The 72,089-nt window shown below is 39.1% G+C and overlaps 2 non-coding genes across 2 annotated transcripts; both read right to left on the bottom strand.

The window, feature by feature from the left end:
- Positions 1 to 39,624: 39,624 nt before the first annotated feature.
- On the bottom strand, positions 39,625 to 39,731 carry LOC141618221 (small nucleolar RNA R71). Its single transcript, XR_012531333.1, has one exon. It is a non-coding gene; the product is annotated as a small nucleolar RNA R71 (small nucleolar RNA).
- A 5,936-nt stretch (positions 39,732 to 45,667) lies between these two features.
- On the bottom strand, positions 45,668 to 45,774 carry LOC141617714 (small nucleolar RNA R71). Its single transcript, XR_012531190.1, has one exon. It is a non-coding gene; the product is annotated as a small nucleolar RNA R71 (small nucleolar RNA).
- Between the last annotated feature and the right edge of the window lie 26,315 nt (positions 45,775 to 72,089).

Here is a 72,089-nt window from a genome sequence, read left to right as displayed (position 1 = left end):
ATAAATTACAAACAATTAAACTAATTTTGTTTTTTATTTATTCATTAATTAATTAGTTATAAATTAATTATATTATTTATAAATTAATTATATTATTTATGTGCTCGTATAAATTATTACATAAAAACCCATCTCAATAATTTAATAAATCAACCCGTATACAAATACCCAAAACCCATGACATTCACGTGAAACACCCAACATAAGACACCCACTAAACACGGCTAAAACCGAGTCCAACACCCCACCAAAACCCGTCCTTCAAGATTCCCCTTGCCACCGTTAGCTCCACCCAAGCCTGCCACCTCCTAGCCCGCAACACGACGAACACCGACGAACAAAACCACCAGCCAAACCGCTACCAACAACTCTTAAACACCCGCCCTAATAGTCCCCTTCAAAACCTGACATCGACAAAACCTACTCGACACACCCACGAAAACCCGACCACAAACACCACCTAACACCACCTAACCTGCCACGTATAGCCACCACCAAACTCTTCACTCAACCCTCGACAAGTGCCACCCAACTAGGGGTCTTCAACGATCCAAAACCAGACCGGACCGGATGAACCCGCGGAACGGATAACCACATATCCCAAGACCGCGGACCGGACCGGTTAGAAGGGGACCCGGACTGGAACCCTTTAGGTCCGGTTTTTTCCGGGTTTGGACCGGACCGGTACTAATTTATAAGGCAAATTTTTTTTTATTTTTTTTTGTGGATCGGACCGGAGACCGGTCACTATATTTTTTGGGACCCGGAGACCGGACCGGTATGTATTCGGTCTGGACCGGACAGTACCGGTCGGTCCGGGTCGGTCCGTTTTGCCGGTCCGGACCACTTTTTGTTCACCCCTACAACCAACACACCCTAATTAAGGCCAGAACAACCACCACAAACTCCCCCGAAAACAGCCCCCATAACACGGGTTGCTCCCCTGTTTTTCGAGACTTGACCACCGTGGTTAAAACACCACACCACGACCAACACCAGCCCCCAAACCTCATCTGATTACCACAATAGACACCCCTGGTCCACGGCGGTTCCAACGGTATCATCCACCCTCGATCACGGTCATAAACGCGGCTACCGTATTTGTCTTAAGACGGTCACTCCCAAACAAACACCCTCCCCCGTTTTAACGCAATTTCGGCCACTACCTACGCAAACCACCATCCCCGACCACCCTATGGCCACCAATAGACTAGCCATACCACCACGAGTCCAACCATACCAGGTTCGAGTCACAATAGAGGGTCCAATTTGGGTTTAACTGAATATTAACAACCAACAACCATAAAACACGTGTTACAACCACCCACATAAACCCCTTCAAACGCCCCTCTACTATCGGTCAATGGTGGTCAACGTCCAAGGTCATGGTCTTATTTAGTCACATGGTGGTCTAATTAACTAGTTATAGCGAGGCAAAGGTGTATACATAGATGGTCTTACCTCGAGTTAATTAGCGATGTATATTCCGTCTTTATTCCTTCTACGTCTCCTCCTCTTCTCTCAAATTTTCAGTTTGCATATCATAAACTAGGGAAAGGTATTTATCTCTATTCATAAGGTAGGTTAAGATTTATAAGAGAGCAATTAGAAAACTATGTAATTACTTTATTACTATTATTGTTATTATTATTATTATTATTATTATTATTATTATTATTATTATTATTATTATTATTATTATTATTATTATTATTATTATTATTATTATTATTATTATTATTATTATTATTATCATCATTATTATTATTATTATTATTATTATTATTATTATTATTTTACATGGGCTATACAACTACTACACAAGCTTGACCCATTTACACTTCCAATTACTCGGCCCATCTCCTTTCCCGACTCATTTATTATTTATTATATTTCTCGTCTTATTTTGATTTATTAATTTTAATTGCTGTAATTAATTATTTAAAACTGCATAAATTATTAATATCACATTTACTAAATTACGGGGTATTACACTTTCATACTCGACCGAGTAACCCATATTCGGCCGAGTAATCTTTCGTGATAATTCTGTTCAGCTTCTGGAGTCGTGAACTCGACCGAGTAGTCTCATTACTCGACCGAGTAGTCTCATTACTCGACCGAGTGTCCTGTACTCGGTAGAGTACGTCATGCACTTGACCAAGTATCTCTTTGGGCGGTTGTTTTGAGTCAACGGCTAGGTTCTTACACATGTTTTGAGTAGTAGGTTATGTGCACATGTATGTTTTGGGTATTAAAGCATTCTTTTATTTATGTGACGGTCTTGATACGTAAGTTACCAGATGCGATGATATGGAGAATGCCGGCTTATGAGGGATATGTGTTGGATAGGGAGGACAAGAGTTATATGTGGTTGTGAGGGATAGCGGAAAAAGAAGAGGGAAGATTGATGAGCCAATCGAGGCAAGGAGCATGTTTTGTGAGATATGGTGAGTGATATAGTCGCGTGTCGAGTAATATAAAAGTAAGTGTATATGGGCAAGAGTGATGTAAGTGTAAAGAAACGTGAGGATGAAAGATTGAAAGGAAGGATGTGAATAGTGATAACTTGAGAGGTGTAAGGATTTATAGAGGGAGACGGTTAGGATTGTGTTGGTTAGGGATATATGGGTTGGAAGGTCGTTATAGAGGGATGGAAACGGATGGTGTATATTGAGATCGAGTTATGCCGCGATGTGAAGATAGTGGTCGAATTTGGGAATTTGGATTATCAAGAGGTAAGCCTAGTGTATAATTCTTTGGGCAATTAACGGTATGAGGTAAATTTTTGGTTTTATAGGGATACGAAAAGGAGATACAACTAATTAAAGAATAACCGTTAGTTGTGTGGACTTGATGGTGAGAAGTGTGAGTGAGTAGTACGATGGGAGGGGATCAGTGATAAGAAAGAATGAGAAGATATTGATATGAATGAAGGGAATTTGAGTTGTGGAGCAACAAGAAGGTAACCAGATTACTAGAGAGTTAAATAAAAAAAAGAGATGAATTAATTGGGAATGAAGTAAGCTAGGAGAACGTTGACTAAAGTTATGGAACTTGAAAGTAATGAATCATGGAAATGTACGATTGCGTCATAAGAGGGCGTGAGTTAATGGTTATATAGGAGTTCAGGACAACATGTTAACAGTGAGTTTCGAGGTGTTAAGGAAGTAAGAAGCTGGTAGAGCATTTGCACGATATGAGATTTTGGTGGAGAGTTAAGTGACGGTACAATTAAGGAAGGAATTGGAAAGAATGTTGAGGTAAATATTGTTGATGGATTTGACGTTCGTTATTTGGGATGATAACCTAAGCGAGGAAATGAATTGTTATATTTAAAAGTGATAGCAAGAGAGTACTTGCATGAGAGATGATGGTGGGTTGTCATTAGTGGTTAAGGATGATGTTAAATAGGGAAGTTAGTCGTCCTAAAAAGGTTGATTTTGGTGGAGGCCTGATTGGTATGTATGGTTGTGAGCAGGGGCGGCCCATTGGATTTGGAGGCCCTGCTCCAAATATTAGGTGGAGGCCCTTACGATGATCGCCTCGTATTTTTTTATAGTCATATGAAAATATGAGACTATTAATGTATGAGGAGGCGTAATATTTAAAATTTGAAATACTATAAATATAAAATTAATCGCGTCAGTGTTTCGATTTTAGTCATAAAACTCTAATTATATTATTTTGTTTCTTTTGAACAAATGTTCGCTCTAATTCTTCCAATTAACGTTTTTATACTTTTATTTCTAGGAGTAAAGTAGTTAGAAAAATAAGGCTACAATAGAAAAAAAAATTAGTCAGTAAGTGCATCATTGACAATAACATATTCGTTTCGTTAAATAAGATCACTTTTTTAACACCATTCTTATTTATGACCTTCTTAACTTATAGACGATTTTCACACCCGATTAAATTAGAAGTAGAAGTAAAACAAGGGTGCTAGAGGTTTCAAGATAATACGGTCATAAGCAAGATCAACGATTTTTTTTTTAAAAAACGACAAAATTATCAAGTCACTTACACTAATATGGTGGATTTGCTTTTAAATATTGAAGGGGAAACTTCATATGAATGAACTTTTAAAATTTACGAAGACGAAATAAGAGATAAAAAAAGAATGAAAGTAAAATAATTAATTAAAGCTAACTAATGAAAAAAAGAAAATAATGGAAAATGGAAATACAACAAAAAGACCCAAAAATAATTGATGTAAAATGATAACATGAGGAATCAAGCATGAGATCTCAATAGGCTCTCTGTTGTTTGCTATTAGGCCCATTACCACTATGCCACATGAAGGATTATTAACTTTAAAGAACGTTAATATGTACTTTAACAATAACGCTTTTCAAATGAGGCCCTCAACCCTATCGGGGCCCGGTTCGGTGAACCGAATTAAACCACTTAAGGGCCGCCCCTGGTTGTGAGGGGGTATAAGATGGGGATATCGGAGGTGTTTTCTAGTAGTTGGGTACCTATGACGATATGGTTACATTCGTCGGGTGGTGATAATTGTGCGGATGAATGGATATGTTATGAAGGGCATCTGAGTTAAGTGCGGATGAGAGATATTCATTATCAAGTAGTAACTTACGTGATCAGGATTGGCTAGTTAGATTTCTTTATGTGTCCATGATATGTGTAAATTTTTGTGTAAGGTTCTGACCTCACGAGTAATGGTATGGTGTGATAGTTATAAGTCGTTATATGTTATTCCGTGTAATATGTGCGTTGTGATCTAATAAAGCGGTTTTAAGAAAGTCTTATGGTCAAGGAAGTTGTGCCGAGTCAGTGTTATGGGATTGTAAAAGTTGCGATGACTATCGATATGGTTGTTGTGCCTCGAATGGCGATCTGGGCACGGTTATATAGATTGATGTTTATTTACTGATGAGACAAACTTTCGAAAGAATATATCAGCTATATAGATTGTTGTTTGTTTACTGCTATTTACTATCAGTGTCGGTCTGAGCATATAGAGTGTTGTTTTGTTTATTAATGTTTCTTACCAGTTTCGGCTTGGGAGTGAGGGTAGAGTAAGATATGGAAGATAGTTGCGTATGTTTCCGTTGTTGTCATGGTATGGTGATATTTTGTTAATGGGAGAGGTTGTTAGAATACTTTCGATATGAGGCATGGTTAATATAGTTGTGGCAAGCGTTTTGTGGAATGCGTGTGTGCTAAGCTGGAAGCAGCGAGTTGTTCGTGATCTTTATTGGGACTGTGAGTATAGATTGTTGGGAATTAGTATTACGTTAAGTTATGGATGAGTTTTACGACAATAAACAGGAAAACTTGAGGATCTAGCGCAAGTGTGTGTAACAATTATGGATCGTGAGTTATGATTGTGGAGATAAGTGCATGTATAAAGAAGTATATCATTTTGGCGGTAATGTTGAAGAGATGGAGTAGTGGTTATACGAGGATTTTATGATATAGGTTGGATGGAGTGCAGAATAATTGGAGGCACGAGAACTGTTAGAGAAAGAGAGCCCTGGTTATTGGAATGGTTGTAGGTGTTCAGGTTATAGTGGGTTATCGTTGACATGTGGTGGTAGTGAAGATTATGGGAGGTATAGCAAATGACCTAGTATTAGTGAGTTACGAGGACGTAAAATTTATCTTAAGAGGAGTAGGATGCGACAAGAGAGTTTGATGGTCATATAGGTTACAATTGAAAGTTTGAGTGTTGGTGTAGAATAAGGATGGATTGTGTGATGGTCGATTTTACTACAGGTAATGGCAGTGCTTGTAGTAGTATGATGTTTAGGGGTGTGAGTAAACTTCGATAGTGTTAACGGATTGGGTGATGATGTTTATGTGTGTGAGTAAACTTCGAGGACGAAGTTCGTTCTCGCTCGCTTGACGGATTGTGTTGGTATTAGAATTGCTAGTGAGTTGGTGGTTGTTGTGTTGTTGACATTCGTTGGTATTATGAAGTTAAAGAGGCTATTCTACGGTTGATGCTAAGTTGAGTGGCGTTGTTGAGGTAGGCCTTATTGGGTGAGTTAGTGTCAAGGTTGGAGAATGAGTGTTGAGTGATGTTGGTTGGTAAGATGGTATGTGTGCATGCTAGGTAGGTTTGGGTGTGAACTTTGGGGACGAAGTTCGTTTTCAAGGAGGGAAGACTGTAATACCACAGGTTTCGGTATAGGGGTTACTCGACCGAGTGGGCCTTACTCGGTCGAGTAAGGTGTTGGGTGTTATGGGTTTAGGTTCTGGTGAGTCAGTACTCGATCGAGTATGAAGATACTCAGTCGAGTTGGGCGTACTCGATCGAGTACTCCCTGTACTCGACCGAATACCCGGTTGGTTACGGGTAATTTCCGGAGATTCGATTAAAAGAGTTGAGGGGTATTTATTATATTTGGTCAGTTTCTAAATCATTTTACAATCCCTAAAAGTTTACTACGACTCTCTTTCAACTCTGTTAATCACTTTACAAGCAAGGATCAAGCCTTTGTGATTCCGGATTCATCTAGCGTTGCATCTATCCTTGTTGTAAGTCTCTAATTCTTCTAGTTTGAATTAGATTAAGTTATGGTAGACCCTAGTTTGGGTTAATTTGGGGGTTTAGGGTTTGGTCACCATATGGGTGTTGATTATTGATTATCATTGTTGTAGGTGATGATGTGGTATTCGTTATGCATTTGTATGATTGATTGCAGCATGGCGGATTGCGAAAAGGTAGGGTTTCCCTACTCGGTTTACGGTTTAATTGTAAAAAGATTATGTGGTAATTGTTGTACGATTGATTATCTGTTGATTGTTGTTGGTGTATTGAGGTTGGTGTTGGTGTTGTGATGGTTGATTGTAATGTTCGCGAGGTGCGTCCTCGGCTGAGTGGAGTCACTTGCGGGAGTGGCTTCACGCCCTAGTTTCGCCCTCTGTGGAACCACCACAGAAGGGGATGTGCACATTAATGAACAGGGTTATTGCTCGTTGATGAGCGGGGGCTTAGGTGGGGATTGGCTGCGGTCCCCCACTGTCGGTGAGGATTATCTATTGCGATGGGTAATCGGGCAGGGCTACACACTATAGTGTGTAGTTAGTTACGATATATGATTGGAAGTTGGAGGTGGATGATTATTAGCAGTTTGTCTTTTCGTACTTGTCTTATTTTGATTATACAGTAACTGACCCCGTTGTTGTTTTATTTAATCTGTGGTGATCCATTCGGGGATGGTTAGAAGATTGTTACAAGTGATGATGTTTACTAGCTATGGGGCCGTTATAGGAAGTCATCACTCGAGTCTTGCTTCCGCTGTTAAGAGATTTATCATTCAGTTTTTAGTCGTAAGACATTAGTAACATTTACTTTGGTTTTTGGATTTTGTAACATGTAAACATTAATCAGTTATACTTTAATAATTGTGTTTTGGATTGGTAACTTTGATATACTAACCTCGGGCAACCGAGATGATGACAGTCTCTCATGCTAGGGTGGTCCTGGTAAGGCACCTTGGTATGTGGGGGTGTCACAGTTAGACATGGATTTATAGATGTCCGACACGTTTAACGTGTATCCGTTGATTGTCGGTTTCCGACACGGTGTCAAACACGGATTGACTGATTAGGAGAAGTGTATGTGCTACCTAGCTTGAAGGTTTCTCATTCTTTTTCAGTAGGTGTCTATAACAACCCGACCAACCACGAAGATTGAATGTGTGCCTTTTGGCCCATTATTTGTCCTCACTTAAGTCCAAAAATTCAAGGCTTGTTACTAAGTGGTGGGTGGAATCCTTTATAAACATATCACAAGCCACTTATTTTCCCAATATGGGACAACTTAATCTCTCTTATAACCTCATGGGGTGTTACAATTTTTTGTCGGACGGCCTATTCCGTCTGAATATTTCAGACAGGTCTTATTTAACCATTTCTATGGTTAAATGTAACCACTTTTAAATGGTAACATTTTTACATAAAATCAATTTTGTGTTCTTCTTTAATAAATCACTAATTCTTACACATCAGATTAAACGTCTTACATTTAAGGGACGTTTGGTTAGGGGCCTACAAAAAAAGAAAAGAAATATCTCATTCTCTCATTCCCTATGTTGCGTTTTGTTTTAATATTTTTGTCATTCCCTTTCCCCCTCTCCATTTATCCTCATATCCTTAAATTCCTATATCTTAATTCACACTATGCCCAAAGGTATCTGATTGTCTTTCCCTACCTCACTTAACAACAACTATTGTCTTGCATCACTATCGTCACTACTATCGACATCTCCCTCACCGCCACCGCCGGAACCGCCATGTCACCCATCCCACGCTAACTTTGCCGCGACAACCTCCCCGACCATCTCTCCCACCCATTGAAAATCCTACTTAAACCACATAACAACCACCATCAAGTCAGCCCCCAGACCCAAAACCCCCTGAAAAATAGACCGGCCGACAGCCTAACCTACTTAACGGCGTTAGGCATTTATAGAGGATCGGGCGAGGGTTGTATATGTGGTGGTTGGTGTGGGTGGTGGCGTCTTGGTGGGTATTGGTTGATGCTAATGATTATTGGTGGTGGTTGTCTTTGGTGGGGTATTGATACCCTTTCCTTACCTTATCAATACGAACACAAATAAAAATCAAAGGAATTAATTTCCTCCTTCCATTTTGTTAGAATTGTGCCCCAGAGCAATCGTTATGTAACGTTTAGAATGTATGTCATTTTATATAATTATTAATGGAGATTAATAATTAGAACGCTTTTTCTTATTATCTTATTATGGTGTTAATACGATGTTAAGTCCTTGATTAAACTAGTATACTTGACATCATAATGAAGATTATGATAATGAGAGCCGAGTTTATAAAGTTTAGTCTAAAAGTGTTTTTGGTCGTTGGATCATCAGAAAGATTGTTGACACATATACAAGCAATTCTCTTAGCAATGGAGGTAAAAAAAGAAAATAGTGGCTTGAATTTTGGCACACAAATGCCGCTTTCAATCAAACATTTATGGCCAATTGAGGATGTGTTTTATGACTTTTAGGAGTTTTTTTTTTAATTATTATTATGAAATTTAATATTGCATAAATATATAGCAAGGTTTTTTTTTTTTTTTTTTTTTTTTTTTTTTTTTTTTTTACTTTTGAGCATTCTTTTTCATTATTACACTACTACAAATCCAGGCAACTACAACGCCCCTTTAACAACGCTTATTCACGAAAATCACAATAGACGTTGTAGAATGTATGGCGCGAATTTTACTAAAATGAATTACAATGGGTATGGTTATATAACCGTTGTTATAAGTTTTAACAACGGGTCAAACATGCACAACCGTTGTTAATAATTTGGCGCAAAATTGGCGCAAAGTTAGTGAAAAGTAATCACAACGGTTATTTTTGAAACCCGTTGTTAAAACTTATTTAACAACGGTTGTTGTTTTACAACCGTTGTTAAAACGTTTTAACAACGGTTTTTGTTTAACAACCGTTGTTAATACTTTCCATACTATAAACCACACAAACACAGATCAACTACAACCACAAAACACAAACCTTAACACAAACACAAACACAAACACAAACACAAACACAAACACAGACAAACACAAACACAAACACAAAACACACACTTTCTCATCGTCTCTTTCTCTCTTTCTCATCGTCGCTTTATCATCTCGCCGTCACTGTTGATTTCATCATCTCTTACTTTCTCTAATTATCAAGTAAATCTCGCCGTCACTGTTGGTTTCATCGTTTTCATCGTCATTATTTTCTTTTTCTTATTATTTCATTTGCATGTATGTGTTTTTATCGATCATTATGTTATTTCTCTAAGTATTATTCGCTTAATTAGCTAGTAAAACAAATTAAATAAAATAAAACAAAGAAGAAGCAAGATGATAGAGAGGAATGCATGATAACTTAATTAATTAATTAATTAATTAATATATATATATATATATATATATATAAATTAAAAATATATATATACGTAAATTAAAAAAAATTACATTAATAAAAATGCAATTATTATATTTTCATAGAGAGTCTTATTCTTTTCTATGATATCCGTCCTCTCCTCCTTAGCTATTTGGAGGTTAGTTCAAAGATTGCTATATCGTCATATAGCCGCAATCTGCTTTTTCTCTGTCAAGCCATCTTTTTTGGCGTCCTTCAAGATGATCGAGCATCCACAAGGTAGCTCCTGAAACTGTCCTCAATGTGGAGCAACCGGCGGATGAAACTGTTGTTGGTCTCGATCATAGTAAGAGTCTTAAGGATGATATCATTCATTTTGTTGATGAAGTTTGGAGTTTGTTTGAAAGATTAATTAGGGTTTATTTGGAGTTTGTTTTAGCAGTTAGGGTTTGGAGATATATAGTGAGATAATGGAATGTTAGTTGAGATAATTCATGTATTTATACTAAGTAATGTGTGGTTTGAGTTGTTTTTTAATTAATATATATGTTAGGAAGTTGTGCCATAATCATCATCATATCTCTCTCTGCTGCTTCAAATCTTATTATAACCCTTCTCATTCCATATTGTCCATTCATATGCACAGGGATGGCAGTAATAATGCATGTATCGGAATTATAACGGGTCGTAGTTATGCATGCATCTAGTACTATTTAATTTTTTTTTAAAAAACAAACAACAACGGTTATTAAGAAACAACCCGTTGTCTTTAGTTATAACAACGGTTTTGTATATTACAACCCATTGTTATAACTTTCCCCCTAAAATTGAGTCACACTTTCCACAACGGGTTTTTATACTTAAAACCGTTGTTAATAGTTTTTACAACGGGTTCCTTAAGAAAACCAACCGTTGTTAAAACCTTTTACAACGGACGCTTTAACAGAGTCCGCTTTTTTATATAACAACGGTTTTTAACCGTTGTTATAGCCTGTATCTGTAGTAGTGTTAGCAAATTTAATATAAACATAAATATAGAGTAAAGAGAAATGAAATGTAAAAAGTTTGCTTTAATATATTTATTTTTGTATTTTTTTCATGTTTACAAAATTCACCTTGTGATGGGACTCTTAATTGCCACATTTAGTCCCCTAATTGAACCTATTTTGCATACTAATATAGTATTTCATGGCCATTTTATCCGTCAATTCCTTCCTATTTTGTTTTCCTATTGCATTTTATATGTGTTGTAGGAAAGAAGATAATGAGGCGGAATTCACGTCTCTCGTGCATATTCGGAAGCTTGTTGACGATCTTAGATGGACTAGTATGAAGAGGAGGCAAAAATGATGACCAAGGACGTAGGAATAAAGAGTATATAGAAGGATCATAGGCTTAAAAGCAAGGAGAAAGAACCCTATCCCAGGATCCGAGTGTCCCGAGCTCAGGACGAGCGTCTCAGTCTAGGATCCGAGCGTCCCGATGCCAGCCCGAGCGGATCCCCTTACAGGACCAAGCATGCTTCAGGTCAGGACGCGCGGATTTCCTTGGGAGTTGCTACTCAATCCGCGCATGTCCCTCGGGACTTGAAAAGCTCTATTCAACACTTAAGCATTGTTATTTATTAATCTACCATTGCGTAACCTAATGATGTACCATTATATATACTCCATTTATAATAATCAAGGGACCAAGTTCTCGTAGATTAAAAGAAAGTCCTCTTATATTAGAACTAAGCCCTCTTAGTAGAGGCAAACCTTCCTTAGATTAGATTAGAATAGATTAATCTCAATCATTCCATATTAATCTTTCCTTAATTATTGTTCATGTTTATTATTGGGTAATTGAAGATTATTGGGTTATTATTGGAGAATTGACAACTCTTCATCAATCAATCAAGTTTTCTTCTATTATTCTTTCCTTTCCAATTGTTCATCTTAAGTTTGGTATAATTTCTTTACTCTTTACTCTTTATTACTTATTTCATCACACTTTTATCATGTTTATACTTGTTGTGATGATTGACACCATTGATGACATGTTTTCCATGATAATAAGTGAGTAGTTACTTAACTAGGATTAGTGGAGGATTAGGGGAGTTAATCATGGGATAAATTTATGTTTAATGAGTTCATATGAATGCTTGCTTATTGTTCTTCAACTTATGCACATGTTATGTTTGATGAAATGCTAGACTATGAAACCTTGCATTTTTTACCCATCTCTTATCTTTTCAATGAGGCTTGTAAGATATAAACCAACTCAAGCGTTATTAGACCATGCATAAAGTTGAATAGGGAAAACCCAAGTCGACTTGTAGGTATTATAAAGTCTTAACCGACTCGGCTCCGAGACGTAAGTTTCCCTAGGATTTGGTTTATAATGCTTGTAGTTTAATAGGAAGAATTAAGTCGACTTGTAGGTGTTGTAAAGTCACAAACGACTCGACTCCGGGAGCCAAATCTTCTTATGAATTATTTGACATGAACTAACTTAATTCCAACAATAATAAATTGATTGCTTCTATATAACTCATTTATGCTATCTCACCATGATTCCCTTAATCCCATGACATCCTAGTATCCTTTATTATACATCTTTATTTGCTTTATTTTTTGTTTTACTTTGTTGCTTTCATTAGTTTAGAATCAATCAATTCCAAATCAACTGTGCAACCCTTAGCACAACTATAATTAGATTGAACAATTTGAGTACCCCCGTCCCGTGGATCGACCCCGACTTGCTTGATATGCTAGTAGTTGGGTATAAATGTGTTTGATGGCGGACAACGACATGAAACATCAAAATGGCGCCGTTGCTGGGGACGGTGTTGTGTATTTGAATCGTTCTTTTGTCTAGTTCTAGTTGTTCTTCTTTTTCTTGAGGAGCCTTGGTTCCGTGGGAATTTCATTTATTGTGCTTTAACCTTGAGGAACTTGTTACTCAAAGTTCCTCAAGGTTCTTTCTTACCGTTTTATTTTAGTTTCCATGTTTGTAGTTATTTCCTTGTCTTAGCTATGATGATGGCTCAAGACTTGATGTATGGAGTATGTGGTGGATCTTTTGAGTATGACTACAATGGGTATGGGGAGTTTGAGGAGTAAGTCAACACAAACCTACCTTACAACTCTGTAGATACCTCATTTCTGCACCTCCCGCAAGCCACTCTGTGATGATTGGGCCGCATGTTTGGTACACGGAACGATTTATGACAATTCGTAAGTTTATCGTCAAGTTATAGCTCAAATACTTGTGTCTACCCCATGGTCGTCATCTAGGTGTCATTACGGTCGTTTTGGCAGTAATTAGAGTGCATTTGGAGTGCGGGTCAAAAACCGTCTTCATTTCCTAAAATCGTCAAATCCCGAGTCAAAGCAATGTGCTTGTCTACCTAAGGTTAGGATGTCAAAAAATGTTATGGGTATTTCTCATTTTGAGTCTCATGTCACTTCTTAGGGCTAAACTTAAAGTTTACATTTACAAAATGTGCATTTCATTTAGCTAAAATGATAACCCGACCTTTAGGCCCGTTTTACGAGGTGATAATGACTTTTTTGGGTCAGGCCTATTTCACAAAAAGTTATATATCTCTTTCTTATCTTTCTAACACCACCGAAATCACCTTATTCCGAGTCTTGTAGAGAAAGTTATGCCTAAAATACGACAGGCTGTCAAACGCGCTTTGTTACGCAGGAGGGAACCGCTGGGGAAAGGACGCAGCAAGTGCTGCGCCTCTTCCAAGGGACGCAGTACTGCTGCGCCTTTTCTCCAGGCTTTCTTTTTGTCCAAGTTTCCGTGTTTAACCTAAGTCGGTTGTTTTCGGATCTTTCTCCCCGTTCCTAAACCCTAATTCCGTGATTAGTATAAATAGGGACTTTCGTTCCTCATATTTCTCACGCGAGTGTCCGCCCTTCTCTTCTCCCTTTCCATTCTAAGACCACGCTCTTTCTTTTTGGTGTCTACGTGCTTGAACTTTCGACCACGTAAACTCGGATCCTCCTGAGTACCAGCCTCGTTTTGCATTACCGACCAATTTGACTAACTCCACCTCAGTCAACTTAATCAACTTTGTTTAAATTCCTCTTAGAGGGCACTTTCGTTGTACATTCGAGTCGAGCATCACTAAACGTTAACTTAGTTAATCTCGTTTCGTCAAACATGTAAGTCTGAGGGTGTAAATCTCATCTTTTACTATTGTTCTTATTTTTGTAATCGTTATTATAAGGTTTACGTTGAAAATATGTTTAAAACCGATTTACAAAACCCTTATTCAAACTCTTTTTACGGATTAACAGGAGACAAACGTCGAGAAAGGACGCAGCAACTGCTGCGCCTCTTCGAAGGGACGCAGCACCCGCTGCGCCTCTTCCTGAGGCTGCCGCAGTTCCTGCTTCCTTTCTTCTTCCTTCGTCTTTTGTTCGTCTGTTTGTTTTGTTTTGTCTTTGTTTGTTCATGTTTCATTGACACGATAATTCTAGTATAATATCTTTAACAAGTAATTCGTTTTTAATTAATTCATCTTTTAATTCTCGACTTAAATCCCTTATAATTCATATTTGCAGGTTTTCGTCATTAAAATCAATTCGGGTTTTTAGAGGTCCGATTCATCAATATTGTCTCTCTGGAATTCATCATTGGTATCATTGCCATCAATAGTTTAGCATTAATAACATAATTAATCTAACTAGTTTGTTAATTTGTATCATTAATCCCGTAATTAACCTTTTTATTGATTTGTCCTAATTAATTTTATCCATGTTTTATTATTTTTATGACTCAATCATATGTAAATAATTTGTTAAATCACTTATATCCGAGTCAAATGTCCATAATCGATCCTTAAATCACCAATGAATATTAACAATTTGCGATTCCGGCTTCACAGCCAGAACTGAACTCAGGAACAGATGTAGCGTCTGTTGCGCCTCTTCAAAAGGACGCAGCTCTGCTGCGCCGTTTCCGGGTTGAGTTCTGTCTCTGAACTCCTGTTTCTGCCTTGACCTAGTTTATTAATTACGTATTAATTGACTATTACTCGTATTATCACTAATAACCTGTTCGCTAGTTTATTTTCCCTTTTTTTTTCTCAAATTATCCGTTTTAAATGTATTTTCGACGTAAATCAATTAACCCGTTGTGATTATTGTAATTTTCCTTATTGTATTTCTATTCTATTTTCTATTATTTATTGTTTGTATGCTCTCACATGCAATTAACCTAAATTTCTACCTCGATATTAATGCATGTTAAATTACGTGTTTACCGACTTCGTTAATTCTCACATGTTAGGATTAATTTAATGGATGTTGCATTGCATGCATATAACCGACAACATATCGAGTATAGACGATTTTCCCTAATCATTAGTAGAGGCCGCTATCGAGGCGGGCGGGATTAGGTGTTCGATCAAAAGAGCTTCCTAATACGTACCCTCACCTCTTACTCCAGATCTCTGTGAACATCCGTGTCCATTGGCATCCACGGGAGTCATTCTAGACATAGAATGCTAAGGGTAACGAGTTCTTGGTGTTCATGTCACTACTTTGTGTCTTGACATGGCATGAGGTATTCGAACGGTTTCCAATTTTCCACAATAAATTGGTGGCGACTCCACAAATGCAAAAGCTTGCTCGCTTTCTACCCGAGCGACTCCCGTGGGCCCGCGTCCACAGTTTGGCGACTCCACTAGGGAATAATACACTTACGTGTTGCCTACGGTGAAACTTGAACAAAGTTAGGGAATAGTTTATATGAGACAGTTGTCGGTTTTCATTACTCAATCTTCCTAGATCGTTTTATTCGGCCTTCCTAGGCCCAACCCACCCATTCGACCAATCGTCCCGTCAAGACGGTCCAAATTCTTATTTGGGCCTAAGGATGAATAGCGATTGTAGTCAACCATACCATGGTACTTACTCCTGTTTGTATCAAGGACTTTCACTACTCGAGGAAATGGACTAGGAATCGGCCTTACTCCTGTTTGGTACGAGCCTCTCCACAGACCCCGGGTTTGATTGTTCGGTATGGTAACCCACCCTTTAAACCAAAACCCTTTTAAATGTACTCAGCATCCCGTTATAATGCCTGTATAAATGCTTGTATTATATGTGATCGCCATTTTCTAAACAAAACCATGACGACTTTTGTAAAATCAAAACCTCTCTTAAAAATGTAAATTTTCGAAATAGGCCTAATATTAGCGCAAAAGCAGTCAAAACTCTGTCCAAATGTCGAGTCAAACTATGAGCCTCAAACCCATTTTAAAACCCGTGCAAAAAAAACAAAAAAAAATAACGTTTTAAACCAAAATATTTTCAAATCATGTAAATGTAAATATGTAGATTCAATTGGGCTAAGTTAAAGTCAAAATTCAAACCGGCTATGTCCCAGTCGGAACTCTGTCGAGTCGTGAACCCGTCTTCCTTACATTTTGGGTCTTTTCAAATTCAAGTCAAGTCCTAAGGCGTCACGCCGTCATTTTGAACCCCCTACCCCAATTCAGTTAGGATCCAAACATTTCCGACATCTTGGGTCACACGTTCCGAGGCTCAACACACGAGTCTCAATGGGCCTCATATTTGAGTCTAAACTACATCAGTCTTCTTAACACCTATAAGAAAACCTCGTGTCTAGAACCAACAAGTGTCGTCAATCCTATCAATCCAGTCAACCACATAAATGTCACTCTGTCAAAGTCAACACTCGAGTCTAAATTTAAAGTTAAGCACCGTGAATTCAAAACACGAGGGGTCGCTCACGAAATTTCACGAATTCAAAAGTCAGGTCTAGATTTGTCGTCTTACCCTCGTGATTACTTGTCCCTTCTTGTGATTCATGGCTTATTGCCTTAGTATGCGTGATCCCCTGTCGAATCGAGTTGTAATGCGCGTCATTTCTGTCGAGTAGGAATCCAGCAAGTTCCGTCAGTCAGCAAAGTCACGAAGCAGCTCAAGCCACAATCACCGTGTCTCTCCAAGACGTTTACGCCATGGTCCTGCGGGTTCAAGCTACAGTGGAAAATTTGAGCATTCGCGTCCCCACCCTTGAAAATGGGATGGTGGAAAAGAATACGCCACCTAGAGAAACCTCTAGTCTAGGTCGTCCAAAGCTTACCTCTTGCAATAACCATCGTCCTAGAAAGCCAAAAACAGCTGAAAGGAAACCTATGAGGCATCAAAAGGTGCTCACCGATTTAGGTATGTCTTATGCCGATGCTTTGAAGAGACTCTCTGCCCAAGGCAAGCTACATCCAATAGGGCCAACTCCGGATCCACCTTTAGAGAAACAGGTGAATCTCTGGAAGGGCAACAAATATTGCTTATATCACCAAGGTAGAGGCCATGATATTGAAGAGTGTTTTCTCTTGAAACACACCATCCAAGATATGATCGAAGAGGGCAAGCTTCCTAAGCCACCTTCTGTCGGGCAATCTAAGAAAATCGACCCTCTTGGGTCTAATATCACTAAACATGACGAAGAATCATCCCTAGACTGTTCTCACCTCCTCGTTCCTCATGACGACGAAGAAATCAATGTCCTCGAAGATGACGATATCCAAAGTGGAATGCTCATGCTTTCCATTGCCTTCAATAATAAATTCTCCAAAATAGAAGGAGCCATTGATATCCTAAACTCTCGACTTTCCAACATAGAGAACCAGTTTGCTGAAATGGGTAAGAAGCTTGAGATGAAAAGTTTCCAGACAAACCCTCAACCTAATAGTCCTAAAGCAAAAAGTGAGCAATGTATGTTTAGTTCTTCTAACCCAAGCGTCAAAATCAACAAAGTCAGCCTCATGGAGCCTTTGTCAAAGAACTCTCCCATGTCATTCACAAGTCTAGGCATACCGTATGCCCTAGCCTTAAAAAAATTATCCTCTATAGGTCTTCTTGAACCAATAGGGCCTACCCCAGATCCGGAAAAGAAGTCTAAGTTTTGGGATGGCAATTCGTATTGTCAATACCATAGAGGAAGGGGACATGACACCGAGAGTTGCTACAAACTAAAGAATATCATCCAGGATAATATCGAGAACGGCAAGTACCATGAATCGACCTTTGCTCAAGCTGACATTAAGTGTGATAGGGCTAAACTCATGGAAGCCCCACCCACAAGACCGGGACGGGCTCCTAGAGCATTCTCTAACCTTGGCATTACTTATGCGGCAGCGCTACAAATGTTAGTATCACAGGGCAAATTACACCTAATCGGTCTAACTCCAGACCCTGAAAACATACTACCTAGATGGAACAATAATGCATATTGCCAATATCATCGTGGTATGGGACATGATATAGAAGCATGCTTTTGTTTGAAGCATATAATCCAAGATATGATTGAAATTAGGAAGTTGTCCCTCTCAACCTTTAACTCACACGGCAAGTTAGGCAATCCTCATGGATATAACACTTATCAAGAAACTTTTCTTGATCGTTATCCTTCTAGTATTCCTAATGATGAGGACGTGGTGCTCAAATGGATGAATGCTCAAACCCAGATGCCGAAGTCAGTTGCTGGAAGAGTAAATATTCAAGCATGGGCCGATGATTACGAGTCCGGATCTAAGATCGAGTCAAAGTCCGGGTCCGAGTCTGAGTCCTAGGCTTTCTATCCCATAAATGTTCTAGTATCTTTCTTCGTGTCCATTTTTCATTTCTAGTGACAACCTGGGGGCTGTCCCACAAGTCACATGTCTTTTTGAGTCTATGTTATATGCATTCATTATTCATTTCAATAAAAGTACACACTTCAATCCACATATTCTTCATATCTTGCCTTTACCCCAATTCATGTGACAACAAGAATTGATATGAGACATTTTAAAACAAACAACAACACATGTTAGTCGATGTGAGTGCACTTAAACGATGTTCCATTCCAAGTTGTAGAGGATCCGAAACTCCGTGTTCTTTTCTTACCTATTCCATGTCTGGCAATAGAAACCTCACTATACCCCAGTTTAAGATGAGTATATCTCAAGAGATTCTAGGACGAATCCAGACCATCTCCCTTGTTAACAATCCATGATGGAAGGCAAGCCCATTCCCCACAATAAACAACCCGTGTTACTAAAGACCAACCCGTTTCACACCAAAGGTGCTAGTCTGACCCAAATCCATGGTAACAAGAAAACCCAAGACAATACGAGCCATAATCAAAGACAAAGGCTCAATCAAGAGAAATGACCCGAGATCAATATCCAAAACAAAAGAGTCAAAAGAACAAGGCTCAATCAAGCAAGTCATGTAAATATCCAAAGTCAAAAGTTATCTTCAAAAACCTGAATCAAGAATCTGAGCAAAAGTCGAGATATATTCTAAAATAAGAACCTGAGTCCAAATCAAGGACAAGCCTGAAATCAAATGCTGAACAGAATACTGCTGAAGTGTATATAGAATCAAGTTACAGGGTAGAATCAAGACATCGATGAAGATGGTCAGTTAGCACCCCCACTTAGCCTTTCACACATCACACCCGAAGTCCTTCTCGAGACCGTTATAAGGAGATAGTTAGGAATTTTGAGAATCCTCTTAAGCTTGTCAAATATACCCATCCTTTAGGGCCAAGACATGGAAATTTGAACCCATATCATTTTAACCTACCCTTATGTGCACAGGCTACATCAAGCCAAGAGACTCCATTTCCAAGCCATATTACAAGCCATAATCCCATCAAGCCTTAACTCCACAAAATCAAGCTCCAAAGATTTGTTCATCAAAGCCTCTTATTACCGAGCTCGACATTCCAAATATCCAATCAAGTTTCACCTTGACCCAGACACGGAGTCTTCGAATACTTTTCTACCTAGAACGGGACGAACCCATATCATCCTTAGGGTCTACTAAGTGTGCTCATATGACAAGGGAAATTTTACAAAATTAGTTATACCTCTTTGGTCTATGATCAGAGGGAGTTATCTCAAATCAATTCTTCGAGTCACCAAAGGAATATTACCCTTGTGACCCATGCACTTTAAGGCCCTAACATAAGCTTAGGCACACACTTGAACTACGAGCATGGTTTGATTTCACCTCTTCAGGTGGATACGTAGGCATTTCTTTCTTACACAAGAAGGATACAACCACAACACCCAAATAAAATTAACCAAACCTCAGAACTACGATCTGGTTTAATTTCACTCCACGTGAATACGTAGGCAGTCCTCATGGACACAACCGTCCCAACTTATTAACTTTCAACCTCAATTATCAACCATCCCAATTAACAACTTTCAACCACCTCAATTATCAACCATCCCAATTTTCAACCTTCCAACCTCAATTAACATCCCTTCCACAACCAACACCTCTTTACTGGGGGCTCCTTTTTGTCGCCCAGTCTCCTTTTTACCAAATTCCAGAGTCATCTTCTCATCTTGGGGGCTTCTTTTCCGAGATGCCACCCTTCTTTTATTCTCCTCTCTAATTTGAGTCTAGCTAGTGCTCGGTCCAGGTGATAATGAGGTCTTAGATCGATTCTCCAAGTTATCGTGCCTCAAGAGGAGTCTCTTTTATAGCAAACGATGTCAAAAGATGTCCAAGTAGACAGCTGATCCATGGCTCATGCCTTTCCTTTATATGCCATCATTCTTTTACCTTTGGAACTGATACGCGTTGTCACCCACACTTGGCTAGGGGTTGCGCATACTTAGGCAAAGTTTGTCAAGGTCATTCCCCGTGTCGCGCCATATCTAAGCTAGCGTTGCGTCTGTATATCGTCTTGCATCCTAGTAGGTTTATGTCATGTCAAGTCTTATGTCTAAAGCCCATTGAATATGCATAACGCATTACAAACGACAAATTTCTTTGAGCAAGTTTTAAATAACTTTTATAAAGAAACAAATTTTGCAAAACCTATGTGTTTTCTCATGTTTATGTGCTATTTTTTCTATTAGATTGCGTTCTTGTGTGGTCACTAACCATGCAGGTAAGTATGAGAAGTAGTGCTCGCTCCAACTAGGGGCTTCGCTCAAGTCCGAGTAGACTGCAAACTGTCGCAGTACTTTATCAAGACTTCACTTGCAACAACGAGCGAATATCCTCTGACAGGTGTTTTGACACACCTTAATTATGTTACCTTAGCGAGAGTTCAAGACAACCAATTGTCCCTCTCAACACGTGGAGTTCAATCTCAAGTTTTACCGAAGTTTGTTTGAAGACCGACCCAAGCAGATTTTTTCCAGCGAGAGTTCAAGACAGCCAATTGTCTCTCTCAACACGTGGAGTTCAATCTCAAGTTTTACCGAAGTTTGTTTGAAGACCGACTCAAGCATATTTTTCCTAGCGAGAGTTCAAGACAGCCATTTGTCCCTCTCAATACGTGGAGTTCAATCTCAAGTTTTACCGAAGTTTGTTTGAAGACCGACCCAAGCAGATTTTTTCCCAGCGAGAGTTCAAGACAGCCATTTGTCCCTCTCAACACGCGGAGTTCAACATCAATCTCAAGTTTTGCCGAAGTTTGTTTGAAGACCGACCCAAGCAGATTTCTCCCAGCAGTTTCTACCGACGTCTTGCTACCCTCAACATTATTGTTTCCTCACGGAGTTCGGTGGAGGTGTTGTTCTCCAGAAGTTCCCAAACCAGAGCCTCCTTCCTTACGTTCGTAAACCCAAAGTTAGGATTCTTACCCCTAGATTCTTAGATCCCAAAATGGCTTCCTTTAGGTTCATAAACCTATAAGCTCCCACACCAACATCCTTAGGTTCATAAACCCATAAATCCTTTTGGAGTTCTCATACCTCAGAAAGCTTAAACGCACGCGTTTAAAATAAGAATTAGTAACCCAGTAGTTCCTAAACTTAACCCTAGGATCCCAATTCCTCTTAGGTTCATAAGCCTTTAAGTTCCCATACCAGCCGTCCATTAAGGTTCGTACACCCAGGTTCACACACCTAGCTCTTTAGGTTCCCAAACTCCTTAGAGTTCATACACTTCTACCCTTAGAATCATATTCCTTTAGGATCACCTTTTCCTTTTAGGATCATATTCCTTTAGGATCACCTTTTACCTTTAGGATCATAATCCTTTAGGATCACCCTTTTTCTTAGAGTTCCTACACCCAAACCTTGGTTACCCCTTAGGTGGAACTTATATTTGACCTCCTTCCCGTCGATGCTTTCGATTAGGGTCCCACACCCTAGCACAATCCTTATATATCTTTTAGGTCTTAACCTTAGCTCCTACGCTTAACCTTAGCTCCTATGCACCTCCGGAAACATCTCGGGAAAGGAATCTCAGGTATAATTCCTTTTTATGGCTGGCGAGCTTCCTTACGTAGTCTAATGGACTTTAAACGACCCTCCCCGGAAGTCGACAGACTCTAAAATGTTCCCGACGACAGGTCCTTGGCTCAGACCCCTTGAGCCGCCTCGCGTCGCCATAGTCGTCAGGTTATAATTTTCGATTGACCTGAGGGCTATACTTTGACTTTCGCCTTGTCCAAGCCTCAGTCAAAGTGGGGGCTCTGTAGATACCTCATTTCTGCACCTCCCGCAAGCCACCCGGTGATGATTGGGCCGTATGTTTGGTACACGGAACGATTTATGACAATTCGTAAGTTTATCGTCAAGTGATAGCTCAAATAATTTTATCTACCCCATCGTTGTCATCTAGGTGTCATTACGGTCGTTTTGACAGTAATTAGAGTTCATTTGGAGTCCGGGTCAAAAACTGTCTTCATTTCCTAAAACCGTCATATCCCGAGTCAAAGCAATGTGCTTGTCTACCTTAGGTTAGGATGTCATAAAATATTATGGATATTTCTCATTTTGAGTCTCATGTCACTTCTTAGGGCTAAACTTAAAGTTTACATTTACAAAATGTGCATTTCATTTAGCTAAAATGATAACCCGACTTTTAGGCCCATTTTACGAGGTGATAACGACTTTTTTGGGTCAGGCCTATCTCAGAGAAAGTTCTAGATCTCTTTCTTAGCTTTCCAACGCCACCAAAATCACCTTATTCCAAGTCTTGTAGAGAAAGTTATGCCTAAAATACGACAGGCTGTCAAACGCGCTTTCTTACGCAGGAGGAAACCGCTGGGGAAAGGACGCAGCAAGTGCTGAGCCTCTTTCAAGCGACACAACACTGCTGCGCCTTTTCTCCAGGCTTTCTTTTTGTCCAAGTTTCCATGTTTAACCTAAGTCGGTTGTTTTCGGATCTTTCTCTCCTTTCCTAAACCATAATTCAGTGATTAGTATAAATAGGGACTTCCGTTCCTCATATTTCTCACGCGAGTGTCCGCCCTTCTCTTCTCCCTTTGCATTCTAAGACCAGGCTCTTACTTTTTGGCGTCTACGTGCTTGAACTTTCGACCACGTAAGCTCGGATCCTCCTGAGTACTAGCCTCGTTTTGCATGATCGACCAATTTGACCAACTCCACCTCAATCAACTTAATCAACTTTCTCTAAATTCCTCTTAGAGGGCACTTTCGTCGTACATTCGAGTCGAGCATCACTAAACGTTAACTTAGTTAATCTCGTTTCGTCAAACATGTATGTCTGAGGGTGTAAATCTCATCTTTTACTATTGTTCTTATTTTTGTAATCGTTATTGTAAGGTTTACGTCGAAAATAGGTTTAAAACCGATTTACAAAACCTTTCTTCAAACCCTTTTTACGGATTAACAGGAGACAAACGTCGAGAAAGGACGCAGCAAGTGCTGCGCCTCTTTGAAGGGACGCAGCACCTGCTGCGCCTCTTCCTGAGGCTGCCGCAGTTCCTGCTTCCGTTCTTCTTCCTTCGTCTTTTGTTCGTCTGTTTGTTTTGTTTTGTCTTTGTTTGTTCATGTTTCATTGACACGATAATTCTAGTATAATATCTTTAATATGTAATTCGTTATTAATTAATTCATCTTTTAATTCTCGACTTAAATCCCTTATAATTCATATTTGCGGGTTTTCATCATTAAAATCAATTCGGGTTTTTAGAGGTTCGATTCATCAATATTGAGTCTCTGGAATTCATCATTGGTATATTTTTCATCTGTTTATTATCATTGCCATCAATAGTTTAGCATTAATAACCTAATTAATCTAACTACTTTGTTAATTTGTATCATTAATCCCGTAATTAACCTTTTTATTGATTTGTCCTAATTAATTTTATCCATGTTTTATTGTTTTTATGACCCAATCATATGTAAATAATTTGTTAAATCACTTCTATCCGAGTCAAATGTCCATAATCGATCCTTAAATCACCAATGAATATTAACGATTTGCAATTCCGGCTTCACAGCCAGAACTGAACTCAGGAACAGACGCAGCGTCTGCTGCGCCTCTTCCAAAGGACGCAGCTCTGCTGCGCCTCTTCCAAAGGACGCAGCTCTGCTGCGCCTTTTCCGGGTTGAGTTCTGTCTCTGAACTCCCGTTTCTGCCTTGACCTAGTTTATTAATTACGTATTTATTGACTATTACTCGTATTATCACTAATAACTTGTTCGTTAGTTTATTTTTCCTTTCTTTTTCTCAAATTATCCGTTTTAAATGTATTTTCGACATAAATCAATTAACCCGTTGTAATTATTGTAATTTTCTTTATTGTATTTCTATTCTATTTTCTATTATTTATTGTTTGTATGCTCTCACATGCAATTAACCTAAATTTCTACCTCGACATTAATGCATGTTAAAGTACGTGTTTACCGACTTAGTTTATTTTCACATGTTAGGATTAATTTAATGGATGTTGCATTGCATGCATATAACCGAAAACATATCGAGTATAGACGATTTTCCCTAATCATTAGTAGAGGCCGCTATCGAGGCGGGTGGGATTAGGTGTTCGATCAAAAGAGCTTCCTAATATGTACCCTCACCCCTTACTCCAGATCTCTGTGAACATCCATGATCATTGGCATCTAAGAGAGTCATTCTAGACATAGAATGCTAAGGGTTACGATTTCTTGGTGTTCATGTCACTACTTTGTGTCTTGACATGGCATGAGGTATTCGAACGGTTTCCAATTTTCCACAATAAATTGGTGGCGACTCCACAAATGCAAAAGCTTGCTCACTTTCTACCCGAGCGACCCCCGTGGGCCCGCGTCCACAAACTCATACAATGAAAGTTCTAACTACTACCCCTACGTTTCCTACCAAACTCCCACATCCAAAATCCACAACAACTACCCTTCCAATACCCACTTTGCAACCAATTCCAAAAGCCGCAATATGAGTACTTTCACACCCACCCATAACAAAAATATGAGCCCAACTTTGACATTCAAAATATGGTTCTCCAAATGATAGTAGACCAACAAAATTTCTTCACACAAATTCTAGAAGAGAGCCAAAATAGAGACAATGTTCTTCAAAGCATTGTTACCCATGGTGAGGAGTTGGCAATTAAAATCGCCCAAATGAAAGGAACCCAACCAACCACTCCTCACCATTCCTTAAACAATATCTACGAATGCGAGTTTGAAGGAGTGACCTTTGATATGGAAGATATGGAAGATGTGAAGTGGGAAGAGCCAATCTCCTTGAGCTCTTGTGAGTATGAAAGTGTGGTATTTGATGAAGAAGACATGAAGTTGAGTAAGCCAAATAATCTTAGCCTTTGTGAGTATGAGGGTGTGTCATTTGATGTGGACATTAGGGTGTTGGATAAAGAGTTAATGAAGAGAAGTAAAGCCCCTATCTATGATTCGTATGAAGATAGCGATGATGACAAGCCTATGGAAGAAGCTTATGTGGAACATGTGTCTTGCAAGGAATTATGGAACGAAGAAGAGGAATGAAGTTGTGAGATTACCTCACTTGAAGAGCCCATCCTTGAGAAGTTTGAGGTATGCTCCCATGAAGAAGATGAATGCCTCCTTCTATTGACTATGAAGACCTTTTCGCACCCACCATGGAACCTATGATTGTTGGAGATGATATGGTAGACCTTCTCCAAAAAGTCAAATTGTTACATAAAAGGTACTTGGTGGAGAAGCTCAAGAACAAAGCTATGAATGAGCTTACTTGTGGAGATTTGGCACCCACAATCTCAATCCCTAAGCTATCACATCATCAATGCTATGAGAATTATCCTTCTATTCTTAAAGGATTGACAAATCCAGATGCTATCATCATCACCAAATTTGAAGGAGAAGGTGGTGAGTGGAGGTCTCCGGACAAATATGAGTCATGCTTTACACCTTGTGTTGACAAGAATCATGGGCTTGTTGGTTTGAGGCATTTCAAATGCTCAAGTGCTAAGGGCAAGGTGAATGGGAGAGTAAGTGACAAGCTCTCTTGGCCAAGCTTTATTTTGAATTGGAACAAATTATATTCATGCTTATTTGAGGCTTGTTCACAAGCCTTTGACCTTCTACTAAGAGAATTAAGATCTATGGACAATGGAATTCAACATCTCGAACTAGTTTGGTGGAATCCTTTCTCAAACAACCATTTGTAACATATTCCTTTCTACAATTTTGCATTGTATGATATTTAACATACATTTAGATTACTTGCATTTTTCTAGATGAGAGTTGTGAGGGAGGGTTACTTATCCATTCTTTGAGCAAATTTTGAGAAATTGATAAGAAGGAAGCACAAAAGGGTGCAAGGGAAAGGATTAGCATGAAACAATTGAAAGGTTGAAAGGAGCAGATCAAGACGCACGTCCCAACAGTAGCCCGCTCGTCCCGAACTATGCTTCAGGCAAAACAGATTACTGTGATAAGATCCGCGCGACTTGGAGCTGGGACGCACGTCCCACTACTGATCCGCTCGATCCAACACCAGGATGCTCGTCTTGAATGGTACATTGAGCAAGATTTTTCCTGGATGAAAATATGAGCAAATTTTTCAGAGGACGCGCATCCCAGATAAAGATCTGCTCGAGCTGACCCCAAGACGTTCATCCTGACCTGTATTCAAAACAAGAAGACCAGCTGGGAGAGAATCCCCGCGTCCCCTTGATAGGACGTGCGACAACATCCTCAAGAAGCTCGAGCCGTAACAAAGACGCACGGATTGCAACGGCTAAATGCTGGGTCACAGTTTGGTACGCCTAAACCCAACCTTAGCCCGCTCATCCCAATACCCTTCTTTGATATAAACGCCTCCCCCACCATCCCTATTTCCTTATTTATCAAATTAAAACAACATCTCATCATCCCCCTAACAATCCCCATAACAAAAAATGAACAAATCCCTTCCAACCACATCAAGCAAGGATGAATCTAAGGAGCAAAAGCAAGAAAGCAACCGAGACTACAGCCAAGCGCCGCAAGGGTGCTACTTCATCCGCCTGACGGGAGGCAAGGGGCCGAGAGAATGTAGTGATTCATGGTGTTGCACAACTTGTGCATTTCCCAGAGGTACTCTTCACCAAAGATGAACACCGCCAACGATTTCAATAATTGCTAGGTAAGGACTATGAACCTACTCAATTCATTGATCTTGATGCATTAGAAATACTTGGCATAAGGCATCAAACGGAGGTGTTTTTAATGGCTTGGGTCTTGAGAAGATGTTCTATGCCCATGAGGACACTTACTTGAGTCTCACACTAGAGTTTTTGTGTAGTCTCCGTGTTGTCACTAACCAACGGAGAAATGTCAGTATAGAGTTCCGTCTTTGCAATAAAGACCATAGGTTGACTCTAGACCACTTTGCAAGTATTTTTGGTCTTGAAGTACTGAGGGACAACACCGATAAACCCTCCGACTTTACTGTTAACCACCTATGGAGGGCCATTTCTGGGAGGGAACTCCATTCCTACAAGCAATGTTATACTTTTGTTATCCAACATCCGGTGATTAGGACTACTGAACGATTCATAGCCGGAACTATTAATTGAAGGCTAGAGCAACAGGTGCACCCTTCTCGACTTGACCTTTCTAGAGTCTTACTTGAATGTGCAAGGGACAAAGCCTTACAATTTCAACACACCCTTTGAGATACTTACACGGCTCAATCACTTTGCCTAAGGGAATTCTCATATAAAAACTTTAGTGATGGGAGGCCTAATCACAATTTTGGCCAATGAACTTTGCCCTGGGTTCAAATTTAATGGAAGCTATGAAAAGCTCAAGGGGAGCACTTTTATAGATGATGATGCTATCTTCAACCACCATCGTTGGTGTACATACAATCAAGCCGGAAGTGTAGAGTGGTTCACCGAGGGATGCACACCACTTATTCTCATGGGGTGGAGCATACCACTTACTGAGCCCCGCTTGAGCCGATACTCGCCTAGGCCAAGCTACCTCCTTCCCATTGAGATCCATGACAACCCACCACCAAGAGAAGGTGCACCTCATCGACCTCGTGAGTTGCTGGAATGGGGTGATGCTCCACCATCCTATGTACCCATTCCACCCTACCCAACACAACATGTATCATTCACTCCTCAAGATCCGAGAGCTCCATCCATGACTGATTTGATGAAGCTTATACAAAATGTTGATCTTCGAGTGCACGATGGGAGGGTTGACAACTACTTGTCCCAGTACCCCACCTACTACAACATGGCTCAACAAGGGTACATCAACCCTAGAGGCCCCCATCCATCTTGGGCTCAACCACATCTCTTGTTCCCTAACTATGGCAACCAAGAAAGGAACTTTGGTGACCAAATTGGGGGATTCTTTAGCCAAGGAGGAGGCTATGACGAAAGAGGATCTAGCGGACGTGGAAACCGCAATGATGATGATGATGATGATGAGTAAGATGGCTAGAGGTGCTTGACTACACCACCTCCATTTGTATGATACCCTCTCCCTATCTCTCATGTATAGTTGCATTATAATATATCTCACATGATTCATGTAGTTAATTGCATATAGACTAGAATTCATGCATAATCAATAATGACCAAACCTATTCCTTTCTACACTAGAAATAGTGCTTAAATCGGTTTGCGGAGGTTTGATCATAAGTAACCATAGTTTACTAGACATCATGCATTATTTAGTGTAGTTTAGATTGTATTCATTTGTTAGATATGTCATATAGAGTTGCATTTAGTTAGAGCATGCATTCATTCATATCATATCATTGTATTTGTACTTTAATTTCCATAAAACTTTAAAACTTTAAAAATCCAAAAACATGTATTTCTTTTTTATTCCTACTCCTACATGTACATTGAGAACAATGTCCAAAATAAAGTTGGGGATGGGAACTTATATTCCAAAAATACAAAAAAACTGAAAAATTTCGAAAAAATCCCAAAAATATGTTCGTTAATTTCATAAAAACAAAATCCATAAAAATTTGAAAATTACAAAAACCAAAAACATGTTTTTTTAATTTAGTAGTGTAGAATTGTATACACTTGTGTTTTTGTTCTCTTCTCAAATAGATAAGACACTACATTTGAGGCATTAGCAAAGGAATGTGAAGACCGCTTGGTATGATCGTTCTAATCCCTATTTCCCTTCCATTTATTTTCATTATTTATATGAGGAGGATGGGCTTACATGTCAAGGAGGATGTGGTGTATTTTGTTGTTGCGGTTTGTGTATTTATGTGTTGTCAGGAGTTTGCATTTAGTTTATGTGGCATTTTAGTTGATAGAAGCATATGCATTAGAGTTGTATATATGTTAGTTTCATCATGACATGTAGTTTGCATGGTTAGAAACTTTTTGTGAAAATACCTATTTGGGAAGTTTGACAAGTGTATATAAGGCCCTTGTAGATAATTTTTCTCCTTGAGACTTTGTTTGCTAGAATACCCTCAAGACACCCTATGATGTGTCATACTAGTATCTTTTGACCTATGGACTAAGGCCTAGTCAAGAGTACCTTGTGGTGTGATAACTCCTTGGCCACCATTTATTCCAAGGTGACCCTTGAAACCATGAAACCATTCTTGCACTTCTATCACAATGTTTTGTCTACAAAAAGGGAATGGGCACAAAAATCATCAAATTGAGTTCAAGTACCAAAATCAAAATCAAAAAAAGTTTGCAAATTGCATCAATGAAAAGAGGAGCAAAAATATACTCCTATGCTTTAATAAAAGCACCCTCGTTACAAACTGGGGTAACTTTGAAAAATGTTCAAAAATGCAATATCAAAAAGAATTGCCAAAGTATAAAAAATGCCAAACATAAAAAATGGCAAGAAATGTTCGCAAATGTCAAAAGCCACAAGAAATTGGGGAAAAAACAAATCAAAAAGCAAACTACCAATGTGAAACTCAAAACATCTTGATCCCTTTTATCCATTGATCTTATTTTTTGCATGGTGGAAAGGGGACGACCCTTCTTGTCTAGGCAAGAGAGGAAATTCCGCGATCCTATAGTGTTTCTAACACCATAGGGAGCCTACTCTTGACAAAAGCATTTAGTGATTGAAGATAAAAAGTACCCTAGTTTGACACAACTTGGAGGTGATTTTTTGGTATCCTTTTAGACTTAGTAGCTTGGAGAAACAATATCTATGATGGAATGTGTACCCTTAAATTGCTTCCCATGTAGATGATTTCCGCCACTTAGATGAGGAAAGTGGCTATTCTTTTGTAGATGCATCCATTACTTGTTTTGTGTGCTTAATGCTTGGATGTATCGCCATTTTGGCAAGCCCCACCTTGCCTTGCAAGAAGGCATCTTACCTCATGGATGTCTTGTTGTGAGTTGAAGGGGTGGAGTGAGACCCGCTAATTGTCTCACATCAGTTATACTATTAGGATAGTTTAAATAAAGGTCTAGTTCTACTCACCTCTTTACTCGGGACGATTAAAGGTTCGGTTTGGGGATCTTTGATGTGACTCTTAATTGCCACATTTAGTCCCCCAATTGAACCTATTTTGCATACTAATATTGCATTTCATGGCCATTTTATCCGTCAATTTCTTCTTATTTTGCTTTCCTATTGCATTTTATATGTCTTGTAGGAAAGAAGATAATGAGGCGTAATTCCCATCTCTCGCGCATATTCGGAAGCTTGTTGACGATCTTGGATAGACTAGTATGAAGAGGAGGCAAGAATTATGGCCAAGGATGTAGGAATAAAGAGTATATAGAAGTATCATAGGCTTAAAAGCAAGGAGAAGGAACCTTGTCCCAGGATCCGAGCGTTCCGAGCTCAGGACGAGCGTCTCAGCCTAGGATCCGAGTGTCCCGATGCCAGGCCAAGCGGAGCCCCTTCCAGGACCAAGCGTGCTTCAGGACAAGACGCGCGGATTTCCTTGCGAGTTGCTACTCAATCCGCGCGCATGTCCCTCGGGACTTACAAAGCTCTATTCAACACTAAGCATTGTTATTTACTAATCTACCCTTACTTAACCTAATGATGTACCATTATATATACTCCATTTGTAATAATCAAGAGACCAAGTTCTCTTAGATTAAAAGAAAGTCCTCTTATATTTGAACTAAGTCCTCTTAGTGGAGGCAAATCTTCCTTAGATTAGATTAGGAGTAGATTAGAATAGATTAATCTCAATCATTCCACATTAATCTTTTCTTAATTATTGTTCAAGTTTATTATTGGGTAATTGAAGATTATTAGGTTATTATTGGAGAATTGACAACTCTTCATCAATCAATCATGTTTTCTTCTATTATTCTTTCATTTCCAGTTGTTCACCTTAAGTTTGGTATAATTCCTTTACTCTTTACTCTTTATTACTTATTTCTTAACTCTTTTATCATGTTTATACTTGTTGTGATGATTGACACCATTGATGACTTATTTTCCATGATAATAAGTGAGTAGTTACTTAAGTAGGATTAGTGGGGGATTATGGTAGTTAATCATGGGATAAATTTATGCTTAATGAGTTCATATGAATGCTTGCTTATTTTTCTTCAACTTATGCACATGTTATGTTTGATGAAATGCTAGACTATGAAACCTTGTATTTTTTACCCATTTCTTGTCATTTCAATGAGGTTTCTAAGATATAAACCAACTCAAGCCTTATTAGACCATGCATAGAGTTGAATAGGTAAAACCCAAGTCGACTTGTAGGTATTATAAAGTCTTAACCGACTCGGCTCCGAGACGTAAGTTTCCCTAGGATTTGGTTTATCATGCATTTAGTTTAATAGGAAGAATTAAGTTGACTTGTAGGTGTTGTAAAGTCATAAATGACTCGGCTCCGGGACCCAAATCTTCTTATGAATTATTTGACATGAACTAACTTAATTCCAACAATAATAAATTGCTTGCTTCTATATAACTCATTTATGCTATATCACCATGATTCCCTTATGATCCCATGACATCCTAGTATCCTTTATTATTTGTTTACATCTTTATTTGCTTTATTGCTTGTTTTACTTCATTGCTTTCATTAGTTTAGAATCAATCAATTCCAAATCAATTGTGACAACCCTTAGCACAACTATAATAAGATTGAACAATTTGAGTACCCCCGTCCCGTGGATCGACCCCGACTTGCTTGATATGCTAGTAGTTGGGTATAAATGTGTTTGTTGGCGGACAACGACACGAACCATCACCTTGTATGAGAGTTGTTTAGGGATTTATCTTACGAAACTAAAGATGGTAGATAATTTGCCTTGCCTTTCTGAAGAGTCTATTGATCCATTCGTTATACTTGGGGGGGGGGAATTAAGCATGAGCCTTTTTCTCGATTTTTAAAACATTTTATTTAGTATAATAATTAAACTATAGATTTATGAATTAAATCCAAGTTAAGTAATTATTATGCTAAATAAAACGATAAGAGCAGAAAAAAAAGATACTAAACACACATCGGATTTTTGAAGTGGTTCAATCTCACAACCCGAGATCCACGCCCCCTATTCTCGATTAATAAATTTAATACCTACCCCGAATTGCAATTTATCAATCTAATTTGCAAAAGTAAAGGCTGGACACTTAAAAACCGTGTCTCTCGTTATCAAGAAACACAAGTACCTAATATATACTCTCGAGACCATTTCTCTCGTTATAAAGAAATGATTCGCTCCTATTGTTATCAAGGAACTAGTAACTGTTATACCCGCCGTTTTAAGGGCTCGTTGACCAACCCTTTGACCGTGGTGACCCTTGTGAGAGATGGGACAAAAGAGATGTCCATATTCAAGAAACAGACTTGGAACTCGATCAAGTAGCTATAACTCGGCCGAGTAATGGTAAATCGATCGAGTAGGTGCTTACTAGAACGAGTATCAGCGTGACAGCACGGTACTTTATATTTCGCGTAGGTCGTGGCTTATAACATTTCTTTTATTTTTCCGTCACCTATTAATCCTAATACTCTCCCTAATATTTCAACTATCACTACCTAGAAACCTATCACCATATCATGAACCTAACCGGGGAGGTAGATAGTCTACGTATGAGGACGTCGAGTCGGGGTTGTCGCCGTCATTGGCATCAGTTGTTCTTGTTCAGCAAATTGGTTTATTGCTCAGTGATGAAGTAAGACATGCTAACCAAGCTTTCGACAAAGTAGGTCAACTAAATCTTAATCATCTTTCTAAAATTGAAACATTAACCAAAGAGCTAGATGAAGCTAAGATTTTTTACTTAAAATGGGAAGGAAGTCAGACAGTCTTAGAGCTTCTCTTAAAACAATCACAAGAATACGAAAAGATTGCAAATAATGCTGGACTTGGTTTCAAATGCAACAATAACAAGCATTGTTGCACTCAAAACCAGGATCCAAGAAAAACTGATTTTCGAAGTAGAAAATATGAGCCTTTTTTTTTATTTTTAAAACAGTTTATTTGGTATAATAATTAAACTATAGATTTATGAATTAAATCCAAGTTCTTTTTCATTATTAGCAAATTTAATATCGACAAAAATATAGAGTAAAGAGAAATGAAATGTAAAAGGTTTACTTTAATATATTTATTTATTTATTTATATTTTTCCTACAAAATTCACCTTGTATGAGAGTTGTTTAGGGATTTATCTTACGAAACTAAAGATGGTATAGATACTTTGCCTTGCCTTTTTGAAGATTTTATTGATCCATTCATTATACTTAGGGAGGGGAGTGTGTGTGTGGGGGGGGGGAATTAAGCATGAGCCTTTTTTTCGATTTTTAAAACAGTTTATTTAGTATAATAATTAAACTATAGATTTATGAATTAAATCCAAGTTAAGTAATTATTATGCTAAATAAAACGATAAGAGTAGAAAGAAAAAAGACATTAAACACACATCGGATTTTTGAAGTGGTTCAATCTCACAACCCGAGATCTATGTCCACTATTCTCGATTAATAAATTTAGTACCTACCCCAGATTACAAATTTATCAATCTACTTTGCAAAAGTAAAGGCCAGACACTTAAAAACTATGTCTTTCGTTATCAAGAAACACAAGTACCTAATCTATACTCTCTAGACCGTTTCTCTCATTATAAAGAAATGATTCACTCCTCTCCTTATCAAGGAACTAATAACTGTAATACCCGCCGTTTTAAGGGCTTGTTGACCAACCCTTTGACCGTGGTGACCCTTGTGAGAGATGGGACAAAAGAGATGTGCATAGTCAAGGAACGGACTTGGAACTCGATCAAGTAGCTGTTACTCGGCCAAGTAATGGTAACTCGATCGAGTAAGTGTAACTCGATCGAATAGGTGCTTACTCAACCGAGTATCAGCGTGACAGCGCGATATTTTATATTTCGCGGAGGTCGTGACTTATAACTTTCCTTTTATTTTCTCTGTCACCTCTTAAACCTAATACTCTCCCTAATATTTTATCTCTCACTACCTAGCCACCTATCACCATATCATGAACCTAACCGGGGAGGTAGACAGTCTACGTAAGAGGACGTCGAGTCAGGGTTGTCGCCGTCATCGACATCGGTTGTTCTTCTAGAGCAAATTGGCTTATTGCTCAGTGATGACGTAAGACATGTTAAACAAGCTTTCGACAAAGTAGGCCAACTAAATCTTAATCATCTTTCTAAAATTATAACATTAACCAAAGAGCTAGATAAAACTAAGATTTTTTACTTAAAATGGAAAGGAAGTCAGAATGTCTTGGAGCTTCTCTTAAAACAATCACAAGTATACGAAAAGATTGCAAAGAATGTTGGACTTGGTTTCAAATGCAACACTAACAAGCACTGTTGCACTCGAAACCAGGATCCAAGCAAAATTGATTTTCGAAGAAGAAAGTATGCTGGCCTTCCTGAATATATCATTTGCAATAACTGTGATAAAACATACCATGAATTTAACGGTTGTGAAAAGAGAGTCCATGACCTAGAAAGAAGCACTAAAGTGGCTCAACAAGTTTGGATAAAGAAAAAAGGAGTCAAGAAATTTATTGTTAAGAAGGAACCGGGTTCCTAAACTAAACGTTTGATCTCTTATAGGCATTAGTGAGTGGCAGCAACAATTGGTACTTAGACATGTGGGAAATATCGGTATATTTCATCAAGAAAATTTTGGATTATAACGAAATTATGAAATATGAAATTACGAGTCATAAACGAAATTGCATAAACAAAAGAATAGAGATTAGAATCAACCTCCGGTCCTAGCAATATAGCCTAAGAACAAATATCGAGATCGATATTCTCCTAATCGTTGCACCCAAGATGCTCCGAGAAATGCCCCTTTCTTGCTAGAAAGAAAACCTTAATTTCTAATAATTTTAGGGTAGTTTTTAGGGTTTTGTGATGAGAGTGTTTTTGTGAAAAATCAAGTGAGAAAAATGATTCTTCCTATCTCCTCTTAAAACCGTCCAAAGGGAGCAAAAGGAGGAAGATATTTTTCTTCTTTTATTTTCCTAAAATCAAGTGACCAACAACTAAAAATAAGAAGAAAATCTTCTTATTTTCGGTTATTGTCAAAATGTATAATATGTGTATATTTATCATTTGTCATTTATGTCATCACGTATTTAATAAGTCCACACACAACAGTTTGTAGTCGATTTATTAATACCGGTCTGTAATTATTTATTATGACAATTTCGTATAATATATACATTAACTATAAATATCGCATATTTATAATTTGCTTAATTAAATATAATTCGTTTAAGCTAACATTATATACATTAATTAAATATAACAGTTTATATTCAATTTACGAATTAACAATTAATTCGTCTCAGCTAATATTATTTAATTGTATTAAATAATCGTCTCATCATCACATTGACTAACTTTTTAGTCAAATACATGGACTAACCTTTTAGTCATATAAGACATTAATGTGATTACATTTTCATATAATCACATCTCTCAAACACATCCTTTAGGTGTGACTTTTAGGGACCAGTTAATCACCGCCATCAGTATGATAATAACGTCAAACTTTTAGCAAGCCAACCGTTATTAGTAAACGTTAATCAACTGATAAAATACTAAGTATACCCTGTGAACCTATAAGAGATTTATACACGTTATCACACTAACTGTGGAGGACACTACCTCCAACAAACTCCCACTTGTCCTCACAAGTGTATGTGCGATAACCGATTCTCATATCCTTAATTTCTCCCACTCAATGTAAAACAATTTGCAAAATCCGTATTCACAAAGGTCGTATTTTACAAGTGATCAATATCAAGAGTGGTTTTCCCGACTAGAGAGTAACTTAACTGATAAACGAATCATCATTCGAGCATGGCCATGCATTTCAGTTACAACTCCTCGAGTGGCCCTGAGAAATAACTAAACCTGATAAAGGTTGAATATTTTCTTCAACTCGAAACCTGCAGCTATAAGCACAGTATTAAATGACCTAGTAAAAATCTGCTTAGCCTCCTGTTACGGTTGACCGTGAGAAAGAAACCAAAGTCACCCAAAAACTGCCTTAATCTCAAGAGACAGTCGATAGTCAAAAGAATCAACTCTAGGACGTCCAATCCACGATCTGGCACCGAATGTTTTAAAACATTTAGGACTCCATTACGTTGTCACAATGTCCTACGAGGTATCGTTATAACTCGCATCTGTGATCGATCAGCCAACCGTTTGACTTATGGCTCGTTGAACCCACCATCAATCACTTCACAATATAATAGCCATAGTTATCAGCTCATGTAGGCGATTACGGACCAAAACAAATATAATGTAATTCAGTTAACTTTGTGGCGTTCAATGTTGTCGTACAATCCACATGAAAAACAAAATATGAAATAATACGATGAAGTTATAAATAGCGTATGAAAAAGAAAATGTATCGAATCTATAAGCAACTAGTACAACTCCGGAACACGCTTAATTCCCATGGAAATAACGTGCCCTTCATGCTTATCATATTTCAATGGTTTAGTGAGAGGATCCGCGATGTTGTCATCCGAAGCAATCTTGTCAATCACTATCTCTTCTTGCTCCACGTAATCACGGATCAGGTGAGCCTTCCGATGTACATGTCTAGACTTGTGATGTGACCATAATTGGCGCATATTTAGCCCCCGAATTAGCCTTGTTTCCATGCTTTTTAGTGCTTATTTGGGTCATTTCCTATCTTTAGTTCTTTGTTTTGCATATTCTTTGAGATTTTGATCCCTTGGTAGGAAAGGAGTAAGAATCTTGCATTTTCATGGCAAAACGAGACTAAATTGATCGAATTCAATGACCAAGCATCAAGGAGAGACAAGATTAGAAGGCCTTTGTACATATCATAGTAGAAGAGCAATGTTGAGGAAAGATCCTTGAGTCCCCAAGGAAATCCCCAAGGAATTTATGAAGAAAAGGGAAGAAAAGAAGAAGTTACTATCTTGACGACAATCCGAGCGGATTGCCAGCAATCCGCCCGTCCAGGCTCTGCACAATCCGAGCGTCCCATGCCTGAATCCGCTCGGATTCCCCCTCAACAATCCGTCCGGATTCCCCAGAATCCGCTCGGATTCCACCGCCCAAATCCGGCCGTCCCGACCTTATTCCGCCCGGATTTCTTCACAGCACGGGTTGTCTTCTTCAAGCTACGAAAAGAGAAGCCCTTCTCTCAGAAAATACCGGGTCCTCCTTGCTCAACTTAAAAAGTGTAATTACTAGTTTAGCCCTTAGTTAACCCTAATGCATCCTCCCTAATTTTCACTATAAATACCCCATTAGGCTAATTAGAGGAGCATGTTCTTCTTATCAATAATTAGTGTAGTTAATATCAATCAAATCTCTCTTTAATATTGTAATCAAGTATTAATCAAGTTTTAATCCAAGTTTTAGTTCTTTAATCTCTCTTTTGTTCATCCTTTATTTTGGGTAATTGAAGATTATTTGGGTTATTATTGGGAGATTGACAACCTCTCAATCTAGCATTCAAGTACTTCTATTATTCTTGCTTTATTATTGGGATCATTAGTAGGTATAATCTCTTAATCCCTTTTTAATTATTGTTAATTACTTTCATTTATTCATCACGTTTCATATTGTTAGTATGATTGACAACCTTGCTAGCATGATCAACATGATAATGAGTGAGTAGTCTCTTAGCTAGGGTTAATGGGTGATTAGGGGAAACCAACATGGGGAATGATTCATGCTTAAATTAATATCCTTTCATGTTTTATTTGCTTGCTTGTTTTGATCTCAACTCATGCACATGTTATATTTGATGAAATGCTAAGCCTATGAATCCTTGCATTTACTATCATCTCCTATCTTTTCAATGAGACTTGTAAGACATAACCCAACTCGAGTCTCATTAGACCATGCATGTTGTTGAGTAGGGAAGATTAAGTCGACTTGTAGGTGTTGTACAATCTAATCGATTCGGCTCCGGGACCCAAACTTTCCTAGGATTGTAAGATATAACCCAACTCGATCCATCACAACAATAATTGCTTGCTTATAATTTGAGAACATGTTTGTATGATCATATCCCATGATTCCCCTATGACCCCATGACACCCTAGTGCCTTTAATCAATTGTTTACACCCCCTTTAATTCATCTTGCTTGTTTATTTTCATTGTTATTCTAGTTTAGTAACCTTCTACATCAACCCAATTTGTGACACCCCTTAGACACCACTAGTTACAATAGAAATCTCATTTCAACTCCCGTCCCTTGGGATCCGACCTTTACTTGCCTCTTTACTAATTGTAGAGTTGCTTGTTGAGCTATAAATTGTGTTTTGATTCGACCGTGACCAACGACCACATCTCAATTTATGAACACTTAGCGGGATCGCATCAAAAATGGCGCCGTTGCCGGGGACGGTGTTTGTTTGATTTAGATTTCTTTTTATTGTTATTAGTTGTGTCTTTCTTCACCTTGAGGAAGTAAAAATCCTCAAGGTTTGTTCTAATTATTTTTGAGTTGTTTGATATTTTGCATGTCTAGAAGGTTACAAAGTGATTTGCTACCTTTTGACCGTGAAATCGAAAGAACCTTGACGAACAATAGGAGACTAGTTAGGAGGAATTTGAGAGGTGTTAGTGAAGTTGTTCAACCCACTAGTGAGTTTGTCAATCCTTTCGCAATAGAAGGAGAAGAAAACCCATTACACAATACCCCACAAAATCCACCTACAATGCCAAAATTCTCGTCACACTCCGTACCCACCGAGGAGAATCTACCAAATGGTACTCCTACACCGCAACATCTCACCGGAAATTTTATTGCAAAGTCCGCCTTCATCCAACTAGTTGAGAGGAGCCAATTCGGGGGAATGCCTAGTGAGGACCCTCATTCTCATATGGAAACCTTTTGCGATTATTGTGATGCTATCTCTCAAACGAGCGTGACTCAAGACCAAATTAGATGGGTCTTATTTCCTTTTTCCTTAATCGGCACCGCAAAGCAATGGTTGAAGGGCCTTGATAAGGCCACCCTTGGAATAGATTCTTGGAAGAAGTTAGCTTTAGCTTTCTACAAAAAATTCTACCCACCGGAAAAGACCAACATGCTAAGAGCTCAAATTACGGGTTTTAAGCAAAGGGATGAAGAGTCTTTGTATGAAGCTTGGGAGCGCTTCAAGGGAATTTGTCGCTCATGTCCTCACCATGGACTTAGCGAATGGTTTTTGGTGCAACAATTTTGGAATGGTTTATATGAAGATTCTAGGAACATTCTCAATATGGGATCGAATGGGATGTTCACCGAGGTTGATGACAACCAAACTTGGAGCAAAATTGAAGAGATGTCAATCCACAATTCACAATATAGTAGGCCTCGCAAGGCTACTAGAGGAGGAAAGTATGAAGTGGACGCCGTTACTCAATTAGGTGCCCAACTAAGCTCCCATATCGATACAATCAACTTGAAGTTTGAACAAGCTATGGCTAGACTTGAGGAAAACTCAAAATCATCAAAGCATCATGTCAATGCCATGACGGCATCCTCATCAATCCCAAGTGGGATATGTGAGAATTGTGGAACTTTGGGTCATGACCCAAGTGAGTGTAGGGGAACAACCGAACAAGTGAATGCTTTCCAAGCATATAAAAGTGGTACCCCTTATTCAAATTTTTACAATGAAAACACCAAGTTCCATCCAAATCTCTCATACAAAAGCCAAAATGTTCAAAACCCTCAAACAACATACACTCCACCACCCATGAGAAACCAAAATCAAAGTCCCTTTTACAATCAAAACCAAGGTTACCAAAATCAAAATCCATACAATCACCAAAATGACCAAGGTTTTGATGTCCAAAAAGCGGTCCTCCAAATGCAAAAGAATCAACAAGAATTTTTTACCCAAATGCAAAAAGATAGCCAAGCAAAAGAAACCACCATCAACAACATTCTAGCTCACACCAAGATATTGGAAACACAATTGACTCAACTAGCATCTTCAAGCTCACAAAGACAAAAGGGGCAATTACCACCTCAAAGTAATCCCCCTAGACATGAAACGGTTAGTGCCATTCACTTGAGAAGTGGTACAAGGTATGAAGCACCGAAGAAGCAAGTTGAGGATGAAGTTGTGGAAGCTAGTGAAAAGGAAGAAATTGTGCAAAACTCCAAAGATGGAGAATCATTAAAAGAAGAAAGTTCAAAGAAAAATGAAGACAAGGCCAAAGAGAAGGAGCCCATTGTGATTAGACTTCCTTTTCCAAGTCGTCAAGCCAAGCCCAAATTTGATGATCAACTTGGAAAGTTCATGGAAATTGTGAAGAATTTAGAAGTCTCAATTCCTTTCACGGAATTAATCAACCACGTTCCGGCCTATGCGAAGTACATGAAAGATATCCTCACAAAGAAGAAGTCGATTCGGAAACTTGAGACTATCGCCTTCACTAAGGTGAGTAGTGCAATACTTCAAGGGAGTTCACCTCCAAAGTTAAAGGATCCGGGAAGCTTCTCAATACCGTGTACCATTGGCGACACGACGATCAACAAAGCCCTATGTGATCTAGGGGCTAGTGTGAGTGTCATGCCGTACTCGGTGAGTAAAAGGTTGGGAATGGGAGAGCTTAAATGCACCAACATCACACTCCAAATGGCCGATAGATCGACGAAGACACCGTTAGGGATATGGGAAGATGTCCCCGTGCGAATTGGGAAGTTTTTCATCCCGGTGGACTTTGTCATTGTTGATATGGAGGAAGATTCCAACATTCCAATCATCCTAGGAAGACCTTTCCTACACACCGCCGGTGCGGTGATTGATGTGAAACATGGTGAGCTCACTCTAGAAGTGGGAGATGAAAGCATAACTTTTAATCTTGACAAGACTATGAGAGCTCCTCGTTTGCATGAGCCATGTTTCATGATTGATCATTATAGCCGAAAAGATGAAAGGAAGAAATCGGAACTCCAATGGAGGAAGAAAATTGAAGATGCTCCATTCAAAGAGCAAGTGAATAGTAACAAGGAGAGCTTGCAAAGCTCATCAAAATCAACCAAGGAAGAAGAGGATGGCCTCATTGGCCAAGAGAAGAAATTGGGAGAGTTGTCTCCATCTAAGCAAGAGATTTTCAATGATCAACTCAATGAAGTTTGTGGTCTTTGGGACGACGAATTTGAAGGGATTTTTAATCCCTACATTGGGCATGCCATCGATCATGATCAACAACAAGGGCCACGGTCTATTGAGGACCTCTACCATAATAATGAACAAGCTTTTGATTACTTCTTCAAGGTGTTGAGCAACATCAACAACACCTTGAACATGCCCCCTTGACATCTCATCAAGAATGAGAGTTTGGTGGAGTCCTCCCTAAACCACCACTTGTAAATATTTCTAACTCCCTAACTTGCATTTCAATTCTTGTATTGCATTTTTGTCATTTTTGGATTTTTATTTACTTTGATCAAAATAATTGTCATGTAAGAGAGAAGTGAGGGAGGGACTAACAATTTCAATTGATGTGTAGTGCTTTACCTTAGTGTGGGGATGGCAATTGTCTAGGCTATCCCCATGCCTTAGTAGTGCCCCCACAATGAAGAACACAAGACTTGAAAGAAAGAATGGAAGAATGATAAAGGGAATGCGCTGTGCACGGGTGGAACTGAATCCGTGTACATAGGGGAAGAATCCGAGCGGATTCCCAAGAATCCGCTTTGTCTTCCGCAATCCGAGCGTCCCCGCGAAAAGACGCCCGTCTTGAATCGAGCTGAATTTTGAAATTTTCTTGATCATGTTAAAGAATCCGAGCGGATTTCGAAAATCCGCCCGTCCCGAAGAATCCGTCCGTCTTGTGAGAAAGACGCCGGTCTTTGCAAATGAGGAAAACAAGCAAATTTCTGCGGGCCAAAATCCGTCCGTCCTTGAGCAAATCCGCCCGTCCCCGTGTTCAAAAATCCGAGCGGATTGTACCAAATCCGCCCGTCTTTAGGCGAGTTTTTGCAAAGGTAGAAGAAGCAGAATCCGCACGGATTACGCCTAATCCGCACGGATTGCCCCTGCAGTTTTGAAATTTTCGGTCTCTTTAAAACCCCTCCCACCTTCATTCATTCATTCATTCATTCATAAACACTACCCACAACATCAAAACCCTCATCCTCTCCATCATAAAAACAAAAACCCTCAACAACATTCACCAAAATCAAATCAAACCATCCTTCCAACAACAATTTAATCACTCCTTCTTCAACAAAAATCAAAACCAAGAACAAAATCTTCAACCTTTGAGTCGATTTTTGTTTTCATAAAGGCAAAGCCTTTCACCTTCAAATCGATTTGGGCATACTACAAATTGAAGATTTTTCACTCTTTTCTTGGTTAAGCTCATCAATGGCAAGGACTAAGGGAGCAACAAAGGCAACAAAGGCACCAAAGGCTAAGGCACTCTCACAAAGGCAAAAGGCTCTTCAAACAAAGAAAGCTTTGGCTATGGTGGTGGCAACACCAAACTTGGAAGTGCAACAACAACAACAACCTTCTATGGGACCATCAACATCTTCTACTCCGGTAATTAATCAACTTTTGCATTATCCGGAGGTAACTTTTATTTCCGATACCCATAGAAATACCTTTGTCAAGTTTGCTATGAAATCTATTCAATCCACCAAATTCATATGTGAGGATACTGATGCGACCATAATTAGCGCATATTTAGCCCCCGAATTACCATTGTTTCCATGCTTTTTAGTGCCTATTTGGGTCATTTCTTATCTTTAGTTCTTTGTTTTGCATATTCTTTGAGATTTTGATCCCTTGGTAGGAAAGGAGTAAGAATCTTGCATTTTCATGGCAAAACGAGGCTAAATTGATCGTATTCAATGACCAAGCATCAAGGAGAGACAAGACTAGAAGGCCTTTGTACATATCATAGTAGAAAAGCAATGTTGAGAAAAGGATCCTTGAGTCCCCAAGGAAATCCCCAAGGAATCCATGAAGAAAAGGGAAGAAAAGAAGAAGAAAAGATGCTGCCAGACAATCCGAACGGATTGTATACAATCCGTCCGTCCGCCCAAGCACAATCCGAGCGTCCCTCAAAGGAATCCGCTCGGATTCCCCCTCGCCAATCCGAGCGTCTTGCCCAAGGATCCGCTCGGATTCCTCAGCCCAGATCCGCACGTCCCGACTCCCATCCGCACGGATTGCAGCACAGCACATTTTCATTCTTCAAGCCACGATAAGAGAAGCCCTTCTCTCGGAGAATACCGGAGTCTCCTTGCTCAACTTAAAAAGTGTAATTACTAGTTTAGCCCTTAGTTAACCCTAATGCATCCTCCCTAATTTTCACTATAAATACCCCATTAGTCTAATTAGAGGAGCATGTTCTTCTTATCAATAATTAGTGTAGTTAATATCAATCAAAACTCTCTTCAATATTGTAATCAAGTATTAATCAAGTTTTAACCCAAGTTTTAGTTTCTTAATCTCTCTCTTGTTCTTCATTTATTTTGGGTAATTAGAAGATTATTGGGTTTATTGGGAGATTGACAACCTTCCATCAATCATCAAGTTCTTCTATTATTCTTTGCATTATTATTTTGGAATCATTAGTAGGTATAATCTCTTAATCCCTTTTTAATTATTGTTAATTACTTTCATTTATTCATCATGTTTCATTATGTTAGTATGATTGACAACCTTTCTAGCATGATCAATATGATAATGAGTGAGTAGTCTCTTAGCTAGGGTTTAATGGGTGATTAGGGGAAACCAACATGGGGAATGATTCATGCTTAAATTAATATGCTTTCATAATCTTATTTGCTTGCTTGTTTTGATCTTAATACATGCACATGTTATATTTGATGAAATGCTAAGCCTATGAATCCTTGCATTTACTATCATCTCCTATCTTTTCAATGAGACTTGTAAGACATAACCCAACTCGAGTCTTGTTAGACCATGCATGTGTTGAGTAGGAAAGATTAAGTCGACTTGTAGGTGTTGTACAATCTAATCGATTCGGCTCCGGGACCCAAACTTTCCTAGGATTGTAAGATATAACCCAACTCAATCCATCACAACAATAATTGCTTGCTTATAATTTGAGAACATGTTTGTATGATCATATCCCATGATTCCCCTATGAACCCATGACACCCTAGTGCCTTTAATCAATTGTTTACACCCCTTATTTTATTCATCTTGCTAGTTTATTTTCATTGTTATTTTAGTTTAGTAACCTTCTACATCAACCCAATTTGTGACACCCCTAGACACTACTAGTTACAATAGAATTCTCATTTCAATACCCGTCCCTTGGGATCCGACCTTTACTTGCCTCTTTACTAATTGTAGAGTTGTTTGTGAAGTATAAATTGTGTTTTGTATCGACCATTGACCAACGACCACATATGTTTAATTGTGAACACCAAATGGCTCCGATCAAAAATGGCGCCGTTGCCGGGGACGGTGTTTAATTGATTTAAGCTTTCTTTTATTGCTATTAGTTGTGTCTTTTTCACCTTGGGGAAGTAAAACTCCTCAAGGTTTGTTCTAATTGTTTTCTAGTTGTTTGATATTTTGCATGTCTAGAAGGTTACAAAGAGATTTGTTACCTTTTGACCGTGAAATCGAAAGAACCTTGACGAATAATAGGAGACTTGTTAGGAGGAATTTGGGAGGTGTTGGTGAAGTTGTTCAACCCACTAGTGAGTTTGTCAATCCTTTCGCAATAGAAGGAGAAGAAAACCCATTAAACAATACCACACAAAATCCACCTACAATGCCTAAATTCTCGTCACACTCTATACCCACCGAGGAGGATCTACCAAATGGTACTCCTACCCCACAACATCTCACCGGAAACTTTATTGCCAAGTCCGCCTTCATCCAACTAGTTGAGAGGAGCCAATTCGGAGGAATGCCTAGTGAGGACCCTCATTCTCATATGGAAACCTTTTGCGATTATTGTGAAGCTATCTCTCAAACGGGCGTGACTCAAGACCAAATAAGATGGGTCTTATTTCCTTTTTCGTTAATCGGCACCGCAAAGCAATGGTTGAAGGGCCTTGATAAGGCCACCCTTGGAATAGATTCTTGGAAGAAGCTAGCTCTAGCTTTCTACAAAAAATTCTACCCACCGGAGAAGACTAACATGCTAAGAGCTCAAATTACGGGTTTTAAGCAAAGGGATGAAGAATCTTTGTATGAAGCTTGGGAGCGGTTCAAAGGTATTTGTCGCTCATGTCCTCACCATGGACTTAGCGAATGGTTTTTAGTGCAACAATTTTGGAATGGTTTATATGAAGATTCAAGGAACATTCTCAATATGGGATCAAATGGAATGTTCACCGAGGTTGATGACAATCAAACATGGAACAAGATTGAGGAAATGGCGGTCCATAATTCACAATATAGTAGACCTCGCAAGGCTACTAGAGGAGGAAAGTATGAAGTGGATTCCGTTACTCAATTGGGTGCTCAACTTAGTGCTCACATTGACACAATCAACTTGAAGTTTGAACAAGCTATGGCTAGACTTGAGGAAAACTCAAAAACATCAAAGCATCATGTCAATGCCATGACGGCATCCTCATCAATCCCAAGCGGGATATGTGAGAATTGTCGAACCTTGGGTCATGACTCAAGTGAATGTAGGGGAACAACCGAACAAGTTAATGCTTTCCAAGCTTACAAAAGTGGTACCCCTTATTCAAATTTTTACAATGAAAACACCAAGTTCCATCCAAATCTCTCATACAAAAGCCAAAATGTTCAAAACCCTCAAACAACATACACTCCACCACCCATGAGAAATCAAAATCAAAGACCCTTTTTCAATCAAAACCAAGGCTACCAAAATCAAAATCCATACAATCACCAAAATGACCAAGGTTTTGATGTCCAAAAAGCGGTCCTCCAAATGCAAAAGAATCAACAAGAATTCTTCACTCAAATGCAAAAAGATAGCCAAGCAAAGGATACCACCATCAACAACATTCTAGCTCACACCAAGATGTTGGAAACACAATTGACCCAACTAGCATCTTCAAACTCACAAAGACAAAAGGGGCAATTACCACCTCAAGGTAATCCCCCTAGACATGAAACGGTTAGTGCCATTCACTTGAGAAGTGGTACAAGATATGAAGCACCGAAGAAGAAAGTTGAGAATGAAGTTGTGAGAGCTAGTGAGAATGAAGTTGTGGTGCAAGGTCCCAAAGAAGGGGAATCATCAAAAGAAGAAAGTTCAAAGAAAAATGAAGACAAAGACAAAGAAAAGGAGCCCATTGTGATTAGACTTCCTTTTCCAAGTCGTCAAGCCAAGCCCAAATTTGATGATCAACTTGGAAAGTTTATGGAAATTGTGAAGAACTTAGAAGTCTCAATTCCTTTCACGGAATTAATCAATCACGTTCCGGCCTATGCAAAGTACATGAAGGATATCCTCACAAAGAAGAAGTCAATCCGGAAACTTGAGACTATCGCCTTCACTGAGGTGAGTAGTGCAATACTTCAAGGGAGTTCACCTCCAAAGTTAAAGGATCCGGGAAGCTTCTCAATACCGTGTACCATTGGCGACACGACGATCAACAAAGCCTTATGTGATCTAGGGGCTAGTGTGAGTGTCATGCCGTACTCGGTGAGTAAAAGGTTAGGAATGGGAGAGCTTAAATGCACCAATATCACTCTTCAAATGGCCGATAGATCGACGAAGACACCATTAGGGATATGGGAAGATGTCCCCGTGCGAATTGGGAAGTTTTTCATCCCGGTGGACTTTGTCATTGTTGATATGGAGGAAGATTCCAACATTCCAATCATCTTAGGAAGACCTTTCCTACACACTGCGGGTGCGGTGATTGATGTGAAACATGGAGAGCTCACTCTAGAAGTGGGAGATGAAAGCATAACTTTTAATCTTGACAAGACCATGAGAGCTCCTCGTTTGCATGAGCCATGTTTTATGATTGACCATTATAGCCGAAAAGATGAAAGAAAGAAATCGGAACTCCAATGGAGGAAGAAAGTTGAAGATGCTCCATTCAAAGAGCAAGTGAATTGTGACAAGGAGAGCTTGCAAAGCTCATCAAAATCAACCAAGGAAGAAGATGATGGCCTCATTGGCCAAGAGAAGAAATTGGGAGAATTGTCTCCATCTAAGCAAGAGATTTTCAATAATCAACTCAATGAAGTTTGTGGTCTTTGGGACGACGAATTTGAAGGGATCTTTAATCCCTACATTGGGCATGCCATCGATCATGATCAACAACAAGGGCCACGGTCTATTGAGGACCTCTACCACAACAATGAACAAGCTTTTGATTACTTTTTCAAGGTGTTAAGCAACATCAACAACACCTTGAACATGCCCCCTTGACATCTCATCAAGAATGAGAGTTTGGTGGAGTCCTCCCTAAACCACCACTTATAAATATTTCTAACTCCCTAACTTACTTTTAAATTTTTGTATTGCATTTTTTGTCATTTTTGGATTTTATTTACTTTGATCAAAATAATTGTCATGAAAAGAGAGACGTGAGGGAGGGATTAACAATTTTAATTGATGTGTAGTGCTTTACCTTAGTGTGGGGATGGCAATTGCCTAGGCTATTCATGCCTTAGTAGTGCCCCCATAATGAAGAACACAAGTTTTGAAAGAAAGAAAGAAAGAATGATAAGGGAATGCGTTTGTGCACGGATGGAACTGAATCCGTGTACACAAGGACCAATCCGAGCGGATTCCTGAGAATCCGCCCGTCTGAAGAAGATCCGAGCGTCCTGCTAAGAAGACGCCCGTCCTGGGCTGAGCTGAAATTGCAAAATTCTTGACTGTCAAAGAATCCGAGCGGATTTCTGGAAAGACGCCCGTCTCACAGAATCCGTCCGTCTTTTGAAAAAGACGCCCGTCTTGAAGCTGAAGAAAAACAAAGAAAAATCTCTGGACCAGAATCCGTCCGTCCTGCACAAAATCCGCCCGTCTCATCACAGAAGAATCCGAGCGGATTACCCAGAATCCGCCCGTCTCTAGGCGGGATTTTGAAAATTTTGAAGCTGTAGAATTCGCACGGATTGCGCCTAATCCGCACGGATTGTCCCTGCGTCCTAAAATTGTCGAGTTCTTTAAATACTCACCCCACCCTCATTCATTCATTCATTCATTCATAAACACTACCCATAACATCAAAACCCTCATCCTCTCCATCTCAAAAACAAAAACCCTCAACAAAATCCACCAAAATCAAATCAAACCATCTTTCAAACAACAAATCAATCACTCCATCTTCATCAACAATCAAAACCAAGCACAAAGTCTTCAAACTTTGAGTCAATTTTTGTTCTCATAAAGGCAAAGCCTTTCACCTTCAAAATCGATTTGGGCATTCTACAAATTGAAGATTTTTGACTCTTTACTTGGTTAGTTCATCAAATGGCAAGAACAAAGGGAGCAACAAAGGCAACAAAGGCACCAAAAGCAAAGGCTCTCTCTCAAAGGCAAAAAGCTCTACAAGCAAAGAAAGCCTTGGCAATGGTGGTATCAACACCAAGCTTGGAAGTGCAACCACAACAACAACAAACTTCTATGGGAGCATCACCTTCTACTCCGGTAATCGATCAACTCTTGCATTATCCGGAGGTAACTTTCATTTCCGATACCCATAGAAATACATTTGCCAAGTTTGCTATGAAATCAATTCAATCCACCAAATTCATATGTCAAGATGCTTTAGAGAAATTAGGTGTTCTTGAACAAACAAAAGCCTTTTTCAATGCCATGGGTTTGAAGAAATTGTTTGAAATGAAGGAAGTAACATACCCCTCCCTTGTCTTGGAATTCTTAAGTTCTTTAAAAGTGACAAAAGTTGAGAATAGGGAAAATATTGAGTTTCGTCTAGCTAACACTAGTAGACGCATTACCTTTCCGGAATTGGGTAAAATTTTGGATCTTAGCGATGAACATAAATATTACAAGCAATATGGGAAGTATGACCCCGAGCCTCTTTGGGAGGCAATCTCCGGGAAGAAATTTGAAGATTTTCATGCTTGTCGTTCTCTTTTGGTCCATCATCCGGGCATAAGAGTATGGCACAAAGTTGTGGGAAATACCATAATTGCTAGGAAAGACACCAATCATTTCACCGGACTCGACTTTATTCTCCTTGAATAAACTTTGAATATTGGAAGAATTCACACCAAGCCTTACAATTCTTTGAGGCTATTGGTTGATAGATGGCTTCATGTTGATAGTGGGAAGAAGGGTACAACCGTTATTGTTAATGGCGGCCTAGTCACGGTCCTAGCCAAGCACTTTGATCCTAATTTCAATAAGGATAACAAGTACAAGGCAAAGGAAGGTGGCCATCTTATTGATATGTCCATCATGATTAACAAGTTTAAGTGGGTTGCTCACAATCCCCTTGACACCAAATTTGGGTGGCTTACTAGTGAGGCTCGATCATTCACTTTACCCGCAAAGATTTGCCGTCTTAGTGTCCACCGGACCAACTATTTACTTCCCCTATCCGAAGAAGCCGAGTACATCATTCAACAACAAAAGGGTGATCATGAAACTCCCTCCTCTTCCATTGTTATACCACCTTACCCCTTTGTGTATGAAGAGTTCAAACCGCAAGGAGTTGTAATTGGGAAAGACTTTGTAACTCTTCTTATGCAAGCCATGCACAAGCAAGCTTATGAAGATCGGAAGAATGCTTATTTGGCTCAATATCCTCCCCTCTTACATCTAGCTAGGCAAGGACTCCTTGATCCATCTTGTCCTTTGCCTAGTTGGGCGGATAGAGAAGCCTTATTTCCGGGTGCATCTAGGGACGTGGTGGAAGACAATGAGGTTGTTGGAAATGGTGAAGAAATTGATGATAATATTGAGGAAGAAGCAAGTGGAGATGAAGAAAGAGATGATGAAGATGATGATGAAGAAAGTGATGAAGAAAGTGCCAAGGAAAGTGGCAATGTGACCACTTCTCATGAGGGAAGTGGTGATGATGATAGCATGATGGAAGACTAGCCTTGGAGACTCCTACTCTCCCATGGTTTGTCTATATCTCTTTGTATTTTATTTCATTTTGATCATTGTTGGTTTAGTCCTAGCAACATCAAAGGACTCACACCTCGGTTCCATTGAGGTGTTCTTTATTGTTCCCATTTTTGAAAATCCAAAATGACAATCTAGTTTCATGCATAGCATAGTGTGTGCATGAACTATACCCATGCTTTGACATTAGCAATAGTGTCTTATTTGGTTTGGGGAAGTTAATGCATACACAACGGGAGGTAATCTAAATTATCCTCTCCGTCATAACAAAAACCATGCATCATGTAGTATAGCTTAGTGTAGAATTGCATTTAGTATAGAAATCATGCATCATTTTTGCATAATTTCCATCATTTTGGCCATTGAGGACAATGCCCATGTTAGTGTGGGGATGGGAATTCTAACACTTAACTTTTATTCAAAAACCCATAAAAATTGAAAAATTTCAAAAATCATAAAAATTGAAAAATTTGAAAAACCAAAAACAAGTTCATTTCCTTTGTATATATTATTGTATATATTGTGTTTGTTCATCCTTGTTCACTTTGATTGACTACGCCACATCCGAGACATGAGGATATTGAAGACCGCATGGTATGATCTTTCCAATCTCCTTTTTCCTCTTTATGTTAATGACTATGTGGCTTTATTTTGATTGATGCGGTAAAAACAATGTGAACTTAGGACTTGCATTTAGTTTATATGTCATATTAGTTGGTAGAATCATTTGCATTAGGATGTTTATATGTTAGTTGCATCATGGCATGTAGTTTGCATGTTAGAAAATTTTGTGAAACCGTCTATTTGGGAAGCTTGACAAGTGTATATAGGCCCTAGTAGATGCTTTTTATTCTTAAGACTTTGCTTGTTAGAATACTTGTAAAACACCCTAGGATGTGTCATGCTAGTATCCTTTGACCCATGGATTAAGGCCGAGTCAAGAGTACCTTGTGGTGTGATAACTCCTTGGCTACCGTTTATTCCAAGGTGACCCTTGAAACCATGCATACTTCTATCATTCATCCATGTTCTACCACATTTTTGTCAACAAAAGGGAATGGGCACAAAAACAAATCAATTTGAGTTCAATGAAATGAAAAGTGAAAGAAAGTTTGCAAAAAAATGCATCAAATGAAAAGAGGAGCAAAAATAGAACTCCTAAGCTTCAAATACAAGGCACCCTCATTACTAATTGGGGTGACTTTGAAAATGTTCAAAAAGAAATGCAAAAAGTTGTCAAGTATTGAAATGCCAAAAATCAAAAGAAATGGCAAAGAAAGTGTTCTCAAATGTCAAATGCCAATGAAATTGGGGGGAAAAACAAAAACAAAAGCAAACTCCCAAAATGAAACTCAAATATCTATCGATCCCTTTATCCATCGTATCCATTTTTGTGCATGGTAGAGAGGGGACGACCCTTCTTCTTGTCTAGGCAAGAGGGGGAATTCCGCGATCCTCCAGTGTTTCTAACACCATAGGGAGTCTACTCTTGACAAAAGCATTTAACGATTGAGGACAAAGGTACCCTAGCTTGACACATTTTGGAGGTGATTTATTGGTATCCTTCTAGGCTTAGTAGTTTGAACAAATTGCATCTATGAAGGATTGTGTACCCTTGAATTGCTTCCCTTGTAGATAATTTCCGCCACTTAGATGAGGAAAGTGGCTATTCTTTTTGTAGATGCATCCATTATGTGATTTTTGTGTGCTTAATGTTTGGATGTGTCGCCATTTTGGCAAGACCCACCTTGCCTTGCAAGAAGGCATCCTACCTCATGGTTGTCTTGTTGTGAGTTGAAGGGGCGGAGTGAGACCCGCTAATTGTCTCATATCGGCTATTATTATTAGGTTAGGTTAGTATTGGTCCTAGTCTTTGTCACCTCTTTACTCGGGACGAGCAAAGGTTCGGTTTGGGGATATTTGATGCGACCATAATTAGCGCATATTTAGCCCCCGAATTACCATTGTTTCCATGCTTTTTAGTGTCTATTTGGGTCATTTCTTATCTTTAGTTCTTTGTTTTGCATATTCTTTGAGATTTTGATCCCTTGGTAGGAAAGGAGTAAGAATCTTGCATTTTCATGGCAAAACGAGGCTAAATTGATCGTATTCAATGACCAAGCATCAAGGAGAGACAAGACTAGAAGGCCTTTGTACATATCATAGTAGAAAAGCAATGTTGAGAAAAGGATCCTTGAGTCCCCAAGGAAATCCCCAAGGAATCCATGAAGAAAAGGGAAGAAAAGAAGAAGAAAAGATGCTGCCAGACAATCCGAACGGATTGTATACAATCCGTCCGTCCGCCCAAGCACAATCCGAGCGTCCCTCAAAGGAATCCGCTCGGATTCCCCCTCGCCAATCCGAGCGTCTTGCCCAAGGATCCGCTCGGATTCCTCAGCCCAGATCCGCACGTCCCGACTCCCATCCGCACGGATTGCAGCACAGCACGTTTTCGTTCTTCAAGCTACGATTAGAGAAGCCCTTCTCTCGGAGAATACCGGAGTCTCCTTGCTCAACTTAAAAAGTGTAATTACTAGTTTAGCCCTTAGTTAACCCTAATGCATCCTCCCTAATTTTCACTATAAATACCCCCATTAGTCTAATTAGAGGAGCATGTTCTTCTTATCAATAATTAGTGTAGTTAATATCAATCAAAACTCTCTTCAATATTGTAATCAAGTATTAATCAAGTTTTAACCCAAGTTTTAGTTTCTTAATCTCTCTCTTGTTCTTCATTTATTTTGGGTAATTAGAAGATTATTGGGTTTATTGGGAGATTGACAACCTTCCATCAATCATCAAGTTCTTCTATTATTCTTTGCATTATTATTTTGGAATCATTAGTAGGTATAATCTCTTAATCCCTTTTTAATTATTGTTAATTACTTTCATTTATTCATCATGTTTCATTATGTTAGTATGATTGACAACCTTTCTAGCATGATCAATATGATAATGAGTGAGTAGTCTCTTAGCTAGGGTTTAATGGGTGATTAGGGAAACCAACATGGGGAATGATTCATGCTTAAATTAATATGCTTTCATAATCTTATTTGCTTGCTTGTTTTGATCTTAATACATGCACATGTTATATTTGATGAAATGCTAAGCCTATGAATCCTTGCATTTACTATCATCTCCTATCTTTTCAATGAGACTTGTAAGACATAACCCAACTCGAGTCTTGTTAGACCATGCATGTGTTGAGTAGGAAAGATTAAGTCGACTTGTAGGTGTTGTACAATCTAATCGATTCGGCTCCGGGACCCAAACTTTCCTAGGATTGTAAGATATAACCCAACTCAATACATCACAACAATAATTGCTTGCTTATAATTTGAGAACATGTTTGTATGATCATATCCCATGATTCCCCTATGAACCCATGACACCCTAGTGCCTTTAATCAATTGTTTACACCCCTTATTTTATTCATCTTGCTAGTTTATTTTCATTGTTATTTTAGTTTAGTAACCTTCTACATCAACCCAATTTGTGACACCCCTAGACACTACTAGTTACAATAGAATTCTCATTTCAATACCCGTCCCTTGGGATCCGACCTTTACTTGCCTCTTTACTAATTGTAGAGTTGTTTGTGAAGTATAAATTGTGTTTTGTATCGACCATTGACCAACGACCACATATGTTTAATTGTGAACACCAAATGGCTCCGATCAGATACCTTGGAAAAATTGGGTGTTCTTGAACAAACAAAAGCCTTTTTCAAAACCATGGGGTTGAAGAAATTGTTTGAAACAAAGGAATTGACATACCCCTCCCTTGTCTTGGAATTTTTAAGTTCTTTGAAAGTCACCAAAGTTGAGAATAGAGAAAATCTCGAGTTTCGTCTAGCTAATGTTAGTAGACGCATTAGCTTTACGGAATTAGGTGAAATTTTGGGTCTTAGTGATGAATCGAGTTATCTTAAGCATTATGGAAAGTATGACCCCGAGCCTCTTTGGGAGGCAATCTCCGGGAAGAAATTTGAGGATTTTCATGCATGTCGTGCTCTTTTGGTCCATCATCCGGGCATAAGAGTATGACACAAGGATGTGGGAAATACCATAATTGCTAGGAAAGACACCAATCATTTCACAAGACTTGATTTTATTCTCCTTGAATCGGCTTTGAATATCGGAAGAATTCACACCAAGCCTTACAATTCTTTGAGGCTCTTGGTAGATAGATGGCTTAATGTTGATAATGGGAAGAAGGGCACGACCGTTATTGTCAATGGCGGCCTAGTCACGGTCCTAGCTAAGCACTTTGATCCTAATTTCAATAAGGATAAGAAGTACAAAGCAAAGGAAGGTGGCCATCTTATTGATATGCATATTATGATTCACAAGTTCAAGTGGGTTGCCCATAACCCCCTTGACACTAAATATGGATGGTTAACTAGTGAAGCTAGATCGTTCACCTTGCCCTCAAAGATTTGTCGCCTAAGCATCCACCGGACCAATTATCTACTTCCCCTTTCCGAAGAAGCCGAGTATATCATTCAACAACAAAAGGGTGATCTTGAAACCCCCTACTCTTCCATTGTCATACCACCTTACCCCTTTAAGTATGAAGAGTTCAAGCCGGAAGGAATTGAAATTGGGAAAGACTATGTGACTCTTCTCATGCAAGCAATGCACAAGCAAGCCCATGAAGATCGGAAAAATGCGTATTTGGCTCAATATCCACCCCTCCTACATCTAGCTAGGCAAGGACTCCTTGATCCATCTTGTCCTTTGCCTAGTTGGGCGGATAGAGAAGTCTTATTTCCGGGTGCATCTAGGGACGTGGTGGGAGACAATGAGGTTGTTGGAAATGATGAAGAAGTTGATGATAATATTGAGGAAGATGCAAGTGAAGATGGAGAAAGAAATGGTGAAGATGATGATGAGCAAGATGAGGAAGAAAGTGAAGAAGCAAATGACAAGGAAAGTGGCAATGTGACCACTTCTCATGAGGGAAGTGGTGATGATGATAGCATGATGGAAGACTAGCAAGCCTTGGAGACTCCTACACTCCCATGGTTTGTCTATATCTCTTTGTATTTTATTTAATTTTGATCATTGTTGGTTTAGTCCTAGCAACATCAAAGGACTCACACCTCGGTACCATTGAGGTGTTCTTATTTTATTGTTCCCATTTGTAAAATCCAAAATGACAAAAATAGTTTCATGCATAGCATAGTGTGTGCATGAACTATACCCATCCTTGGACATTAGCAATAGTGTCTTACTCGGTTTGGGGAAGTTAATGCATACGCAACGGGAGGTAATCCAAATTATCCTCTCCGTCATAACAAAAACCATGCATCATGTAGTGTAGCTTAGTATAGAATTGCATTTAGTATAGAAATCATGCATCATCTTTGCATAATTTCCATCATTTTGGCCATTGAGGACAATGCCCATATTAGTGTGGGGATGGGAATTCTAACATTTAACTCTTATTCAAAAACCCATAAAAATTGAAAAATTTCAAAAATCATAAAAATTGAAAAAATTGAAAACCCAAAAACAAGTTCATTTCCTTTGTATATATTGTGTTTGTTTTATCCTTGTTCACATTGATTGACTACGCCACATCCGAGACATGAGGATATTGAAGACCGCATGGTATGATCTTTCCAATCTCCTTTTTCCTCTTTATGTTAATGACTATGTGGCTTTATTTTGATTGATGCGGTATAACAATGTGAATCTAGGACTTGCATTTAGATTATATGTCATATTAGTTGGTAGAATCATATGCATTAGGATGTTTATATGTTAGTTGCATCATGGCATGTAGTTTGCATGTTAGAAAATTTTGCGAAACCGTCTATTTGGGAAGCTTGACAAATGTATATAGGCCCTAGTAGATGCTTTTTCTTCTTAAGACTTTGCTTGTTAGAATGCTTGTAAAACACCCTAGGATGTGTCATGCTAGTATCCTTTGACCCATGGTTTAAGGCCGAGTCAAGAGTACCTTGTGGTGTGATAACTCCTTGGCTACCGTTTATTCCAAGGTGACCCTTGAAACCATGCACCCATACATCCATCATTTATGTTATACCATACATTTTGTCAACAAAAGGGAATGGGCACAAAAAGAAATCAATTTGAGTTCAATGAAATGAAAAATGAAAGAAAGTTTGCAAAAATGCATCAAAAGAAAAGAGGAGCAAAAATAGACTCCTAAAGCTTCAAATATAAGGCACCCTCGTTACTAATTGGGGTGACTTTGAAAATGTTCAAAAAGAAATGCAAAAAAGTTGTCAAGTATTGAAATGCCAAAAATCAAAAAGAAATGGCAAAGAAAGTGTTCTCAAATGTCAAATGCCACAAGAAATTGGGGGGAAAAACAAAAACAAAAGCAAACTCCCAAAAGTGAAACTCAAATATCTATTGATCCCTTTATCCATCATATCCATTTTTGTGCATGGTAGAGAGGGGACGACCCTTCTTCTTGTCTAGGCAAGAGGGGGAATTCCGCGATCCTCCAGTGTTTCTAACACCATAGGGAGTCTATTCTTGACAAAAGCATTTAACGATTGAGGACAAAGGTACCCTAGCTTAACACATTTTGGAGGTGATTTATTGGTATCCTTCTAGGCTTAGTAGTTTGAACAAATTGCATCTATGAAGGATTGTGTACCCTTGAATTGCTTCCCTTGTAGATAATTTCCGCCACTTGATGAGGGAGTGGCTATTCTTTTTGTAGATGCATCCATTATGCGTTTTTGTGTGCTTAATGTTTGGATGTGTCGCCATTTTGGCAAGACCCACCTTGCCTTGCAAGAAGGCATCCTACCTCATGGTTGTCTTGTTGTGAGTTGAAGGGGCGGAGTGAGACCCGCTAATTGTCTCATATCGGCTATATTATTAGGATAGGTTAGTATTGGTCCTAGTCTTTGTCACCTCTTTACTCGGGACGAGCAAAGGTTCGGTTTGGGGATATTTGATGTGACCATAATTGGCGCATATTTAGCCCCCGAATTAGCCTTGTTTCCATGCTTTTTAGTGCTTATTTGGGTCATTTCCTATCTTTAGTTCTTTGTTTTGCATATTCTTTGAGATTTTGATCCCTTGGTAGGAAAGGATTAAGAATCTTGCATTTTCATGGCAAAACGAGACTAAATTGATCGAATTCAATGACCAAGCATCAAGGAGAGACAAGATTAGAAGGCCTTTGTACATATCATAGTAGAAGAGCAATGTTGAGGAAAGATCCTTGAGTCCCCAAGGAAATCCCCAAGGAATTTATGAAGAAAAGGGAAGAAAAGAAGAAGTTACTATCTTTGATCGACAATCCGAGCGGATTGCCGCAATCCGCCCGTCCGGCCTCTCGCACAATCCGAGCATCCCGTGCCTGAATCCGCTCGGATTCCCCCTCAACAATCCGACCGGATTCCCAGAATCCGCTCGGATTCCACCGCCCAAATCCGGCCGTCCCGACCTTATTCCGCCTTGATTTCTTCACAAAGACGGGTTGTCTTCTTCAAGCTACGAAAAGAGAAGCCCTTCTCTCGAAAAATACCGGGTCCTCCTTGCTCAACTTAAAAAGTGTAATTACTAGTTTAGCCCTTAGTTAACCCTAATGCATCCTCCCTAATTTTCACTATAAATACCCCATTAGGCTAATTAGAGGAGCATGTTCTTCTTATCAATAATTAGTGTAGTTAATATCAATCAAATCTCTCTTTAATATTGTAATCAAGTATTAATCAAGTTTTAATCCAAGTTTTAGTTCTTTAATCTCTCTTTTGTTCATCCTTTATTTTGGGTAATTGAAGATTATTTGAGTTATTATTGGGAGATTGACAACCTCTCAATCTAGCATTCAAGTACTTCTATTATTCTTGCTTTATTATTGGAATCATTAGTAGGTATAATCTCTTAATCCCTTTTTAATTATTGTTAATTACTTTCATTTATTTATCATGTTTCATATTGTTAGTATGATTGACAACCTTGCTAGCATGATCAACATGATAATGAGTGAGTAGTCTCTTAGCTAGGGTTAATGGGTGATTAGGGGAAACCAACATGGGGAATGATTCATGCTTAAATTAATATGCTTTCATGTTTTATTTGCTTGCTTGTTTTGATCTCAACTCATGCACATGTTATATTTGATGAAATGCTAAGCCTATGAATCCTTGCATTTACTATCATCTCCTATCTTTTCAATGAGACTTGTAAGACATAACCCAACTCGAGTCTCATTAGACCATGCATGTTGTTGAGTAGGGAAGATTAAGTCGACTTGTAGGTGTTGTACAATCTAATCGATTCGGCTCCGGGACCCAAACTTTCCTAGGATTGTAAGATATAACCCAACTCGATCCATCACAACAATAATTGCTTGCTTATAATTTGAGAACATGTTTGTATGATCATATCCCATGATTCCCCTATGACCCCATGACACCCTAGTGCCTTTAATCAATTGTTTACACCCCCTTTAATTCATCTTGCTTGTTTATTTTCATTGTTATTCTAGTTTAGTAACCTTCTACATCAACCCAATTTGTGACACCCCTTAGACACCACTAGTTACAATAGAAATCTCATTTCAACTCCCGTCCCTTGGGATCCGACCTTTACTTGCCTCTTTACTAATTGTAGAGTTGCTTGTTGAGCTATAAATTGTGTTTTGATTCGACCGTGACCAACGACCACATCTCAATTTGTGAACACTTAGCGGGATCGCATCAACTTGTTGCTAGACTTAGGCTCCTTGGCCTGGAAGATGGCACCTCTATTGTCACAATAGATGGTGATTGGGTCATTCGAACTAGGAACTATGGTTAGTCCTTGTAAGAATTGACGCATCCATATAACTTCTTTTGTTGCTTATGAAGCGGCATAGTACTCGGATTCAGTAGTAGAATCTGCTACAACTTCCTGTTTAGAACTTTTCCAGCTTACCGCAGCACCATTAAGAGTAAAGACGAATCCAGACTGAGATTTCGAATCATCTCGATCCGTTTGGAATCTAGCATCTGCGTAACCGATTGCACATAGCTTAGTATCTCCTCCATAAGTCAATGCCCAATCCTTTGTTCTCCGTAGGTACTTAAGGATGTTTTTAACAGCCATCCAGTGTGTTTCACCTGGATTGCCTTGCTACCGACTCGTCATACTCAATGCATATGCCACATCAGGATGTGTGCATATCATGGCATACATGATTGATCCTATGGCTGATGCATAAGGAACGCGACTCATGCGTTCAACCCCTTCAGGTGTCTTAGGTGACTGAGACTTGCTCAAATACATCCCAGAAGTCATTAGAAGGTTCCCCTTCTTGGAGTTGGTCATGCTGAACCTTTCAAGAATCTTATCTAAATAAGACTCCTAACTCAGTGATAACTGTAGGGTAATATCCGTATAAAACCCCTTAAAATTAAGGACTATAACGTAATTTATCATGTGATTAATGGTCATAAACGAAAAACAAGAGAAACGATAAAAGAATAAGAATCAACCTCGGGTCCTGTGCAAATCGGCCTAAGAACAGAAATCAACGTAGATTTCCTCCTAATTGTTGCACCCAAGATCGTCTGAGACTATGCCCCTTGTGCTAGAAATTGCTCTCTGATTGCCTTGCAATATTGAGAGAGCTTTTGTGAGTTTTCTGATGTGAGATCTAGAATTTCAGAGAAAAAGGCTCAAAAACCCTAATTTTTCTTCAAATGAGCATGATAAGGTCAAAAGGAGAGAAGGACTCTCCTTTTGTTTCACTCGGTCGACCGAACGGTTGCCCATGGAGGGAGTGGGCTTTCCACTTTCTCCTTATTTAACTCGTGGTCCGACTCGTTTTGCTAAATGTATATGACGGGTTTTTATTATAAATCGTCATCCGTTATCGGATATTAAAATATCGACTAGTAACATGAATCAGTCGACATATTAATACTTGTCCGACAATGACAATATTGTATAATTAATTCAATATACATTAATTTAAACATAACAGTTTATATTCAATTTACGAATTCACCGCTTAATTCGCCTTAGCCAGTATTATTTAATCCGTATTAAATAATTATCTCAACATCGCGTTTGACTAATTATTAGTCAATAACTCTGACTAACCGCTTAGTCATATTAGGCATCAACATGACTGTATTTTCATACTGTCACATCTCTCAAACGTATCCTATAGGTGTGACTTTTAGGGACCAGTTGATCACCGCCATCTATATGACAATAACGTCAAACTTATCTAGCAAGCCAACCGTTATTGATAAACGTGGACCAACTGATAATAATACAAAAGTATACCCTTTAATCCTTTTAGAGATTTATATGTCATTGCACTAACTGTGGGGGACACCAGCCCCAACAAGCTCCCACTTGTCCGTACAAGTGTACGTGCAATAACGTTATCCGCACTAACTGGAGGACACCGGCTCCAACAAACTCCCACTTGTCCGTACAAGTGTATGTGCGATAACCGATTCTCATATCCATTTAAAATTTCTCCCACTCAATGAAAAACAATTTGCAGATCCGTATCCGCAAAGGTCGTATTTTACAATCGACCTGTATCAAGAGTGGTTTCCTCGACTAGAGAGTAACTTAATTGATAAAACGAATCCGTATTCGAGCATGGCCATGCATTTCAGTTACAGCTCCTCGAGTGGCCCTGAGAAATATCGAGTACCTGATAAAGGCTGAATATTTCCTTCAACTCGACTCCTGCCGATCTAAGCACAACATGAAATGACCCAGAAAAAAATCTACTTGGCCCCCTGTTACGGATGACCGTGAGAAAGAAACCAAAGTCACCCAAAATCTGCCTTAATCTCAAGAGACAGTCGATAGTCAAAAGAATCGACTCTTAGGATCACCATGGAGGTCCTATCCACGACCTGGCACCGAATGTTATAAAACATTTAGGACTCCACGTCGTTGTCACAATTGTGTCCTACGAGATATCCATATAACTCGCCTCGTGATTGGTCGATCAACCGTTTGACTTATGGCTCATTGAACCCACCATCAACCAAATCACAAAATAATTGCCGAGTTATCACTCACTTGGGCAATTAAGGACCAAAAATATAATGTTTGTTCAGTTCACTTTGTGTTGTTCAAGATAGTCGTACAACTCCACATGAAAAACAAAATATATAAATATCAAAATGATGATGTCGTATAGAGTACACAAAGAAAAAGAATCTAATCCATAAAAGAGTACTACAACTCAGGAACACGTTTAATTCCCATGGAAATAACATGCCCTTCATGCTTATCTTGTCGTAATGGTTTAGTGAGAGGATCTGCTATATTATCATCTGTAGCAATCTTTTCTATCACTACCTCCTTTTGCTCCACGTAATCTCGGATTAGATGAGCTTTCCGTTGTACGTGTCTAGACTTGTTCCTAGACTTAGGCTCCTTAGCCTGGAAGATGGCACCTCTATTGTCGCAATAGATGGTGATCGGGTCATTCGAACTAGGCACTACTGATAGTCCTTGTAAGAATTGACGCATCCATATCGCTTCCTTTGCGCCTTCGACGCGGCATAGTACTCGGACTCGATCGTAGAATCTGCTTTGTAACACTTTGTTTGGAACTCTTCCAGCCGATCATGCGGTGCCATTAAGAGTAAAAACGAATCCAGACCGAGATTTCGAGTCATCTCGATCCGTTTGGAAGCTAGCATCTCGCGAATCGGTTGCGCATAGCTTTTGATCGCCTCCATAAGTCAATGCCCAATCTTTAGTCCTCCGTAGGTACTTAAGAATGTTCTTGACAGCCATCCAATGTGATTCACCTGGATGTTGTTGGAATCGACTTGTCATACTCAATGCATATGCCACGTTCGGACGTGTGCATATCATGGCATACATGATTGATCCTATTGCCGAAGCATAAGGAATCCGGGTCATGCGCTCTATCTCTTCCGGTGTCTTTGGTGCTTGAGACTTGCTCAAATGCACCCCTGGAGCCATAGGAAGAAACCCCTTTTTGGAGTTAGTCATGCTGAATCTCTCTAGAATTTTGTCTATATAAGACTCCTGACTGAGAGATAACATCCGACGTGATCTATCTCGATAGATACAGATGCCCAAAAGTCTTTGCGCCTCACCCAGATCTTTCATCTGGAAATGGTTCTTCAACCATACTTTTACCGAAGTTAAGAGAGGTATGTCATTCCCAATCAGGAGTATGTCATCAACATACAATATTAGGAAGACAATCTTGCTCCCACTCGACTTGAGATATAGACATGGTTCCTCGACCGATCAAGTAAATCCATTTTCTTTTATCACTTGTTCGAAACGATGATTCCAACTCCGAGAAGCTTGCTTAAGTCCATAAATGGAACGCTTAAGCTTGCACACTTTCTTAGGATGTACAGGATCGATGAAACCTTCGGGTTGTACCATGTACAACTCTTCCTCCAAATAACCGTTTAAGAAGGCGGTTTTCACATCCATCTGCCAAATTTCATAGTCATGAAAAGCGGCAATCGCTAAGATAATCTGAATGGAACGCAGCATGACTACGGGTGCAAAAATTTCATCGTAGTGCAAACCTGGCACTTGGGTGAAACTTTTAGCAACTAGTCGTGCTTTATATATATGTTGTTGACCTTCCACAGAATGCTTTATCTTGTAAAGCCATTTGCATTGAAGGGGACGAACCTTAGCAGGCAAGTCAACAAGATCTCATACGTTGTTCTCATACATGGAGTCCATCTCGGATTGCATGGCCTCAAGCCATAGCTTTGAGTCGGAACTAGTCATGGCACCTTTATAGGTTGCGGGTTCACTACTCGTTAAGAGTAGAATGTCATCTATGTCATGTTCCTCGACCATACCAATGTATCTGTCCGGAGGAATAGAGACTCTTCCCGACCTCCTGGGTTCCTCAGGAATACTAACCGCGGCCGGGATTGAAGGAACTGGTTCCTCCAATGGTTGCTCGGCATTTGGTTCTGGAATCTCCGACAGCTCGAAGGTTCTATTACTCCTCGCATTCTCGAGAAACTCCTTCTCTAAGAATGTCGCACTAGCCGCAACAAATACACGTTGTTCGGTTGGCGAATAGAAGTAATGACCAAATGTTCCTTTAGGATAATCTATAAAGTATGTCTTGACCGATCGCGGGCCGAGCTTATCCTCGTGTCTCCACTTGACATAAGCCTCGCAGCCCCAAACCCGTATAAAGGACAAGTTGGGGACCGTTCCCTTCCATAGTTCATATGTAGTCTTGTGAACAGCTTTAGACGGACTTCGGTTAAGTATTAGAGCAGCTGACAGAAGAGCATAACCTCACAATGAATCAGGCAATACGGTGTGACTCATCATGGATCGAACCATATCAAGTAGTGTTCGATTTCTCCGTTCGGACACACCATTCAACTGAGGTGTTCCAGGTGGAGTTAACTGTAAGACAATCCCACAGTCCTTAAGATGTTGATCAAACATGTGTGAAAGATACTCGCCACCACGGTCTGATCGTAGTGTTTTAATCTTTCTACCCAGTTGGTTCTGTACCCGATTCTGGTATTCTTTGAATTTCTCAAAGGACTCACTTTTATGCTTCATTAAGTAGACATAGCCATATCTACTTAAATCGTCCGTGAAAGTGATAAAATACCTATAGCCTTCTCGTGCGGTGATTGACATAGGTCCACACACATCCGTATGTATGAGTCCTAATAGGTCAACAGCGCGCATTCCAACACCTTTGAAGGAAATTCGAGTCATCTTGCCAATGAGACATGATTCACACGTGCCAAATGATTCAAAATCAAAGGCCGAGATAGCTCCATTCTGTATGAGTTGTTTAACGCGTTTCTCATTAATGTGTCCCATACGGCAGTGCCATAGATAAGTTTGATCTTTGTCACCAACCTTTAACTTCTTATTCATTACGTGCAATATTTCAGTGGTCTGATCTAAAACATAAATTCCATTTATGGAGACTGCCTTGCCATAAATCATATCGTGTAACGAGAAAACACAGCTATTATTCTCTATTACAAATGAAAAACCAAGTTTGTCAAGTGCAGAAACTGAAATAATGTTTTTAGATAAACTGGGTACATAATAGCAGTTATATAAAAATAACTCAAATCCGCTAGGAAGCTGGATCACATATGTTTCCCTCGAGACGGCAGCCACTCGTGCTCCATTCCCGACACGCAGGTCCACCTCACCCTTTACGAGGGGTTCGATGTTTCGGAGCCCCTGCACATGATTTCATAGATGAGAACCACAACCAGTATCTAGTACCCAAGTTCCGTAACTTGCATGGTTAATCTCAATCATATGAACAAAAGTAGAAGGAGAAGAAGACATACCAACAGGAGTAACGCGACCTGCTTTTATGTCCTCATGGTATACAGGACATGTACGCCTCCAATGCCCAGTCTTGTGGCAATGGTGGCATTCCATGTTACCGGTCTTGCTCTTTGTCGCGCCTAGTGAGGTGCTCGACTCACCAGGCCCACTCTTACCCGATCCTGACTTCTTAAACTTCGACACCTCTGCTAGGTCTCGCTGAGCTTTGCCCTTACCCTTGCCCTTGTTTGACACAACGAGAACATCCTGTTTCAGGCTCCCACTAAACTTCATGTCCTTCTCGGTCTGTACGAGAAGGGAGTGTAGTGCATGAGGACTTTTCTTCAAATCATTCATATAGTAATTGGCTCTAAAGAGCGCAAAACCATCGTGTGGAGTGAATGAAGCATGTGGTCAATCACGATGATCTCGCTGATCTTACAATCAAGTGCCTCCAGTTTCTCGACATTCTCAATCATGCTGAGAATGTGTGGGCTAACCGGTTGGCTCTTCTGGAGTTTCGCCTCAAAGAAGCGACAGGTATGCTCATAGGTCACGATTCTCGGTGCTTTCGAGAATTCCTTAGTGAGCGTGGTGAAAATCTTGTTTGCACCTTGGGCTATGAAGCGTTTCTGCAAATTGGATTCCATTGCAAAAATGAGTACGTTATTTATCGCACCCGCTTCCATGACGAAATCGCTATACGTGGCGATCTCGTTAGCTCCAGCCGTGGGGCCTGGGTTTGGCGGGATGGGCTCTATCAGATATTTGAGCTTCCCGTCAGCAATGGCAGCATTCCGTAATGCCGCCTCCCAGTCCGCGAAGTTTGATCCATCATTCTTCAGTCGAGTAGACTGATTCATCTGATTCATGGAGATCCGAAGCCAGGACTCACTGTCCAATGTGGCACTTGGCATTGGGTCGTCCGTACAGCCAACCATTTTGTTATTAGCAGTTTAAATGATCGTGTTCTACACTGAAAAAGAAAGAAAAACAAAACGAAATAAGCAACTCATCAAGGTGATATAAGTCTATTTAAAATTCATTTTAACGTGTAGACTCATTTGCACTTGTATAATCGATCTACCTCAAGAATTATACAAATGATCCCAAGACTCAATTTCCGTAAATTGATAAGCCAACTGTTTGGCTAGTTCTACCGTTAGAACTCTTGGTCGATAGATTTCCGTAAATCCTATCTTTAGTCCACCATAATCACAGGATCGTACGAGTGACCATAGTGTTGAGATAAAATAGGTCAATCAGTTCCAACTTACCCGACGTAGAAGGGGTCATATTATGCCTACCGACGAAGAAGGGATTTATTGGAGCTTGACCTATAAAGCCTATTCTCAATTTTTGGTTATACGAGGAAGATCCTATAAACTTAGTTTTAATTCATTTAAAGTGAACGAAAATCTAGCATTACGTGAATGAATTAACTTAGGTGATGGCTTATTAAGTCCGTGTGACATTTGTATGTCATAGAAAACTAATGCGCAACCTCTATATGAGTCAGTTTTCATGCAAATATTAGGTGGTTTGGTTTTAGGCGGAAAATGATGCAAATTATCGTTACGATGAAAAACATAAAAAAAACAAAACGTAAATAAAAGTCCTAGTGTGGCCTATCCTAGCAAGATAAACATAATACAACTTTGGAATCCACCGTTGGACCCGAGAAGCTTGTCTTGATGTTCCATCTTGATCCATGCAGCGGGAGTGAGCATCCGATCTCCATCTTTGGTCTTCTCAAAATTACAATTTAAAATTTACAAAATATAAACCTATTTATATTCTAAATTAAAACTGTAATTACAAGGAAAAATCCAAAAGGGAGATGCGAGATCTCAAAATACAACCAAGACCGTGTTCCATCATTACGGTAACACGTTCTACTAAGGCCACACTAAGTTACAACCGTTTGTAAAATTAAATACGTAATAAAACATTCATGGCATTCAAAAGTAACGATAAATAAAAGATGCATCAACTAAAACAAAAATTATTCGTGACATAATTCCGTAATTATGTTAAATTTATCCAAACCACCTTTTAACGCTTAAAATTATATGACAAAACCGCTTTTATCAACTTAATTTTAATCCATTACAATCCGTTACTTTAAACCGATTTAAAATAACTAAATGGTACGTGTGTGAACCGTTTCACAATCAAGCGAGTGTACAAAATCCGTATTATGTACATATTTGGCCGAAAAAAAAAATAAAACACGAAATTTTTTTTTTTTTTCAGCGCAGCAAACGAGAAATCGATTTGACAAAAAAAAAAACCAATTGCAATTTTGACCTAATCCGTATTAAATTAAAACTTCAATTGACAAAACCTTAAACATATTGCTATAATAATCGTTTATAACAACAATATGCAAAAACAAATCGAAAACAAAACCAATCGATCGACACACAAAATTCCTCAATCTACTGATCAGCCGTGAACATACATGTCACGGTTTTCAAGGCAAAAAAAAATATCGATTCAAATCGTTTTATGAAAATCACGATGAAAAATATACGTGGCCTTGCTCTGATACCACTTGTAGAGTAATATCCGTATAAAACCCCTTAAAATTAAAGACTATAACGTAATTTATCATGTGATTAATGGTCATAAACGAAAAACAAGAGAAACGATAAAAGAATAAGAATCAACCTCGGGTCCTGTGCAAATAGGCCTAAGAACAGAAATCAACGTAGATTTCCTCCTAATTGTTGCACCCAAGATCGTCTGAGACTATGCCCCTTGTGCTAGAAATTGCTCTCTGATTGCCTTGCAATATTGAGAGAGCTTTTGTGAGTTTTCTGATGTGAGATCTAGAATTTCAGAGAAAAAGGCTCCAAAACCCTAATTTTTCTTCAAATGAGAATGATAAGGTCAAAAGGAGAGAAGGACTCTCCTTTTGTTTCACTCGGTCGACCGAACGGTTGCCCATGGAGGGAGTGGGCTTTCCACTTTCTCCTTATTTAACTCGTGGTCCGACTCGTTTTGCTAAATGTATATGACGGGTTTTTATTATAAATCGTCATCGGATATTAAAATATCGACTAGTAACATGAATCAGTCGACATATTAATACTTGTCCGACAATGACAATATTGTATAATTAATTCAATATACATTAATTTAAACATAACAGTTTATATTCAATTTACGAATTAACCGCTTAATTCGCCTTAGCCAGTATTATTTAATCCGTATTAAATAATTATCTCAACATCGCGTTTGACTAATTATTAGTCAATAACTCCGAATAACCGCTTAGTCATATTAGAAATCAACATGACTGTATTTTCATACTGTCACATCTCTCAAACGTATCCTATAGGTGTGACTTTTAGGGACCAGTTGATCACCGCCATCTGTATGACAATAACGTCAAACTTATCTAGCAAGCCAACCGTTATTGATAAACGTGGACCAACTGATAATAATACAAAAGTATACCCTTTAATCCTTTTAGAGATTTATATGTCATTGCACTAACTGTGGGGGACACCAGCCCCAACAAGCTCCCACTTGTCCGTACAAGTGTACGTGCAATAACGTTATCCGCACTAACTGGAGGACACCGGCTCCAACAATAACATCCGTCGTGATCTATCTCGATAGATACGGATTCCCAATATGCGTTATGCCTCACCCAGATCTTTTATCTGGAAATGGTTCTTCAACCATCCTTTTACCGAAGATAAGAGAGGAATGTCATTCCCAATCAAGAGTATGTCATCGACATACAATATCAAGAAAACAATCTTGCTCCCACTCGACTTCACATATAAGCATGGTTCCTCGACCGATCGAGTGAAACCATACTCTTTTATCACCTGGTCGAAACGATGATTCCAACTCCGAGAAGCTTGCTTAAGTCCATAAATGGAACGTTTAAGCTTGCACACTTTCTTAGGATTTTCAGGATCTATGAAACCTTCGGGTTGTACCATGTACAATTCCTCCTCCAAATAACCGTTTAAGAAGGCGGTTTTCACATCCATCTGCCAAATTTCATAGTCATGAAAAGCGGCAATCGCTAAGATTATCCGAATGGAACGCAGCATAACTACGGGTGCAAAAATTTCATCATAATACAATCCGTGCACTTGAGTGAAACCTTTTGCCACTAATCGTGCCTTATAGGTATCTGGTTGCCCTTTTACAGAATGCTTTATTTTGTAAAGCCATTTGCACTGAAGAGGTCGTACCTTGTTAGGTAAATCAACAAGATCCCATACGTCATTCTCATACATGAAGTCCATCTCGGATTGCATGGCTTCAAGCCATAACTTAGAGTCGGAAGAGGTCATGGCACCTTTATAGGTAGCGGGTTCATTACTCTCTAGGAGCAAAATGTCATTTTCCTCGACCATACCAATGTATCTGTCTGGAGGATTAGAGACTCTACCCGAACTCCTAGGTTCTTGAGGAATATTAACCGTATCATTAGTTGAAGGAATATCTTCCTCCATCTGTTCCTCGGTTGTTGGTTCTTGAATCTCCGACAGCTCGAAGGTTCTATTACTTGACTTGTTCTCGAGAAATTCTTTCTCCAAGAACTTTGCACTAGCCGCAACAAAAACTCGATGTTCGGTAGGCGAATACAAGTAATGACCAAACATTCCTTTTGGATAACCAATAAAGTATGTCTTGACCGATCGCGGGCCGAGCTTATCCTCGTGTCTCCACTTGACATAAGCCTCGCAGCCCCAAACCCGAATAAAAGACAACTTAGGGACTGTTCCCTTCCATATTTCATACGGAGTCTTGTCGACAGCTTTAGACGGACTTCGGTTAAGTATAAGAGAAGCTGACAAAAGAGCAAAGCTCCATAATGAATCATGTACTACCGTATGACTCATCATGGATTAAACCATGTCAAGTAGTGTTCGATTTCTCCGTTCGGACACACCATTTAATTGAGGTGTTCCAGGTGGAGTTAACTGTAAAACTATTCCACAGTCTTTAAGGTGTTGATCAAACTCATTTGAAAGATATTCGCCACCACGATCTGAACGGAGTGCTTTAACCTTTCTTCCTAGTTGGTTCTCAACCTTATTCTGGTATTCCTTGAATTTTTCAAAAGACTCACTTTTATGCTTCATTAAGTAGACATATCCGTATCTACTCAAATCATCCGTGAAAGTGATAAAATATCTATATCCGTGTCTTGTGGTGATTGACATAGGTCCACATACATCAGTATGTATGAGTCTTAATAGGTCATTAGCGCGCATTCCAACACCTTTGAAGGAAATTCGAGTCATTTTGCCGATAAGACATGATTCACACGTGCCAAATGATGAGAAATCAAATGTGGGGATAGTCCCACTCTCAATGAGTTTCTTTACATGTTTTTCATTTATATGTCCCATTCGACAATGCCATAGATAAGTTTGATCTTTTGTCACCAACCTTTAATTTCTTATTATTCACATGTAATATATCTGTGGTTTGATCTAAGATATAAATTCCATTCATGGAAACTACTTTGACATAAACCATTTCATTAAAAGAGAAAATACAGCTATTGTCCTTTATTGAAAATGAAAAAATCGTCTTTATCAAGTATGGAAACAGAAATAATATTCTTAGATAAACTGGGTACATAGTAACAGTTATATAAATATAACTCAAAACCACTCGGGAGCTGGATTACGTATGTTCCCTTTGAGACTAAAAAACTCTTGCTCCATTCCCGACTCGCAGGTCCACATCACCCTTTGCGAGGGGTGTGATATTTTTTAGGCCCTGCAAATGATTACACAGATGAGAACCACAACTAGTATCAAGTACCCAAGTTCCGAAACTTGCGTGGTTAATCTCAATCATATGAATATAAGATGACATACCAACAGGAGTGACGCGGCCTGCTTTTATGTCCTCACGGTACACGGGACAGTTCCTCCTCCAATGCCCAGTCTTGTGACAATGGTGGCACTTAACGTTACCGCCCTTACTCTTTTCCTTGCCTTGTGAGCCACTAGTCGCACCAGGCCCACTCTTACCGTTTCCTGACTTCTTAAACTTTGGCTTTCCTACAGTTAGGTCGCCGTGAGCTTTGCCCTGACCCTTATTCTTGTTGGAAATCATGAGAACATCTTGCTTCATGCTCCCACTCAATTTCATATCCTTCTCGGTCTGTACGAGAAGTGAGTGTAGCTCATGAGGACTTTTCTTCATGTCATTCATGTAGTAATTTGCCCTGAAAAGGGCAAAACCATCATGAAGTGAATGAAGCACACGGTCAATGACTATGACACCCTCATTTTTAGCGTTAAATAAACACGTAAATTCTACAGAAAAACTGACAGGATATGTTTGTAATTTTTTTTTGAGAAAAGATCATTATCATTAATAAAAAGTCATACGACATCTACAACATATGCCAAGCTCAATCGGATACAAATCGATTACAACCATAGAAAATAAATTCTTGTTCAAAGAATGAAACACTGCAACAGAGTCTCTATCATCGATTCGCCGCAAAAGGCTTTCATCCATAAGAGGGTCTCCGAATCTTCCTTGACGAGTATCCATTTCTTCTGACGTGATTGATTGTAGCCATGAATCGGACAAAATATGTAAAACCATATAACGATCTATAACAACGCTGATCTTCTGCTGACTTATTAGAAAACTGCAAACGAACCAGAAAACGAAAGCTCTCAAACTGAGAGAAGGACACCACCGATAGACGGGGACGGAGCCCTCAGAAAGAGAGACGAAACAAAAACGAAAGCGGAAATTAAATAAAAACATAAAGGAAAATAGATTGCAAACTATTGATTGAAAAATAAAGCAATTTTGGGGCTTACCATCGATTGATGATCGATGGGAGCCCCGTATAATTGATGGAGGCTAGGGTTTTTAGAAAGAGTTTTTTTTTTAGAGAAGTAAAGGGGGTGGATATGTTTGTAATTGGTTCAACTAGATAAAACCTGTAATTTTAAAAACTTTTCTAAACCATTCACAAACATTTCCAAATGAAGAGTGCCAAAACCTGCAAATACTAACAAACTAATTTACATAACATTGTTAAAGTCGCGAGAATAAAGTGATACAAACCAAAGTAAAAGAGGGAGACATGTGTCCCTCCAAAATATAAACACAATCATATGTTTAAAGGTTTTCTACAAAATATAACCAAACTAGGTCCAAGGTTCTTTTGCTCGCTAGCTCGTCCATGTACCCCATCTAAACATCATCAACCCGTCAATCGC

The sequence above is a fragment of the Silene latifolia genome, chromosome 1, assembly GCF_048544455.1.
Source record: "Silene latifolia isolate original U9 population chromosome 1, ASM4854445v1, whole genome shotgun sequence".
NCBI lineage: Eukaryota > Viridiplantae > Streptophyta > Magnoliopsida > Caryophyllales > Caryophyllaceae > Silene > Silene latifolia.
Note: the sequence above shows the minus strand (reverse complement) of the source record. Positions and strands in the feature narration are given on the sequence as shown.